Genomic DNA, 72,089 nt, shown 5'->3' with positions numbered 1-72,089 from the left:
TAATTTTCGGCTTTGGCCCTTGTAAGTAAATCCAAAAAAATTACAGGCAGTGCTGAATTGCAACTCAAAAATGACTCTATTATATTCCAGTTCCCAAAATTTAATATACCGTATTTTTTGGAGTATAAGATGCACCTTTTTCCCCCCTAAAAGGGGGTGAAAATTTAGGTATGTCTAATACACTGAATGTAGCCCTGCCCACCCACTGGCTCCCACCCTTTGGCCTCTGCCTCCCAGCAATTTACCTCCTTGCAGCAAGCAGCAAGAAGAAACAGCCCATTTCAGCTTCAGCACAGCCTAATTAGCACAAATTGATTGTCTCTTGGATCGGCCTCTCAACTCTCAGCTGTTTTGTGCGGGCCTCTGCTGCTTGCTGGAAGGAGGTAAATTGTTGGGAGCAGATTTTTTTTTCCTTGTGCTAATCAAGTTATACTGAAAACGAAAATGAAAGTAAAGCAGGCTATTTGCTGTTTGCTGCAACAAGGCAAAATTGCTGGGAGGCAGAAGCAGAGGCAGATTTCTTTTTCTTGTTTTCCTCACCAAAAAAGGTAGGTGCGTCTTATAGTCCGGAGCGTCTTATACTCCGAAAAATACGGTAATATCTTCTAGAGTTTGCAGAGAAGTAGCAAGGCTGTGACTAAGTTTTAAAGATGAGCACATTCCATGCACAAATGTTTGCCTTTCCTGTATGAAACCCTTAACAAGCTTCAGCCCATACTTTTATTCAGCCCGGAAGAAGCGGGGAAAGTGTTCTCTCTAAGATAATGCTTAAAGTCTTTTCTGACACCACATTTTAACTGGAGTTTATTTTAACTGGAAATTAAGGTCTTAGGGTTCACTCACTTGTAATCCTATTAGAACTGAGATGATGTAGAGATGCTTAACTTTGATAGGTTATTCTCTGTTTCTATGACAATTTGTTTCTTGGGATAAATAAAAGGTATGATCCATTCCAGGGGTGAAATCTAAAAATTTTCCCTACCGGTTCTGTGGGCGTGGCTTAATTGGTGGGCATGGCTTGGTGGTCAGATGACTGGGTGGGTGTGGCCAATAATAATAAATAATAAAAATAATTAACAAAGTGTACAAAACAATAAGAGGTACCAAAAACCAACTTTCACACTTTACACACACACAGCACAACACAACACAACACAACTGACTCACACACAATGTAAAAGCAGCTGCACTTCACCCAAAATGGCCCCTGCAACAAGCAGGAACCTCACACTTTCACATTTTACACACACACAACACAACACAACTGACTCACACACACACAAAATGCCACATACAGCTTTGTGAGATTTTGTGTGTTTGTGTAGTTAGAGTGAAACACTACAGGAACACACCAAATCTCAGAAAGCTGCACAAATATTTTATTTTATTATTTTATTTTATTTTATTTTATTGTGGACTTCAAATCCCAGAGTTCCTCAGCCAGCAAAGCAGGAAGTCAAAGCAAGCTTTTTTTCCTTCAGTAGCTGAAGAAAGCATAGCGTTGCCAGCCCGAAAGAGCAGTAATTATAGGTAAGTGAGGAGGGGGCATTGTGGGGGGGGGTTATGGGGGGGGGCTCTTGTAAGTGGGGGCTGTTAAAAAGTGATTTTAAAAGCCTGCTAGGATCAGGAAACTCCTCTGGGATCGCCAGAGGAAAAAAAGTTTTAAAGTCAGCTCCTCTGACGATCTCAGCTGAAGTTCCCTCATAGCAGCCCAGAACCTCTTAAAATAATTGTTTTAACATGTAGAAAACATGTTTTTTAAGGTTCTGGTGATGAGGAACTCAGCTGGGATGGCCAGAGGAGCCTTTTAAAGCCCCCCCTTTTCCTTTTTCCCCCCCTTCGGCTGAAGAGGTTTTTTTAAAAAAAACTTCTAAAGTGTTCTGATGATCTCTGCTCAGCCCCGCGATCATCAGAGGTTTTTTTTTTTTACTTTTAAAGGTATATTTCGGCTGAAGAAAAACTTTTAAAAGTAAAAAAAAAACCCTCTGCTGATGGTGCGGCTCAGCAGAGGCAGGGGGGGCCGGGCCAGGGATTTTTGCTACCGGTCCTCCGAACCAGCAGCTGCCATCGCTAGCTAATTGGGAGAGCCGGTGCGAAACAGAGCACTTCACCCCTGATCCATTCCTTCACCAGGAAATATATTTAAATATTAAAATACAACAAATTCCATGCCAGTTAAAGAGTAAATGTACCCAATGGATTTCCTTTTTTTTTTTTTTTTGGTCCCTCCATGAGCCTATGATTTTCAAACCAATTTACCCCAATTTAATTGAAGTTTTATTTGTAAATGAAGAAGATCCCTGGCGATGTAGTGGTTAAAATGGAGTGCTGCAGGCTAACTCTGCCCACAGCCTGGAGTTCGATCCTGGGGGGATGGGTGTTCAAAATTGACTCGACCTTCAATCCTTCCAAGATCACTAAATGGGGACCCAGAATGTTGGGGGCACTGTGCAAATAATGCTTACATTGTAAATTTCCCAGAGAGTACTGTAAAGCCCTGTGAGGTGGTACATAAGTGTAAATGCTATTGCTAAATGGAATCCATAGGAACTGCAATTTTCAGATTTATGATTAGAGGAGGTTGAAAAAGTAAAATACATTCTATATCCAAGAAAGATCATAATAAGCTGTGCTTCATGGTATGAAAAGTGGCTGGTCTTACTCTATCTCTTTTTTGTGATAAACATTTTACAACCTGTGTGTGTGTGTGTGTGTGTGTGTGTGTGTGTGTGTGTGTGTGTTTAGTCTAGATTCTGCAACTATTTGTCTAGAAATAAACCCTGCCGATGGACCTTAGAAAAACAAGACAGGAATCAAATTGATTTGTTTGAGCTGTGGTGCTGTAGAAGGCTCCTGCGTATTCCTTGGACAACAAAGATGATCAACAAGCAAGTATCAGAGCACATAACAGCAGATATGTCGCTGGAAAGAAAAATAATGAAACGGTGTCTCATTTATTTTGGCCATGTCATGTGGGGAAATTCACTGGAGAAACAAATTATGTTTAGGAGAGTTAGTGGCAAAAGGAAAGCAGGCCATCAAAGAACCTGGTGGCTGGACACCATCAAAGCTGATACCAGCCAGAGCATTAAGTAAACTCAAAGAAGTAGTGCAAGATCAAAAGATGTTGCAAGATCTGGCCCATAGAATCACCAAGGATCAGACACAACTGAATGAATATCATCAGCATCAGCATGATATCCTATTGAACTAAGTGATTTTTTTTGTTCCTGTGGAAATAAAATACGATTATATTTGTTTATGAGTTTCTTATGGAGTTTCTTGTGGCGTCATCCCTAAAATAGTTTTTGGAGTATTGGTTGGAGAATTTTAACATCATAGAAGTCGTGAAGGCTATAGATTGCCAGAGTAGAAAACCTTCTTCCGTATATTTTGCAAAATAAAGTGTATAGATCAAGGCATGTGTCTTAAACTTTTGGAGAAGGTTTAGAAAAATGACTGTTGGGATTAAGAGCCTATTTCCATTTTCCTTCAGCTATGGGTCTTCTTTTCCAGGGATTTACCCATGTAGAAACTGGACTTTTGGGAAGAACTAGCTGTAGAGCTGCAAACTGATAGAGAGTAGTTCCCTTGAGCCAGTTACTCCTCTTCTCTCTCAGCCCTCAGAAGCAAGCATTGGCACACCACTGAAAACCTTTAAATGCCTTCAGAAAGAAAAGAAAATCTGAGGCTGTAAAGGACTGCACAATAAATAAGAAAGCCTACTTTATCTTGCCTACATGCCAACACAAAACAAAATAAACAAAGGCTACATTTCTAGATAAGATTGCAACCTTTTTTCCCCCCTATGCAGGTTCCAAGATGTAGTAAATCCCTTTTGATATGTTATTATTTCTCACACCCTATGATCATCCTGAAAGAGGCGGTGGTGAGACCCCTCCTTAAGAAGCCCTCCCTGGACCCAGCTATTTTGGGTAATTATCGTCCAGTCTCCAACCTTCGCTTTGTTGCGAAGGTTGTAGAGAGTGCCGTGGCGCGACAGCTACCCCAATACCTGGATGAAGATGTCTATCTAGACCCGTTCCAGTCCGGCTTCCGACGCGGATACAGCACGGAGACAGCTTTGGTCGCATTGGTGGATGATCTCTGGAGGGCCAGGGACAGGGGTTATTCCTCTGCCCTGGTCCTATTAGACCTCTCGGCGGCATTCGATACCATCGACCATGGTATCTTGCTGCGCCGGCTGGGGGGATTGGGAGTGGGAGGCACCGTATATCGGTGGTTCTCCTCCTATCTCTCCGACGGACGCAGGCGGTGTTGACGGGGGCAGAGGTCGACCGCGAGGGGCCTCACTTGTGGGGTCCCGCGGGGTCGATTCTCTCGCCCTGTTGTTCAACATCTACATGAAGCCGTTGGGTGAGATCATCAGTGGTTTCGGGTGAGATACCAGCAGTGCGCTGATGATACTCAGCTGTACTTCTCCACCCGGGCCACCCCAATGAAGTTGTTGAAGTGCTGTCCCGGTGTTTGGAAGCCGTACGGGTCTGGATGGGGAGAAACAGGCTCAAGCTTAATCCCTCCAAGACGGAGTGGCTGTGGATGCCGGCATCCCCATTCAGGCAGCTGCAGCCGCGGCCGGCTGTCGGGGGCGAGTTATGGGCCCCAAAGGGTAGGGTGCGCAGCTTAGGCGTCGCCCTGGATGAGCGGCTGTCGTTTGAAGATCATTTGACGGCCATCTCCAGGAGGGCCTTCTACCAGGTTCGCCTGGTCCGGCAGTTGCACCCCTTCCTTGATCGGGATGCCTTATGCACAGTCACTCATGCTCTCGTTACCTCTCGCTTGGATTAGTGTAATGCTCTCTACATGGGGCTCCCCTTGAAGTGCACTCGGAGGCTTCAGTTAGTCAGAATGCAGCTGCGCGGGTGATAGAGGAGCTACGCGTAGCTCCCATGTAACACCGCTCCTCGCAGACTGCACTGGCTGCCTGTGGCCTTCGAGTGCACTTTAAATGATTCTGACCTTTAAAGCGCTCCATGGCTTGGGACCTGGGTACTTACGGGACCGCCTGCTGTTACCACATGCCTCCCACCGACCCGTGCGCTCCCATAGAGGGACTTCTCAGGGTGCCGTCCGCCAAACAATGTCGGCTGGCGGCCCCAGGAAGGGCCTTCTCTGTGGGGCTCCCACTCTCTGGAGCAGGCTTCCCCTGGTTTCGTCAAATACCTGACCTTGGACATTCCGTCGCGAACTGAAGACCCATCTTTTTATTCGCGGGGCTGGCTTAATTGGATTTTAAAGGGAATTTTACCAATTTTAAATGGGGTTTTAATTGTGATGATTTTTAACATCAGGCTAATTTTGAATAAGTTTTTTAAGGGTATTTAAATTGTGTATATTTGTATTGTTGGTTTTATTTTGCCTGTACACCGCCCTGAGTCCTTCAGGAGAAGGGCGGTATAAAAATTAAATTAAATAAATAAATAATAAATAAATCCTCATCTAGAGAAAGGAGAAATTTATTCCCACCTCTTTTTAAGGACATGGATGCACCCTTCCTAGCAATTATGTTTGCTAGTAATTGACGATCCAAAAAAAGATCATTAAAAATGTAAACTAAGTCCACATTTTCCTTTACCAATAAGGTAAGAATTCTTTTAAAGAGGCGGTGGTGAGACCCTCCTTAAGAAGCCCTCCCTGGACCCAGCTATTTTGGGTAATTATCGTCCAGTCTCAACCTTGGCTTTGTTGCGAAGGTTGTAGAAAATGCCGTGGCGCGACAGCTACCCCAATACCTGGATGAAGATGTCTATCTAGACCCGTTCCAGTCCGGCTTCCGGCGGATACAGCACGGAGACAGCTTTGGTCGCATTGGTGGATGATCTCTGGAGGGCCAGGGACAGGGTTATTCCTCTGCCCTGGTCCTATTAGACCTCTCGGCGTTCGATACCATCGACCATGGTATCTTGCTGCGCCGGCTGGGGATTGGGAGTGGGAGGCACCGTATATCGGTGGTTCTCCTCCTATCTCTCCGACGGACGCAGGCGGTGTTGACGGGGGCAGAGGTCGACCGCGAGGGCCTCACTTGTGGGGTCCCGCGGGGTCGATTCTCTCGCCCTGTTGTTCAACATCTACATGAAGCCGTTGGGTGAGATCATCAGTGGTTTCGGGGTGAGATACCAGCAGTACGCTGATGATACTCAGCTGTACTTCTCCACCCCGGACACCCCAATGAAGTTGTTGAAGTGCTGTCCCGGTGTTTGGAAGCCGTACGGGTCTGGATGGGGAGAAACAGGCTCAAGCTTAATCCCTCCAAGACGGAGTGGCTGTGGATGCCGGCATCCCGATTCAGTCAGCTGCAGCCGCAGCTGGCTGTCGGAGGCGAGTTATTGGCCCCAAAGGATAGGGTGCGCAACTTAGGCGTCCTCCTGGATGATCGGCTGTCGTTTGAAGATCATTTGACGGCCGTCTCCAGGAGGGCCTTCTACCAGGTTCGCCTGGTCCGGCAGTTGCGCCCCTTCCTTGATCGGGATGCCTTATGCACAGTCACTCATGCCCTCGTTACCTCTCGCTTGGATTACTGTAATGCTCTCTACATGGGGCTCCCCTTGAAGTGCACTCGGAGGCTTCAGTTAGTCCAGAATGCAGCTGCGCGGGTGATAGAGGAGCTACGCGTAGCTCCCATGTAACACCGCTCCTCGCAGACTGCACTGGCTGCCTGTGGCCTTCGAGTGCACTTTAAATGATTCTGACCTTTAAAGCGCTCCATGGCTTAGGACCTGGGTACTTACGGGACCGCCTGCTGTTACCACATGCCTCCCACCGACCCGTACGCTCCCATAGAGAGGGACTTCTCAGGGTGCCGTCCGCCAAACAATGTCGGCTGGCGGCCCCCAGGGGAAGGGCCTTCTCTGTGGGGGCTCCCACTCTCTGGAGCAGGCTTCCCCTGGTTTCGTCAAATACCTGACCTTGGACATTCCGTCGCGAACTGAAGACCATCTTTTTATTCGCGGGGCTGGCTTAATTGGATTTTAAAGGGAATTTTACCAATTTTAAATGGGGTTTTAATTGACGATGATTTTTAACATCAGGCTAATTTTGAATAAGTTTTTTAAGGGTATTTAAATTGTGTATATTTGTATTGTTGGTTTTATTTTGCCTGTACACCGCCCTGAGTCCTTCAGGAGAAGGGCGGTATAAAAATTAAATTAATTAAATAAATAAATAAATAAATCCTCATCTAGAGAAAGGAGAAATTTATTCCCACCTCTTTTTAAGGACATGGATGCACCCTTCCTAGCAATTATGTTTGCTAGTAATTGACGATCCAAAAAAAGATCATTAAAAATGTAAACTAAGTCCACATTTTCCTTTACCAATAAGGTAAGAATTCTTTTTAAAACTGTTTGTTGTTTTAATGTTAATAGGAATTAGAGTAATATATTCCTAAAAGAAAAATTATTTAGGAAAATATGAGGTTACAAATAATTTTGATGTGTCTAGTTTTAATATATTTTAATCTCTCTCTCTCTCCCTCTCTGTCTATCTCTGTGTCTCTCTCTCACACACACACTTCTCTCTCTCTCTCTCTCCATCTCTCTCTCTCTCTCTCTGTGTGTGTGTGTGTGTGTGTGTGTTGAGTTTGCCTCATTTAATCTAGAACCTCAGAATCTAATGACGGTATATAAGCAAGATAAACTTCACAGTATGCTTCTGGGTTGGATACTTGCCCACAACACTGTATGACTGAATGACAATAATTTTGTATTCAGCTGAATCATCTGAACTCGTGTTGCAGACTGGTTTAATGAATACAGAACATAAGCCCAGAAAATCAGAAGCAAGACGGGAAAACATTTCAGTGTTTTGTTTTTTGTTTTTCTCTCTCTTTCTCCACTGCAGCAAATTTATTACACACACCCAGTGGTGGGTTTCAAATATTTTTACTACGGGTTCTGTGGGTGTGGCTTGCTGGGCATGGCATGGCTTGCTGGGCATGGCATGGCTTGCTGGGCGTGGCATGGCATGGCTTGCTGGGCATGGCATGGCTTGCTGGGCATGGCATGGGAAGGATACTGTAAAATCTCCACTCCCACCCCACTCCAGGGGACGGTTACTGCAAAATCCACATTTTCTCCTGATCAGCTGGGATTTGGCAGGCAGAGGATAGATGTGGTGGGGCCAGTCAGAACTTTTACTACTCAAAATTCCGCTACTGGTTCTCCAGAACTGGTCAGAACCTGCTGAAACACACCTCTGCACACACCATATTCCATGAAATCATTAGGAAATAATTTAACCAAAGCCAGGGCTAACCTAGAGCTGGAGTGAGGATGTATGCCAATTCTAGACACAGCCCCATTTCCTCCTAATCAGCTGAAACAGTGGTGGGTTTCAAATTTTTAACATCATAGAAGTCGTGAAGGCTATAGATTGCCAGAGTAGAAAACTTTCTTCCGTATATTTTGCAAAATAAAGTGTATAGATCAAGGCATGTGTCTTAAATTTTTGGAGAAGGTGGTGATAGAAAAATGATTGTTGGGATTAAGAGCCTATTTCCATTTTCCTCCAGCTATGGATCTTCTTTTCCAGGAATTTACCCATGTAGAAACTGGACTTTTGGGAAGAACTAGCTGTAGAGCTGCAAACTGATAGAGAGTAGTTCCCTTGAGCCAGTTACTCCTCTTCTCTCTCAGCCCTCAGAAGCAAGCATTGGTACACCACTGAAAACCTTTAAATGCTTTCAGAAAGAAAAGAAAATCTGAGGCTGTAAAGGACTGCACAATAAATAAGAAAGCCTAATTTATCTTGCCTACATGCCAACACAAAACAAAATAAACAAAGGCTACATTTCTAGATAAGATTGCAACCTTTTTTCCCCCCTATGCAGCTTCCAAGATGTAGTAAATCCCTTTTGATATGTTATTATTTCTCACACCCTATGATCGTCCTCATCTAGAAAAAGGAGAAATTTATTCCCACCTCTTTTTAAGGACATGGATGCACCTTTCCTAGCAATTATGTTTGCTAGCAATTGACGATCCAAAAAAAAAAAGATAATTAGAAATGTAAAGTAAGTCCACATTTTCCTTTACCAATAAGGTAAGAATTCTTTTAAAAACTGTTTGTTGTTTTAATGTTAATAGGAATTAGAGTAATATATTCCTAAAAGAAAAATTATTTAGGAAAATATGAGGTTACAAATAATTTTGATATGTCTAGTTTTAATATATTTTAATCTCTCTCTCTCCCTCTGTCTATATTCCAGCTCTCTCTCTCTCTCTCTCTCTCTCTCCCTCCCTCCCTCCTCCTCCCTCCTCCCTCACTCTCTCTCTTTCTCTCTCTGTTCTAGAGCAATATAGTTTAGTCACCCTTCTTTGACTATCTAATTAATATGCAAAGAAATGAATTAAAAGAAGCAATAGTTAAAATAAGGAAGCTAACCCTATCATTACTTTGCACAGCTTTCTTAATTTATTGAGGAATAGGTGAAATGTTACCAGATTTGGGATTCAAAAACCTGGATAACCAAATGCCTGCAAAGATACCCAAGCAACTTTTTTTAACCCCAGCTTGTGTGTGTTGAGTTTGCCTCATTTAATCTAGAACCTCAGAATCTAATGACGGTATATAAGCAAAATAAACTTCACAGTATGCTTCTGGGTTGGATACTTGCCCACAACACTGTATGACTGAATGACAATAATTTTGTATTCAGCTGAATCATCTGAACTCGTGTTGCAGACTGGTTTAATGAATACAGAACATAAGCCCAGAAAATCAGAAGCAAGACGGGAAAACATTTCAGTGTTTTGTTTTTTTGTTTTTCTCTCTCTTTCTCCTCTGCAGCAAATTTATTACACACACCCAGTGGTGGGTTTCAAATTTTTTTACTACAGGTTCTGTGGGCGTGACTTGGTGGGCGTGGCTTGGTGGGCATAGCAGGGGAACGTTACTGAAAAATCCCATTTCCTCCTAATCAGCTGAAACAGTGGTGGGTTTCAAATATTTTTACTACCAGTTCTGTGGGTGTGGCTTGCTGGGCATGGCATGGCTTGCTGGGCGTGGCATGGCATGGGAAGGATACTGTAAAATCTCCACTCCCACCCCACTCCAGGGGACGGTTACTGCAAAAATCCACATTTTCTCCTGATCAGCTGGGATTTGGCAGGCAGAGGATAGATGTGGTGGGGCCAGTCAGAACTTTTACTACTCAAAAATTCCGCTACTGGTTCTCCAGAACTGGTCAGAACCTGCTGAAACACACCTCTGCACACACCATATTCCATGAAATCATTAGGAAATAATTTAACCAAAGCCAGGGCTAACCTAGAGCTGGAGTGAGGATGTAGAAAAATGACTGTTGGGATTAAGAGCCTATTTCCATTTTCCTTCAGCTATGGGTCTTCTTTTCCAGGATTTACCCATGTAGAAACTGGACTTTGGGAAGAACTAGCTGTAGAGCTGCAAACTGATAGAGAGTAGTTCCCTTGAGCCAGTTACTCCTCTTCTCTCTCAGCCCTCAGAAGCAAGCATTGGCACACCACTGAAAACCTTTAAATGCCTTCAGAAAGAAAAGAAAATCTGAGGCTGTAAAGGACTGCACAATAAATAAGAAAGCCTAATTTATCTTGCCTACATGCCAACACAAAACAAAATAAACAAAGGCTACATTTCTAGATAAGATTGCAACCTTTTTTCCCCCCTATGCAGGTTCCAAGATGTAGTAAATCCCTTTTGATATGTTATTATTTCTCACACCCTATGGTCATCCTGAAAGAGGCGGTGGTGAGACCCTCCTTAAGAAGCCCTCCTGACCCAGCTATTTTGGGTAATTATCGCCCAGTTCCAACCTTCGCTTTGTTGCGAAGGTTGTAGAGAGTGCCGTGCGCGACAGCTACCCCAATACCTGGATGAAGATGTCTATCTAGACCTGCTCCAGTCCGCTTCCGACGCGGATACAGCACGGAGACAGCTTTGGTCGCATTGGTGGATGATCTCTGAGGGCCAGGGACAGGGTTATTCCTCTGCCCTGGTCCTATTAGACCTCTCGGCGGCATTCGATACCATCGACCATGGTATCTGCTGCGCCCGGCTGGGGGATTGGGAGTGGAGGCACCGATATCGGTGGTTCTCTCCTATCTCTCCGACCGGACGCAGACGGTGTTGACGGGGGCAGAGGTCACCGCGAGGGGCCTCACCTGTGGGGTCCCGCAGGGTCGATTCTCTCGCCCCTGTTGTTCAACATCTACATGAAGCCGTTGGGTGAGATCATCAGTGGTTTCGGGTGAGATACCAGCAGTACGCTGATGATACTCAGCTGTATTTTCCACCCCGGCCACCCCAATGAAGTTGTTGAAGTGCTGTCCCGTGTTTGGAAGCCGACGGGTCTGGATGGGGAGAAACAGGCTCAAGCTTAATCCTCCAAGACGGAGTGGCTGTGGATGCCGCATCCCGATTCAGTCAGCTGCAGCCGCAGCTGGCTGTCGGAGGCGCAGTTATTGGCCCCAAAGGATAGGGTGCGCAACTTAGGTGTCCTCCTGGATGATCGGCTGTCGCTTGAAGATCATTTGACGCCGCTCCAGGAGGGCCTTCCACCAGGTTCGCCTGGTCCGCAGTTGCGCCTTCCTTGATCGGGATGCCTTATGCACAGTCACTCATGCCCTCGCTACCTCTCGCTTGGATTACTGTAATGCTCTCTACATGGGGCTCCCTTGAAGTGCACTCGAGGCTTCAGTTAGTCCAGAATGCAGCTGCGCTGGTGATAGAGGGAGCTACGCCAGCTCCCATGTAACACCGCCTCCTGCGCAGACTGCACTGGCTGCCTGTGGCCTTCGAGTGCACTTTAAGGTGTTGGTTACGACCTTTAAAGCGCCCATGGCTTAGGACCTGGGTACTTACGGGACCGCCTGCTGTTACCACATGCCTCCCACCGACCCGTACGCTCCCATAGAGAGGGACTTCTCAGGGTGCCGTCCGCCAAACAATGTCGGCTGGCGGCCCCCAGGGGAAGGGCCTTCTCTGTGGGGGCTCCCACTCTCTGGAACGAGCTTCCCCCTGGTTTACGTCAAATACCTGACCTTCGGACATTCCGTCGCGAACTGAAGACCCATCTTTTTATTCGCGCAGGGCTGGCTTAATTGGATTTTAAAAGGGAATTTTACCAATTTTAAATGGGGTTTTAATTGACGATGATTTTTAACATCAGGCTAATTTTGAATAAGTTTTTTAAGGGTATTTAAATTGTGTATATTTGTATTGTTGGTTTTATTTTGCCTGTACACCGCCCTGAGTCCTTCAGGAGAAGGGCGGTATAAAAATTAAATTAATTAAATAAATAAATAAATAAATCCTCATCTAGAGAAAGGAGAAATTTATTCCCACCTCTTTTTAAGGACATGGATGCACCCTTCCTAGCAATTATGTTTGCTAGTAATTGACGATCCAAAAAAAGATCATTAAAAATGTAAACTAAGTCCACATTTTCCTTTACCAATAAGGTAAGAATTCTTTTTAAAACTGTTTGTTGTTTTAATGTTAATAGGAATTAGAGTAATATATTCCTAAAAGAAAAATTATTTAGGAAAATATGAGGTTACAAATAATTTTGATATGTCTAGTTTTAATATATTTTAATCTCTCTCTCTCCCTCTCTGTCTATCTCTGTGTCTCTCTCTCACACACACACTTCTCTCTCTCTCTCTCCATCTATCTCTCTCTCTGTGTGTGTGTCTCTCTCTCTCTCACACACACACACAGTTCTCACTCTCTCTCTTTCTCTCTCTGTTCTAGAGCAATATAGTTTAGTCACCCTTCTTTGACTATCTAATTAATAACATGCAAAGAAATGAATTAAAAGAAGCAATAGTAAAATAAGGAAGCTAACCCTATCATTACTTTGCACAGCTTTCTTAATTTATTGAGGAATAGGTGAAATGTTACCAGATTTGGGATTCAAAAACCTGGATAACCAAATGCCTGCAAAGATACCCAAGCAACTTTTTTTAACCCCAGCTTGTGGGTGTTGAGTTTGCCTCATTTAATCTAGAACCTCAGAATCTAATGACGGTATATAAGCAAGATAAACTTCACAGTATGCTTCTGGGTTGGATACTTGCCCACAATACTGTATGACTGAATGACAATAATTTTATATTCAGCTGAATCATCTGAACTCGTGTTGCAGACTGGTTTAATGAATACAGAACATAAGCCCAGAAAATCAGAAGCAAGACGGGAAAACATTTCAGTGTTTTGTTTTTTGTTTTTCTCTCTCTTTCTCCTCTGCAGCAAATTTATTACACACACCCAGTGGTGGGCTTCAAATTTTTTTACTACGGGTTCTGTGGGCGTGGCTTGGTGGGCGTGGCTTGGTGGGCATAGCAGGGGAACGTTACTGAAAAATCCCCATTTCCTCCTGATCAGCTGGAACAGTGGTGGGTTTCAAATATTTTTACTACCAGTTCTGTGAGTGTGGCTTGCTGGGCATGGCATGGCTTGCTGGGCGTGGCATGGCATGGGAAGGATACTGTAAAATCTCCACTCCCACCCCACTCCAGGGGACGATTACTGCAAAAATCCACATTTTCTCCTGATCAGCTGGGATTTGGCAGGCAGAGGATAGATGTAATGGGGCCAGTCAGAATTTTTACTCCTCAAAAATTCCGCTACCGGTTCTCCAGAACTGGTCAGAACCTGCTGAAACCCACCTCTGCACACACCATATTCCATGAAATCATTAGGAAATAATTTAACCAAAGCCAGGGCTAACCTAGAGCTGGAGTGAGGATGTATGTCAATTCTAGACACAGCCCCATTTCCCTCTTTCTAATATTGGGATTTAGTGATGGAAAAGAATTGCTATGCAGGTTTCTATGATGGTTCAGAACCGTTATCAGAGATTTTAAACTCCATCTCTGTCGGAAGATATCTTTCTGTCATCAGAGAAGATACAAATAACTGTATGGCTTTGTGGATTTCTTTCTAAAGTGTGCAACCATACAAAGGGGATGAAATTATCCAGAGAAATTGAACCCAATTTCTTTGATTTCCCATAAAGGGTTCCCCTTCTAAGTGTAATACTGTTGCACGCCTTACAGATCGTAACCAGTAGAAAAATAGATGAACATGTAAATGAATGCGACACAATTTAATGTGGATGAGCAACTGTTTAATTGAAAGTCACATTCCATTTATTTAGGACAACACCATGCGTCCATCACAATTCATATAGGAAAGTATAGGGGCTTATTTCATGATTATAAGATGCTGCTAATGTCGATCTGATTCTCCTTGGTTACCTACAAATGTTGCTGATTGGGGACTTCATTATAAACCAAGCTAAACACAAAGAAATGGTTGATGTGCCAGGGCTAAGAAATGTGATTACTGTCTTTTGGTCTTATCATATTCTCTGTCTATATTCCAGCTCTCTCTCTCTCTCTCTCTCCCTCCCTCCCTCCCTCCCTCCCTCCCTCCCTCCCTCTCTTTCTTTCTCTCTTGCACACACACGCACACACACACTAGTGGTGGGTTTCAATTTTTTTACTACCAGTTCTGTGGGTGTGGCTTGGTGAGCATGGCATGGCTTGATGGGCGTGGCAGGGGAAGGATACTGTAAAATATCCATTCCCAACCCACTCCAACATTTTATTACTGTAAAATTCCATTCTCACCCCACTCCAGGGGAAGGTTATTGCAAAATCTCCATTTCCTCCCGATCAGCTGGAACTCAAGAGGCAGAGAATAGATGGGGGTGGGTCCAGTCAGAATTTTTACTACCGGTTCTCCGAACTACTCAAAATTCCCACTACCAGTTCTCCAGAACTGGTCAGAACCTGCTAAAACCCACCTCTGACACACACACTTTCAATGAAAAATAAAAGGTGTTACAAATGCTACTTTATAAACAATATCTATAACTGTTTTTATGTATTCAAAATAGATGTCTCCTAATAATACACCCTATTACATTTGCAATGTTATCTAACATTCATAAGGCGTACTGGATTGTGCGTTGTTTGTTTTGTTCCCAAAAATAGATCAGTGGTAATTGCAGTTATAGGGAAGCTTAACGTCTTGAGTTCAATATCTAGGCTTACCTTTACAAATAAAAGAAATAAAGCTTTAATTGCCTTTTATTAATTCAGTACTAATGAATTCATATCCATAATCCCTTCCCACAAAAGTAAAGAAAACGATTGCTTTTTTTTTTTGTTACCAATGATTCTAAGGATGCATCTTCCTTTAGTCTCTATTGTTATTGATTGGTTGATTGTAAAATGCACAAGCTTCATTTCAAGTTGCAGAACATTTCGGTGAGCAGCTATATTTGTTGCAGGTCTGAGCATGAAAATATTATCAAGGCCATTGGCTTCACCATGTTATAAATTTTAAAATTTGAAACATTGACATTTGAAACTGGAAAGAAGAGATTACAGATAGATCATCAAGGAGAAAATCTATACGGTTGCTAGGAGTGAAAAACGACTACGTGGCAAAATTAATCAATTTAAATTACAATTTGCTTGCAATTTCGAAAGGCATAAATAAAAAAAAATGTGGAACATAGACTATCTATGAAGAAAGTTACAGTTCATATTGCTTTATGAATATCTGTTTTGCAACCTGACCAAAACTGCTTGATGTTTTGCTTTTCTGAAAGAAACTTCCAATGAAAGCTGAAGAAGTAAACTTCTAATTTTCTAAAATTAAGAAACTATTCTTGCCTGTTTGTTTGTGTTAAAATCATTTACAAAGTATCCTTCCCTAGTTTATCCGCTTGATTCTTCCAGACAATATGTCATAAAGATTTTGAAATATACAGTGTATACAAACAGTTCCTGGCTAACCTCCTTCTTTCCCTATATTTAATGTGAGCTATGTCAAAGCATTCAAATTTTGTCCAGATGTGAATTGTGCAGAGAAGTTGCTCCTACTTAGGAGAATGATGCTACAGACGGCAATTGGAAAATCATTCATTTCCGCAGTATCCCAAATCTAAAACTGTAACTTTGAATCTTGCATTACCTCTTCATTTTTCTGATTAGCAACTTGCCAGTCATAATAACCATCTTCACCAATAGCCTTTCTCTCCTGTCTTTATATTAGAGCATGTGGCTATATCTCTCCATGACTTTCGGTGTCTAGAATTAATAACCAGAAACAGAAAAGAGTTGAGCTGGCCCAAAATATACATATTCACCATTCACCAGGTTAAATATTAGCATTCAATCTTATAAGGCAGAGGCCGGGCATCCTCCATCAAGGCCCCCTGAAATGTTATTACCCAACTGTCAATGCTTAATGAGACAGAAAGGAAAGATTGTCAAATATATGGGTGCAATTATGTTGACTATTAAATAGTCACATAAACAATCAATCAAAGTTAGCGTATGTCATGACCCCTCCCATTTCTTTTTTTTTACTTACCGTTTGGTGTGCAACTCCAAGCCTGTCATTCAAAGATACCTAGGTGCAGCCCCAGTGATTAGGAAAAGAAAATTATGCTATGGATAGCCCTGCAAATGTCTCTTTCTATGCTACTTCTTTCTTCTCTCGGTTAAAGACAGAGCTGGCTGATTCAGCGGCAGTTCTGTCACCTTGAACTGACAAGAGTGAAAGGAAGTTTCAAGTTAAGGTGAAAAGAGATGCAGCCCCCAAGGGACAGGGCAAGGATGTGACTGGACTGGTGACAGGGCAGGAAGAGGAGAGAGAGAGAGAGAAAGGCAGAGAGACAGAGAAAGAGAGAAACACACAGAGGGGGACAGAGAGAGAGATGAAAGAGAGAGATGAAAGAGAAAGACACACACACAGAGAGAGAAACACACAGAGAGACACAGAGAGAGAGATGAAAGAGAGAAAGAGAGAGATGAAAGAGTGAGAAAGAAAGAGAGAGAGAGAGAGAGAGAAACACAGAGAGAAAGACAGAGAGAGAGAGACACACACACAGAGAGATGAAAGAGAGACAGAGAGATATATATGAAAGAGAAAGAGAAAGAGAGAAAGAGACGGAGAGAGGGAGATGAAAGAGAGAGAGAGAGAGAATAGTTAAAATAAGGAAGCTAACCCTATCATTACTTGCACAGCTTTCTTAATTTATTGAGGAATAGGTGAAATGTTACCAGATTTGGGATTCAAAACCTGGATAACCAAATGCCTGCAAAGATACCCAAGCAACTTTTTAACCCCAGCTTGTGTGTTGAGTTTGCCTCATTTAATCTAGAACCTCAGAATCTAATGACGGTATATAAGCAAAATAAACTTCACAGTATGCTTCTGGGTTGGATACTTGCCCACAACACTGTATGACTGAATGACAATAATTTTGTATTCAGCTGAATCATCTGAACTCGTGTTGCAGACTGGTTTAATGAATACAGAACATAAGCCCAGAAAATCAGAAGCAAGACGGGAAAACATTTCAGTGTTTTGTTTTTTGTTTTTCTCTCTCTTTCTCCTCTGCAGCAAATTTATTACACACACCCAGTGGTGGGTTTCAAATTTTTTTACTACAGGTTCTGTGGGCGTGACTTGGTGGGCGTGGCTTGGTGGGCATAGCAGGGGGACGTTACTGAAAATCCCATTTCCTCTAATCAGCTGAAACAGTGGTGGGTTTCAATTATTTTTACTACCAGTTCTGTGGGTGTGGCTTGCTGGGCATGGCATGGCTTGCTGGGCGTGGCATGGCATGGGAAGGATACTGTAAAATCTCCACTCCCACCCCACTCCAGGGGACGGTTACTGCAAAAATCCACATTTTCTCCTGATCAGCTGGGATTTGGCAGGCAGAGGATAGATGTGGTGGGGCCAGTCAGAACTTTTACTACTCAAAAATTCCGCTACTGGTTCTCCAGAACTGGTCAGAACCTGCTGAAACACACCTCTGCACACACCATATTCCATGAAATCATTAGGAAATAATTTAACCAAAGCCAGGGCTAACCTAGAGCTGGAGTGAGGATGTATGCCAATTCTAGACACAGCCCCATTTCCCTCTTTCTAATATTGGGATTTAGTGATGGAAAAGAATTGCAATGCAGGTTTCTATGATGGTTCAGAACCATTATCAGAGATTTTAAACTCCATCTCTGTTGGAAGATATCTTTCTGTCATCAGAGAAGATACAAATAACTGTATGGCTTTGTGGATTTCTTTCTAAAGTGTGCAACCATACAAAGGGGATGAAATTATCCAGAGAAATTGAACCCAATTTCTTTGATTTCCCATAAAGGGTTCCCCTTCTAAGTGTAATACTGTTGCACGCCTTACAGATCGTAACCAGTAGAAAAATAGATGAACATGTAAATGAATGTGACACAATTTAATGTGGATGAGCAACTGTTTAATTAAAAGTCACATTCCATTTATTGAGGACAACACCATGTGTCCATCACAATTCATATAGGAAAGTATAGGGGCTTATTTCATGATTATAAGATGCTGCTAATGTCGATCTGATTCTCCTTGGTTACCTACAAATGTTGTTGATTGGAGACTCCATTATAAACCAAGCTAAACACAAAGAAATGGTTGATGTGCCAAGGCTAAGAAATGTGATTACTGTCTTTTGGTCTTATCATATTCTCTGTCTATATTCCATCTCTCTCTCTCTCTCTCTCTCTCCCTCCCTCCCTCCCTCCCTCCCTCCCTCCCTCCCTCCCTCCCTTCCTTTCTTTCTCTCTTGTACACACACACACACACACACTAGTGGTGGGTTTCAATTTTTTTTACTACCAGTTCTGTGGGTGTGGCTTGGTGAGCATGGCATGGCTTGATGGGCATGGCAGGGGAAGGATACTGTAAAATCTCCATTCCCAAGGCCCCTGAAATGTTATTACCCAACTGTCAATGCTTAATGAGACAGAAAAGAGAGAAACACACAGAGAGACACACACAGAGAGAGAGAAGGAGATGAGAGAGAGAGAAATTTCTGACAAGACCATTTGGTGAAGCCTGAGAAAGCTGCATACTGGGGAAAACTGTGAAGCAGGCAGTAATAGAAAGATGACATTGGACAAACAGGAGTAGGATTTGGGGCTTTCTTTCTCCCTCCCCACCCCCCTTCAGGTAACTTCTGTTTTCAGCTAGTAGATGATGTTAATTCCTTTCAAAGTTCAACATCCTGGTTTTCTTTAGACCCCAAAATATTACTTTCTAAAACAACCAGAAAATCTTTAGATACACTACTCAGAAAGTTCCTATTATATGTTCAATAGACAAACATAGAACGATTCCAAAAGATACGAGTTGAACTGACCCTGTTTTAAATGACTAGTTTGATCAGGCCATATACTTGTTCTTTCATTTGATAATTCCCCTAATCCAGGGGCTGTCAAACTCCAGACCCGTGGGCCGGATGAGTCACATGCTGGCCACGGCCACACCCAGTTTAGTGAAGGAGGAAAAAAGTCCCGATACATCATGTGATGCCACCTTGATGACGTGAGTTTGACACCCCTGCCCTAATCTTTAAAAATTGTGTTAAGGAAGTCATGCAAGTGAACTTGCGAGATCTCTTCAGACAAGTTAGAATTTCCTTTTGTTCAAGGAGAATGGAAATGAGAACCTCCCTTTATTTATCCTGAGACAACCATTCTATGGTATTTGTGGGAAGAGTGTGTTTAATAATTTAATAGTAGGTAGTATCTAACGAGACTGCCACAACAATGTTGTAAAGTGTGCAAGGGTTGGGTGCTCTTGCGTCTTTGATTTACTTGCACAGAAATAGCCTAAGGGTAAGAACATGTGTTCTGTGTCAAAAATTATTTTATTAACAACTTCAGAGAGTTATTTTTATGGCTTACGTTCAACTGCTAAAAAGAACTGCATGGGAACAAACAGTAGGCAATTTAATTCTTCATCAATTAACCACTAGTAGAGGCAGTTAACAAAACATGAATGAAAGGAACTTTTAAATAAAGCTAACTGAACAACACACACACACACACACAAATAAAACAATCTTGAGAGAAGTAGATGACTCCGTTCCATTTGGGAAATTGCATACTTCTGCTCTCCTTCCATTGAATTGATAGGGACACTTGTCTAATCAGCTTTCCTGGGCAGTGATGGCTGCCCACATTTTTTATGAGGCAGTGAACAAACAGCTTAGAGTGCAGCATGGTTGTCTCCATAGGAAAGCATCAGCATGTAGCTCTTTGAGTGTCCTTAAACTGCTTTGCCTCTATCCAGTTGCATTATCTGAAAGAAGACCAACTCTCCCCAACCAGGCAGAGAAGAAAAAGTAAATGGTGGAAGATTAATAGCAAGGAACAGAAAATGCAGAGATTTGACAATGAGGCAGTTAGCAAGCTATCTGTTGAAAAACGGGTCTGTTGGTAGGCATAGAAGCAATGTTTGATCCAATGTACATACTGCTTTTCAGTGATTTTGAAAACATTGAAACAGTTCCTACTTGTTTAAATGATGATGTTTTGCAGTAAAAAGATTACAGAAATGTAGAAACACCACAACCAGACTTAATAAGCTATTTAGGAAAGGTGTTGGTAAAGAAATTGCTTTTTTAAGGATAGGAATACTCCACGAAAAGCCCACCTAAACTTCATAGGGAGTTCATTCCATTTTGGGGGTTGGAGGAGCATCAAAGAAATTGTTAGACTTCAACGGACCTGGACAACTTCTCCCTCAAGATTCTCGGGCTAATAGGTGAGATCTGATAAATCAATACTACCCAGCTATCACACCATTGATCATTGCTAGAATCAATAAACTGACTTGGCTTCAACCTCCAGGCAAGAAAACCTTCACTTGGATGAGAAAGCATCAGAAAGATATCTCAGCCACCACCCACCCACCCGCAGACACAAACACCAGTCTCTGCATGTGTGTGTTTTCATGATGACACGGGGGGGAGATTTCAACATTACAGCTTCTAAATTCAGTCACAGTCTGACCCAACTTTTGCTCCCTTTTAAGCAATCAGTACTCCACATCCATACCTTAGTAGACCCATTCAGTTAGTGCAAGACTTTCAGTCAGGGGTGAAATTAAAAAAGTTCTCCTACCAGTTCTGTGGGCGTGGCTTGTTGGGGGGAGGTCATGGGACTCGGTGGGTGTGGCCAACTCAACATCACTCACATCGAGTGGCTCCTCACTGGCCCCTCCCCTCCCAGACATTCCTTGTCGCAAATGGCAGGAAAACGGGGAGGGGAATATTCCCGCCTACCATCCTTTTCTCAGTCTGTGCTGAGATTGAGGAATGGATGACAGGCAGGAAAACCCCCTTCCCCATTTTCCTCCCTTTCACAAAAATGGCTCCATTCCAGCTGATGTTCCCCCTCCCTTCTGGGGACTACCTTAAAAGGGACAGGCTGCAACAGCTCCATTGTAAATGGAGGGAGAAAAGTTAGCATTCTCTCTGCTGCATTTAACATTGAATTCTGTGGAATATCGAGCAGCCGGAAGAGGTGAGCGGTGACTGTCCAGGTGTGGGTGGGGCCAAAGAGGGGTAATTACTACTGGTTCGGCGAACTAATGTCCATAATCCCTAGCGGTCTGCTCAAACTGGTCCAAACCAGTAGGAGTTCACCCCTGCCTTCAGTCCATATTCATGCAACACTTTAAATTCTTTTGATCAGGCAAGGTTCATTGCCAGCCCTCCAAGGACAGAAAACAAACATCATAAATCTGACTGGAACTATATTTCATTAATATTAGTCTACGGTAACTGAGTTTCACCCTTCTTCCTTATATTATAATGAGTTAGGAAGGTATAAATAGAAGTTTCTTTTCAAGATTTTATTACTTGCCAGGCTTAAAGTATACTTTTTGTTTATGCAACCATCATTGATTCTACCTAGCTTTCTCCAAGGTCATTTCTACATCCAAGTTACCCAACTTAGATTTATTTTTTAAATGGTATTTTTTATTCAATTTCAGTGGTGTCTGACTCCAGACTGCCTCTGACCGGCTCACAATATTAAAGCAAAAGAAAACAAAACAGAATAAGATAAATAGAAATAAAATAAAGGAAAGAAATAAAATGGTAATTTGCAAACAATGCAATTAATGCCCAGTATAAAACATGAGGTTCCATCTTTCCAATCCCAAGAAGTAGGATAACAGTCATATCTTCAAAGCCTTTCAGAATACTTTCAAGCTATCTAGATCAGGGGTCTCCAACCTTGGCCACTTTAAGCCTGGAGGACTTCAACTCCCAGAATTCCTCAGCTAGCAAAGCTGGCTAAGGAATTCTGGGAGTTGAAGTCCACAAGTCTTAAAGTGGCCAAGGTTGGAGACCCCTGATCTAGATCTCAGAGGTAACATCATTCCACAGAGCAGGTGCCTCAATTGGGAAGGCACGTTTTCTAGGTCACAAATAATGACACTGTTGGTTGAAGGGACCTAGAGCACTTCCAGACACTCCAAAGACCAAATCTATAGACATCTCCATACATGCAAACTAACTCGATCTCAAGCTAGTCTTTACAAATACAGCTGAGATTTCATTCCAGATTGAGAGCCAGCTGGAGGTAGTAGTTAAGGCATCAGGCTAGAAACCAGATGACTGTGAGCTCTAATTCTGCCGTACACAGCTGGGTGACCTTGGGCCAGTAACTGTCTCTCAATTGGGAAGGAGGCAATGTCAAAACCACTTGTGAAATCTTGTCAAGGAAAATTCAGGCTTTTGTCCAGGCAGTTGCCAGGAGTCAAGATTAATGCAAAGGCACATAAATCATCATCTGGATATTCATCCTTAGATTACTGCTAAATTTCCTCCACATTCTCACCTTCAGTTTAGGTAATAATCCTTCCACTCCAATTATATCTTATATTCTTGAACTTATATGCACACATAAAACATGCATGCATAAGTACAAACACAGAGTGACACATAGACACACACTAAACAATAACAACTGTAGTGTATCCTTTTTTCTTTTTCTTTTTGTATTGTTATCTTTGGAGCTATTCATCTCAACATAGCCTCCTACTGGCAGCCTAGTTATGCCTGGATGGTGCTTCTTAATGGCACTGGAAGACAATCCACTCACATAACCTCACTCCTTCTACCTTCTTTTCTGTTAAAAATTGATTTGGGTGCATTATTCAGAAGGGAGAAAATTACAGTTTCCATTGAATATACAACTTCTGATCATAAAAGAGAGCTGTGTGAAAAAATAACATTCATGCACGCATGAAGGTCAGGATTATCTTGCTAATTAGATCATTTTCACTAAGAGATAGAACACTGGCATCTTAGGGGCTGATGATATCTCTAAAGGAAGACTTGCCGTAAAATAAATGCACATGTAGGGTGTCTTTTGAATGGATGGCCTTGTGCTTGCGTTCACGTTGGAAACACCTAAGGCGCTTCTGGGTTGAAAGAATTAGCTGGTGACATTACCATTGCCTGGGGTATGGCCGGTTGTAGGGCTCCTTTCATTTCCTCATTAATGTGCCCATCAAAGGGGTACCTATATATCTACTTGTGATTATATGCTTTTGAAATGCTAGTTCAGCAGGAGTAAGAGCAAATGATGGGAGCTCATCCCACCACACAGGAGCACTCGGGTCTCAAACGGAGGCTTGCTGATCGTCAAGCCAGTATCCTAACCATGTGAGCCACCATGCTCTTCAATGGATGGCCTCTCCTTTCTTGTATTAAACATACTCCTTATATCCAAGACAGGCACTATGGCTGTGTTTAGACACTTTTGAGCTTCAGACCAATAGAAGAAAGAGGTGACGGTGAATAGGAGATGGAGGAAAAGGAGGAGGAGGAGGGAGAGTTTTTTGTAACCCATTCCTTTTGTAAACTGTATATTGATATACCAGCTGTCTTCTATACCCAACAGTGTTTGGCCTCAGTATGATTAATGTATATGCAGGCAAAGACTGCTAGGGTTTAATAGTTTTCTGGCCCGCATACCATAAACATCAGCAAGATTAATGCTTGAATGAATAGAGCCACATAGAGAGACATGGGGTCAGAAGTGATTCTCTGCCTCAAACCCTCCTTTCCAGCTGTTCTGACTATGGGAGAATTTGGTTGCTCAACAGCAGTAAATATCCTGCTGAATTGTAGCTTGATGCACTGTCAGTCAGAGACTAAAATGAGGGGGGGAAAGTCATTGAGTTATGCTAAAACACGTCCCTGTATGTACTTCCGTAAAAAATATACTGTCATTCAGAAGTACTTCATTCGCATATCTGCACAGTTATGCGAAATTTTAATTCAGAGATTTGATTCTAAAGGAACTCAATGAAATCTTCAATCAGAATCAATCTGTTGCATTGGATTGGAGCAATTGAAACTTTGAAACAAGCTGAAATGGTTTCATTATTCAGTTGCTTTCATGCATCAAGGAAATCATGGGTTTTTTTCTTGAACTAAATTGATATGTCTTATTGAATTCACAGGGCTACTCAAACTGATGATTTGTTGTAATTTGACATTTTGTGATGACTTGTTGGAGCAGGGCAAGGGAGAAAGTTATGATGCACTGACTGCTTTCCATTCCTCAAATCCCTTCTCCAAAAAAGACAATTCCAGACATGGGCATCAATATTTATAGACTCTTCTCATTATCAGGTGAATGCGATAGAGTAGAACAATATATAAACCCAAATCTTTTCCCTTATCTTCTCTCTTAATACCATCTTGCTCTGCTTTTTAATGGTTTGGACTATATCAACCTCCTCTTTGCTTTCTTGTCCATGAGTTCTTTGCAAATGCTGTCAGCAGTTATCTATTTGTCTCATCACATCAGCAGATGAAAGCCGGTTTAGCTCACGCTGGTAAAAGCCTGTTATTAAGAACACAGTAGCCTGCAATTACTGCAGGTTCGAGCCCGGCCCAGGGTTGACTCAGCCTTCCATCCTTTATAAGGTAGGTAAAATGAGGACCCAGATTGTTGGGGGGGAAAATAAGTTGACTTTGTAAAAATATACAAATAGAATGAGACTATTGCCTTATACACTGTAAGCCGCCCTGAGTCTTCGGAGAAGGGTGGGGTATAAATGTAAAAAAAAAACAAAAAAAAAACAAAAAAACAAAGGCTTTTGCCACATTATATGCACAAAGAGAGGCTGCACAGTCTCTGCAGCCAGTTCTTATTAGTTAGATTCCATTATTAATAGAAATCTAGATGTTCATTGTTGTGTCCTTAATGTTAGTTTCTAATAGCAATAGCAATAGCTCTTAGACTTATATACCACTTTGCAGTGCTTTACAGCCCTCTCTAAGCAGTTTACAGTATCAGCATATTGCCCCCAATAATTTGGCTCCTCATTTTACCGATCTCGGAAGGATGGTTGAGTCAACCTTGAGCCGGTGAGAATCGAACTGCCAAACTGCAGTCAGCGAAAGTAGCCTGCAGTACTGCATTCTAATCACTGCACCACCAAAGCTCTTATAAAAGAGTGTGATGCTATTAAAAAAGGTAGCATGTAAATAGTAAAATATTACATTTCTCTTTCTGCACACCTACACTGGACACACAGACACCTCACATGTGTGTGTATGTGTGTGTCAATTACATATATTCAGCATGATTTTGGTGCTTTTCAACAACAAAACAATAAATAATAATTTACAGCATAAAGGTAAAGGTTTCCCCTGTCCAACTTTAGGAGCTGGTGCTCAACTCCATTTTTTACCGAGGGAGCCAGTATTCTCTAAAGATACTTCTGTAGTCATGTGGCCAGCATGGCTATATGTCAAAGTCGCATGAAACACTGTTACCTTTCCACTGAAGTGGTACCTATTTATCTACTTGCATTTCATGTTTTCATACTGCTAGGTGGGCTGGAGTTGGGGCACATAATGGGAGTTCACTCTGTCATTCAGCACTTGGGTCTTGAACCCGGGCTCTCAGCTGACAAGCTCAGTGTCTTTAATCACTGAGCCATCGTATCCCCAATTTACCTTATCCTTATTTTATTTTCAATGAGATGTGGTGGCTCAGTGGCTAAGATGCTGAGCTTGTCAATCGAAAGTTCAGCAGTTCAGCAATTCGAATTCCTAATGTCATGTAGCGGGGTGAGTTCTTCCCAGCTTCTGCCAACCTAGCAGTTCAAAAGCAATTAAGAAATGCAAGTAGAAAAATAGGGATCACCTTTGGTGGGAAGGTAACAGCATTCTGTGCGCCTTTGGCGTTTAGTCATTCTGGCCACATGACCACAGAGATGTCTTTGGACAGTGCTGGCTCTTCAGCTTTGAAACGGAGATGAGCACCGCCCCCTAGAGTCGGGAACGACTAGCACATATATCTTTTCCTTATTTTAACTAGTAATATTTAAAATCTGATTTTTAAAAGAAGCCCAGAATAATGTATGGCTACACTTTAATGAATGCTGAATTGTGACTGACATGCTTTTCTTGATGTTCAGGTTCTTATTTTGTGGATCATGTGGCTTAAGGGAGAGAGTAAAACATAACAGTTTCTCAGTAAATCTTTGATGTGGAAACATTCTTAATTTAAGCTCTACCTGAAAAGAAGATCTCCCTGTCTTACTTTGCTTGTCACAAATGATACTGTTTTCTTGAAAATTACTTTTGAGTTATATCCCACCTTGTGTAATCAGTGAAAAAGATGGCTTAAGACAAATAACATTGGTTGTAGCAAAATCTGCTTGGCCCAATTATAAAATGAAAAAAAAAATGTTTCATGTGAAATATGCAAACATTGGGTATATAAATCCTGGGGATAGAACTGCAGTGAAATCGATTACGTCAAATAGTGAAGCAAGAATAGATGATATCCACTTCTATCAATATAATGGAAGACAGTTTGTTTGTTGTGGGGAGGACTTACAGATAAGTTGGGGGAAAAATAGGTGGATAGAGCAAATATTTTTATATAATGTTAATTTTCCCAGGTTGTTGCTTTCTGTCCTTTAAAATATTTATTTATTTATTAGCTGAATGGCCATAGAGATATCAAAATCTGCAGAAATTGCAGAACAACAACAACAAAAAGATATGCAGGCAGATGAGTTTTATAATTTGCTTGGAGACCAAATATGGGATGTGAACTGATTTCTCCGCACATCAGCCTTAGTGAAGGGAGCAACCAGCATCTGCATTTCCTGTGTTGGATGAAGAGAGCACATCTTTCTCCTTCTGTCCTGACCACTTTTTACAGGGGCACGATTGAGAGCATTTTAACAAACTGCATCACTGTTTGGTTTGGTGGCAGCGGTGCCTCAGATAGAAAGTCCATCCAGAGAGTGGTAAGGACAGCCGAGAAGATTACAGGCAGTTCGCTTCCTGTCATTCAGGAACTGCTTATATGGACTTTACACCTGGCACACCCACTTCACGGTCTGTTTCTCTTGCTTCCCTCTGGGAGGAGGTTCCAAAGTATTTCTAGCTGGACTACCAGATTCAGTATAGGGCATAGAGAACAAAGACTAGCAGCTTTGTTCCCTATGCCATCCGTCTGGTAAACTCACAAGATTCAGTTTTCTCGCCATGTACATGTATACATCAGTGGTGAAATCCAATTTTTCTTACTATCAGTTCTGTGGGCATGGCTTGGTGGGCGTGGCAGGAGAAGGATACTGTAAAATCCCCATTCCTACCCCACTCTGGGGCCAGCCAGAGGTGGTATTTGCCAGTTCTCCAAACTACTCAAAATTTCCGCTGCCAGTTCTCCAGAACCTGTCAGAACGTGCTGGATTTCAACCCTGGTATACATCTGAAATAGACTGTGTCGTTTCTCTGTGTCATATAATAGATGTGGGTATATGCATAATTTTGTATTTATTTATTTGTTTATTTATGTTTATATAGTGTATGTTAGAGGGGAGACCCTTTGAGAGCTGTATGCAGTGAAATTTCATTTTAATGTATGCCAATTAGTGTATATTCAAAGTGACAATAAAGTTATTCTAAGTCTAATTGTGATAGGTGATTAAGCTTGCTGACAAGTTCAAGATGCCAGGTGTAGTATAATGGGGCAGTTTAGTAGCTATGCCCAGATTCAGCTTTGGTCTCTGAATACATGTAAAGTAATCCTTGTAGGAAACTCATTATATCTCCCCGGTCTCAATTTGCACCATTACATTACATGAGCTATTATTTTAAAATATTAAAAAGTAAAACTTGTGAAATAGAAGAGGATAATTGACACAAGGAAGGGCTTATGGTATTTGTAAGAATCTTGAGAATATAACCATGGAATATTTTCAATCTGATTTCAAAATGATATTTAGCAAATAAAATGTGCACCTGTTTGCAACTCTTTAAAGCTCTTCTGGGATCATGCAGCAACTGCTTAAGGCAGTAACATGGATTTTGAGAAAGTTGTGGTACAACTGAGTTACAAAAGTTGTTTTACTTACATTCCCATGTCCCCTGGAGCACCTCTTTGGAATCTCAAATACTGCAGAATTCTAAAGCTGAAGTGGGTCATTTTCTGCTTAAATGTTCTCCAACTTCTCTTCAGATTTTTTAATGCATTTTATCCAAGCAGAAACTGCAATATATGTTTCTATCTTTTATTGTTGAATGTGTTATGTTGTTTGGAACAGAAAATTGTTGCAAATTCTAAGCCATTTGGTTAATTTGACTGTTTAGTACATAAGCACTTCTAAATTGCAGTCATATCAGCTGCTTATCTAGAAAATGAAAGACTCAGATCTCAACAAAACCCTGGCAAAGGAGATTCAAGTCTGCATCATAACATTTTCCATTTTTGTGGGATGAATTTAACCTTTGAAATGAGATGGATGATTTTTTTTTATTATTTTCTTTCCTTAAAAACATACATAGAAAACTTTGCCAATTATTGAGGCTAAAATACTGATTGTTTGACAGGAGGGTTAAACACACCATTCAGCTACAATGTCCTCTGAGTGACTCAGATCCAATTAATTTACTATATGTTGCAGGGTATTGCTCAACCCGTTCACACATTCTTTTTTTAAAAAAAAATTGTAATACATTGTGGGTTCTGACCAATTCTCCTTTCCCTTCCAGTGTAACTTTAAAGGTGTAAATTATTGCAGGCATTTATACATAGACCATGAACACCTAAAATAACAAGGCCTACATAAATGAAGCTCATGTAGAAGCTTTGGTGCCTTAAACATTTCCACTATACGTTTCTGGAAGGAGTTGAGGCTGTCCCTCCCCTAGAAGTGTTCAAATTTAATTGAATGCACTAGCCAAAATCACATTTGTGAAATGCTCATGCATATACATTTGATGATAGAGTAGAGTAGAGTAGAGTAGAATAGAATAGAATAGAATAGAATAGAATAGAATAGAATAGAATAGAATAGAATAGTTGGAAGGGACTTCTAGTCCAACTCTCTGCTTAGACAGGAAACCCTACACCACTTCAGACAAATGGTTATCCAACATCTTCTTAAAAATTGGAGCATTCACAACTTCTGGAGGCAAGTTGTTCCACTGATTAATTGTTCTAACTGTCAGGAAATTTCTCCTTAGTTTTAAGTTGCTTCTCTCCTTGATTAGTTTCCACCCATTGCTTCTTGTTCTACCCTCAGGTGCTTTGGAGAATAGCTTGACTCCCTCTTGAGAGAGAGAGAGAGAAAGAGAGAGAGAGAGAGAGAGAGAGAGAGAGAGAGAGAGAAAGAAATCAGTACAATGGAGGAAAAACCCTCTCAATTTTGATATGAATCATATTTAAAAATATTTTCAGTATGAAGAAAAAATTAAAATGAACTTCTCAAAGAAGGGTAAGAGGACTTATCACCGATATCAAATGACTAAAGAATGAGAACGCATGTCCTGTCCAACTCTTCTATCATTTTGCCAGCAGCCCCTTAGGATATAATAAAAAAATGAGAATCTCTGAATCCACATTTTTCTATTATTCCTCAGGAGAACTGGGATGGAATGCTTCTTTTCATATTCAGAAGCAGAATCAATCAGCGAGAAGAGACACATAACAAGAAAAAGAACAACTTAATCCCCAAATTCTGCAACCTGTGAACAACAAATAAAACTTTAATAAGTACAAATAAACGATTCTGAAGTCCTCCAAGAATGAGGTAAAAAAGATACTTCTCTTCTGCAAGGAAGCAGAATTTCAAGGAACAGGAGAATATACTTTCACAAGCCATGAGCCCAAACATATTTTGCAATTAGGAATTTATTCAACGTTTGCTTTACATGACTTTCTTTTCCTTCCTTTTATGTACTGTAATTAAAGGTGGGAGAATTTGGCATATTTCTAATTTAAGGTATTGGGTCAAGTGATCAAGTCTCCGTTTGAAAGTGCTGCTGAAGACGTTTATGCAAAAAAAGTTCTGGCATATCATTTTAATTAATTAATCTGTTAGATTTATAGTCTATCTTTTTCAGGAACTCAAGGTGGCGTATATATCATTCCACCTTCCAATTTTCCCCCACATCTTTGAAGTAGGTTCTACTGAGATAGTTACTGGTCCAAAGTCACTTACTGAGATTCCGTGATTGAGGTTAGGCTTAGAACAGGGTCTCTCTGTTTCTTGTCCTACACAACACACTTTTCCCAACAATATGTGGGATTTTTTTTTGTGCCCTTTTTAAAAAAAATTGGGACCTGCGTTAAAAAATTAGAAAAAAATGAAGACTAGTTTGCATTTTAATTTGTGTGCTATGTATTTGGTATGTTTGCACTAGAGCAGGGGTTGGCTGCTATGGGTTTGCCTGGGTTCGGGAGAACCCCTTAGCTAATGTTATGGCTGGTTCGGAGAACCTCCAAATCCCATCCCTGGCTGGCCCCACCTCTGCAAATGGGTATGGAGCCTTCTTGTACTACTCAGGTGACTCTGAGAACACAGACAAACCTTCAAGTGGCATCAACAATTCTGTAAAAGAATGCAAATGACCAGCTGCCTGCAAGGAATATAAATCCTTCCATTCCCCACTATCCAGTCAGAACTGAAGAAGCTTCTTGGTGAAAGGCAAAACATCTTCAAAGAAAAACCAGAAAGTCCAGTTGTCTCTTGAAAAAGCACCTTTGAGACATAACAAGGACAGCCTTTCTGTGGCCAATGACAGAGTGACATCACAAAAAAGCACAACAAAATATATTTACGACTTTTTGATGCACCAATTTGAAGCTTTACGAATTTTAGCCTCACAATAAGATAGTGATTCAGGACCAAAAAGAAACAAAAACAAAAAGAGGAAGGTAAATTAATGCTATTCCTAATCTATAATAGGGGTTATTCTATTATACAGTAATGTCACACTTCCCCTGGATCTGAATATAGTTCCTTCACCTTTAATTATAAGAATAATTACAACAGGGGTGCAAACCTTATAGCAATACATGGTGTCAACAAAGAAAATAATCAAAAAATGTGATAAGGGAGATGATTTGTAATTGGATTTTTTTTTTCTTTTTTAGACTTCCAGACTATCTTGTCTGTCCTTTTTCCTGAGAAGATCACTATCTAAATTGTTTTGTTCATCAAGATTAATACTAATGAGTTTAAGAATATGAATTAAATTAAGGTGTATGGTTTATTCTTGAAAGTCACATGGAATTTGTGTGAGAGGGGGGTAGAAAGAGGGAGGGGAAAGAGAGAGAGAGAGAGAGAGAGAGAGAGAGAGAGAGAGAGAGAGAGAGAGATGGAATATAGACAGAGAATATAAGACCAAAAGATTTTCTCTAGCAGATTCAATGAAACTATAAATCTACCAGAAGAAATAGAACTGGGCAACAGTTTTATCACTAAAATTAGAGTTGCATTAGCTTCTGAGGAGTTGTATTCTTCTCATTAACTAATTTTATTAATGAACAAAAGAACGAGAAGGTTTTTACTCAACAAAAAAATTAACTTCTCCATGCAGAATACATTTTTTTTTTGTTTCATAGTGTAACTGACCGAAGGGTGTGTTATTTTTAAATGGTTTAAGAAAGACACAAGTGTCAAAATAGGTATGTGGGTGATCCTCATACATATGTGAACTTAAAATTCAGGGGAAAAAGTTTCACAACTTATTCTTATATTATTATTGCAAAGAGGGACTTGCATCTATCTCTTTTCATTTCACACTTGCCTGAACCCATGTAAATCTGGTCCCTTTGAGTCATAAATCTATTATGTCTAATTTCTGCAATATGCTGTAATTCAGAAACACAATATGAAACTTATTTTATATCTTTCTTATTTTTAACAACACACAATCTACTAGTACTCTTATAGAGGTACCCAACTTTTTTCTTACAATGCTCATTTTTACCTCATGAAAACTACAGAAAATGTTTTTTCATCTATAGAGTAATCAAGAACATTAAAAAAATATAGCTTTAAAATTTGAAAACATTTTTGAGTATCTCTTCTTGCTGCAAACAAAAGATTGCTCCATTTGAAAATTTAACACAAATAATCATGTTCTTTTGCAGAGTTGGTCAGTGACTTTTAGCTTATTTCTTGTTGTGACCTAGGCTTACTGAGTCATTAAAATACAGGACTAGTCCCAAAAACCTCTTTTATTGCAACAGCTGTGAATTACTTTCATTCACAGCTGAGTCCCAATTAGTTGCAAAAAGTCCTTCGGAAGAAGTCCTTTGGGATAATCACCAACCTTTATCTCCTTTGACATGCTGCCAAAGACCTATTTGGCAAAGCCACACAGAGTCCAGAATCAAACAGAGATGCCAACTGGGAACAGAATTAACAATGTTGCTTTCCTGCAAAGGGCCCACTGCCTTTACTCCTCTTTTAAACCTTATGGGAGGGGCCAATCATCTCCAGGCCTTATTCCCGAGTTGTCCCTTTTGTTTTAACTGTTTGTGCCTTCTGGCAGCTCTGCGCATATGTGCACTAGGAACAGGCTCCTCCTGTTTCTCTGCCTCTCTGCTGTCTGACTCTGGAGGCTCCAGAGTCCGCGCATCACTCCCAGATGACCCTGGCCCCATCTCTGCCTCTGACGCAGAGCCCTCATTCAGGTCTTTCCCAGACTCCAGGACTGGCCCATGTTCCTCCCCACCCTCCTCACTGTCTGACTCCATTACCAACTCCACAGGCTGCTGGTGGACCATAACATTTCTCTTTATCTAAACATTTCATGTCTCTGGTTGTCTTATTCAATTTCATGGTCTGATTTAGGCAGGGTTATCCATTTTTAACTGACAGCCCACCATTTTGGGATACTGATGGGTAATGATTCTTGATGATTAGACTCAAACATATAACTGGCAACATCATTTAGCAAATTATTGATGGCAAGATCCAATGGGAACAAAAAAAAATTAGAAGACCAGCCGCCCCAAAATATTTCTGAGTTTAGTGCATTGTCTTTACAAGCCCTCTGAAGAAATTTTGAGTATAATCAATTCTGATTTAAATTTTCTTTTGTCTTAAATTCCATAAAAATGCAACTAGCCCAAAAAAAAGTACAGGTAGCCCTCAGTGGTGGTATTCAGCAGGTTCCGACTGGTTCAGGCGAACCGGTAGCAGAAATCATGGGTGGGCTTGCCCACCCACCCCATGCCATCTTATTTAGGCATGTTTCTGAGGCCAGGCACATGCGTGGAAGGTGTGCGCGTACACACAAAGTGCATGCACGGAGGGCCGGGTGCATGTGCGGAAGGCATGCACATGTGTGAAGCGAGCATGCGCACACGCATTTAACCAGTGGTAACAAAATGTGAAACCCACCTCTGGTAGTCCTTTACTTACAACCATTCATTTAGTGACCTTTCAAAGATACAATAGCACTAAAAAAGTGACTTACGACTGTTTTTCACATTTAAAACCATAGCTGCAGTCCCCTTGGTCACATGATCAAAAGTCAGGCACTTGGCAACTGACATGTATTTATGACAGTTGATGAGTCCTGGGATCATCTGATCACCTTTTGTGAACTTCTGACCAGCAAAGTCAAAGGAGAAACCGGATTCACTGAACAACCATGTTACTAACTTAACTGTAGTGATTCACCTATCAACTGTGGCAAGAAACGTCGTAAAATGGGACAAGATTCACTTAACAACTCTCTTGTTTAGACCTGGGAATTTGGGGCTCAGTTGCAGTCGTAAATCGAGAACTACTTGTAACTGCTTTTTCTTTGAAACAATATCTTTGATAATAATCTGCAATATATTTGCAACCTTATAACATCAGTGAGCTTTGGAAAGCTGAGTTGTTTATAATACCGCTCACTTCTCTGTCAGCCCGTTCAGTCATGTGATCATGCAATGGAACTCTATGGCCAGAGAGTTCTAAATTCAAACTTCATCCAAAGTTTTTGCTTTTAGGTAGCAGAGATATCTCCAGAAAGGACAAGACCAACATTCTAAATTCTGGGAATTATTTTTTTTTTTTTTTTAAGAAAAACAAATTAGTTGCCTACTGGATTCTGAAGGCAGCTGATTTATTCGTTGTCCAGTTAATTCAACTGGAAAATTAGAATTCACAATTACATTCTGGTAAAATCAGGTGGTGAAGGATGAGAAGATAGATATTTTGAAGGTCACTTAAAGATATCGGCTGATATCTTATTAATAAGGTTAATTATGAGTCATAGTTAAACAAAATTTTTGACTTGCCACCTCAAGCTTATAAAGGGCTCAGCGATCATGTTCCTACATTTGTGGCATACACATTTGATTTATTGAGATAAAGTATAATGAGAATGTCTCTTGTTAGAGTCCTCCCCCCTCTCTCTCACTCACTCTCTCACTCACACACAGTGTGTGTGTGTGTGTGTGTGTGTGTGTGTGAGAGAGAGAGAGAGAGAGAGAGAGAGAGAGATAGTTCAGTGGCTAAAAATGTTGAGCTTGCAGTTAGAAAATTGATAGGCCAAGTTTGAGACCCAAGCTCCATGCAATGGAGTGAACTCCCATTCCTTGCTCTAGCTCCTACCCACCTAGCAGTTTGAAAGCATGCAAATGCAAGTAGATTAATAGATACCACTTTGGTGGGAAGGCAACAGCATTCTGTGCACCTTGGCATACAGCCATGCTGACCACATTGCCAAGAAAATTGTCTTAAGATAAAACTGGCTCCCTCAGCCAAGAGCACCTAAAGTTGGATTTGACTCACAGGAAAACCTTTACCTTTTATATAGAACCCAACCCAGATGCTGATACATTCAGGTAGAAATGGAGATAGAGATATAATTTCTGTATTCATTCCATCTATTAAGATGCTAAATAAAGTACGCAATCCTCTAAATTCAGCATAGCTTCAGAGCATTATGCTTCATCTCCATAAAGGGATAATTCTTAAACTGTTTCATGTCATCGTATTCATTGTTTGGAGTCTAATACTTTGACCAACTTTTGTTCACATATAATTCTGAGAGTTGTTGCCCAACATTCTTGGAGGTACCAGTAGGAGAATATCGATTTAGAATATATTAACAAAAACCCAGTGCAAACATAAATAAGTAGTCAAGCAGATATGAAGATATACCGTAGTATGCTTTCTGTAGTACAACATCAGATAAATAAATGAAATAAATTTGATGTTAATGTCTTTCTTCTTTACTTTCCAGGGATGAACTTTCTCTACACAAATCAATACTTTACATCGAAGCCAAAGTTACTATGTAAGCAATCAGTAGGGACACTATTAAAATTATTTATTTATGGTAGATGCCATTCATAAGTCTGACTATCGTAAGTTATATAGATATTTCCCAGCTAATAATTATTGGGATCTTTAAGAGAAGATGCTACCAGGCTCTGATTTTTCAGCCCAAAAGTGCGTAAGGAGATATTTATCAAAGGGTGGCGGGTTTACAAAAAGAGTAACTTAATCAGGAGGGGAAATGCAGGTCAAATTACCATTTTGGCATTTTTTCAATCATACACTGGGATTTAACTGCCGTCTTGCCCCCAGAACAAGACACTTCTGTATGCATGGCAACGGACAGGAGACTCCAATTTGATTTCAGAATGGATCTGAACTCATGCATGCAGAGCTTACTTTAAAAAAGAGAGAGAGAGAGAAATTAAAAAGAGAGTCTTAATACAAAGAAGCGTGGTTTTTTTTTTTTTAAAAAAGGATCCCTTTATTGTCAGTTTTATTTATCATGATTAAGTTCTTTGATTTGCTTGAAAGGCACCCAAGAATAATAACTGTAATTTCAAACTTAAAAGATACAAATTGTACAGAATAAATAATAGAAATAATTCTAACTAAACTTTATAGTAAAATAAATTTGTCCTGCTTCTTGTCTTCTTAATTCGAAACATTATTTTAGTGCTACGTTCCATTGATCTCTACAGATTTGCTGTGCTGCTTACACTTTATTGTTCTCTCTCTCTCACACACACACACTCACGTGCACGCACGCACACACAAATCTAAATTGTGAGTGCAGCAAATCTGTGTTTAAAAACACAGAGACAGACTTGTGAAATTGTCAGAATTGGATTGAACGGTTTTCTTCTTCTCAGAAGCAAAGTTAGGACTGTAGATTAGGCCACATTAAATGTGAGCTGTGTTTACACGTCAGATCAAGTATGACAAAGAACATCGTTGTATTTAAACTTGACCACAATTCTATACACACCAAGCTGTGGAGTTCTGCAGGGCTTGCTAACCTTTAGATGGTTAGCCACTGACATCTATGTGTGCAACATTAGCTTACCCATACAAATGTTGCAAAAGCACATATCTAAGCATGTATCCATAAGATTGCAATAATTAATCTCAATGCAACTTCCTAGGTTTGTGACCTACCATGTTTAAACCAGACTTTTGGGGTGGGGTTGGGGGGGGGATGATGGCTGAGAAATGTTCTTCTGCCATGTCACTATGGCAAAGTCAGAGTGTTCACAGCCAGAAACAAGTTCTGATGGCTTATTTCTTGTCTGACTTGAAGTCTGAAATTTACTGGCCACAGCAAAGTGATGTTATCAAAAATTACCACCGGGAGCCAATCATATAAATACAGTAAAAAATAAAAATAAAAATTGGGTGCATCAATATACTAATATATTTACATTAAATTCTCAGTAGCGTTTCAAACTTCCCAAGTATAAGTGTCAATCCAATGTCGCACAGGAGTCTATATAGCAGCATTATATTGAAGATTGTCCCAAAAGGTGATTAAAAATGCCATCGAGGGAAAGTAACAAAAGGTTTCCATTATATCTTTTAAATTCTGGCATAATATACCACTTTCCCATTCCAACCTCATTCCAAATTAAAGATACCTAAATACTGCAGTCCTTGGAAGCTCACAAATGATTTTTTTCCCCGTTTTGAAACAAAAAACATATAGTTTTCTTTATAATTATTATGTACTACTGCCATGTAGAATTTGTTCATATATATGGACTCATCCATAGATAACATTCCCTACTTTCTAGCAGCTGGCTAAGAAGATCCTTGTAGGTTTTTAATTAAATATTGCCTACATGGGAAAAATAAAAAGGGAACCGAAGAAACAAATGCTTTAAAAGTCTGTTTAGCAAAACCAACAATTAAAAGTAAGTAAGAAAGAAAGAAAGAAAGAAACATTAGGGACTGCAATACACACCTAGAGGAATATGGCCAAGCAAACTGAATTTCTTCTGAGAATCCAGTTGTACAAAGTTCACATTTAAAATGGGGGGTAAGATATACAGAGCCTGAAAACTTTCCCATGGCTTCACACAGTTATCCCTGAGAGTTTCTTTTCACTCAGATTACTGCTGTGCTTAAAAGTTCTGATTGGTGACACATTATTATAAGGCACTTTTATTTACAAAGTTCTCAAATGTAAGACAAACCTAAGAGTTTCTGATTCAAAGCCTTCAAAGGTGGTCTTTCGTTTCATGTGTGCTGCTCCAAAACCTCCAAGTAATCAGGTTCAGCATGCAGGTTGGCCTTGAGCTCAAAATATTCATTTTTAGTCTGTTCTAGTAAAACTTTTCTCGGCCGCGAGAGCATAAGTGTCTCCATGAGCTTTAGCTCTTCGTGAGCTCTTGGATAATGTACTTCCATCTCAGGATGTAGCTGAGCAATGCTTTTCCGAAGATATTCCGTTATCCCCAGTTGTTGGAGTTCTCGCTCCTTCTCAAGAATGTTCCTATACAAGGAGCTTGTGTCCTGGAAGGACAAAAAATCAGCCGGTTGGTCTGTCGCTTTGTACTTGACATTTGGACCACCAGTGAGAGGGGAGGAGTGCTCCCTTTCTAAGAGGCTTCGCCGAAGGAGTTTGGAATCATTCCCCTCCTTATCATTCCTTTCATCTTGATGACCTGCAAATTTGGAGTTGAAAGATGGGCTTTGATAAACTTGAACCATGGGGCTGATCATGCGTTGTTCATACAAAGTTGAGGCTGGACGTTCGGTAGTATGGTGTGTTGTTTTATGACCATACATGCTGTATTGAAGCTGAACTGGGTTGTTGTCCCGCATTTGTTCTTCTGTTTGTTTCTTTTTATGCCGCCTCCGTCGATGTAGAACAAGAACAACAATGCCAGCTGCACAAAAAATCATTGTTATAAACACAATCAAGAGCCCCAGAATTAAAACAGAGAGAGGGATAACATCGGTGAGGGATTTCAGAATAGTATCCGCTGTACTGGTGGTAGTTGGTGATGTTGTGATGATTAGGAAGCTAGGATGAGTTGGGAGAGCTGGACTGTTCATTAAAGTGGGACATAACATATCATTGGTCAGAGATTTCAGTTCCTTTTTAGCTAGATGTCTTGGAGAGGTACAGAGAATTTCTCCCATCATTGTATTCCTGTTTAGTTTTTGTATCCATTGTTGTAGCCTGACCGAATCACAAGTGCAATCCCAGGGGTTGTCTTCTAATTCAATTTGTACTAGTAGATCTAGATCATCTAAGACATTTTTGATGGGCAAATGGGAAAACTGGTTGGTTTTCAAATTCAGCCTGGCTAGTGGAACTCCAGAAAAGATATGAGATGGTAAAGTTTGGAGGAGGTTGTTATTTAGATATAGGACCTTAAGTTTTGGCATTGGACTAAAAGTACCAGGTAAAATCTCCTTGATGGCGTTATATTCAAGATACAAATACTCAAGTCGCTGCAGGCCTAAAAACAAATTACGGCTTAGTTTGGTGAGGTGGTTGCCATTGAGATATAATTTTTGCAATTCAGTGAGATTTATAAAGGATCCTGCTTCTAACATCTCGATACGATTGTTTCCCAAATGAAGCATTTCTAGACTGTGATAACCCACAAGATCTGATTTCAGTAATGTCTGGATTATATTTCCGGCGAGAATCAACTTTTTAGGATTGGGAGGAGGAGGACCTAAATCTGACAAGCTTTCAATGTTTTGTTCCTGACATTGCATCAAAATCCCTGAAAGGATATTGCTGGTGCACTGGCAAGGTATAGGACAATATACTCCAGGAAAAAGAGTAGCTGGTTTTGTAACTCCAGGTGTTAAACTGGATTCCTTGGTGGGAGTTTTAAAAATAGGAATCACCTTGGTTGAGGAATGACTATCACTTACTGATGTTGTAATCACCAAAGGCAATGACCCTGATGGAGAATCAAGGTCATTTGAGGGTGGAGTTGGACAGAGTGATTCTGTTTTTAATCTGCTTAAAATGTTACCTTTCAATATGGGAGGGTTGTGGCATACAACATCCCCTATTATGGACTGAGGAGGCATGTTTTCTAACCAGCTCTTTAACTCCAGTAGGTCACAATTACAGATCCATTTGTTATCTTCTAGCTGAAGGTCTAGGATTCGGCCAATGTGTTCTAAAAAACCGACATAAGGTAATGTTTGTAGTTGGTTCCCTCGAAGGTCCAGGTGAGTTAATGGAACAAAGCGAAATACATTGGGAGGAAGGAATTCAATGGCATTGTCATTTAAAATAAGCACCTTAAGCCTGTTGAGTTTGCTGAAGGCACTTGATTCAATTATTGTGATGAAATTGTTGTCTGCTTGAAGGAATTCCAGGTTTTCTAGTCCATGGAAGGTGTCTTCCTTAAGTATTTCTAAATAATTGTGGTTGATATGGAGTTGTTTAAGGAGACTTAGCCCATTAAATGCCCCTGGTTCAATATCTACAATGTAGTTAAAGCCAAGGTGCAATGTGATCGCATTGATAAAGCTGGCAAAATCGTTGACCTGTAACATAGTCAAACTATTGTTTAAAAGACTAAGTTGGAAAGGCCGGGATGGTGGAATATGTACTTGAGATATCTCCTTGATGCCTCTTTCTTCACAGCTTATAATTAAGATGCTGTCTTTTTCTTCACAAAAACACAAGTCTTCGCAAGAGCCAACAGTTGAAGATGATGCTAGTTCAGAATAGAGCACATCACAAGCAGCCCCCAATAAACTTAATGCGATTATCCAGAGCTTCATGGTAATCCAACAGCGTCTGAAAAGTACAATAAATTAAACACGTTTTAGTTTTTCCTTCAACTTTGGTGGAAAAACAAACTATTAGCATGTTTTAGTATACATAAATCAGCTACTGAAAAGAAAAGCCGTTCTAATCCACAAAAATATTACAATCACTGTCTAGTCTAGTGGCAAGTGGCCAGTTTTAGGTTTCTGGGTGTTATCATAAAATGGGACCTGCGCTCACATTGCAGCAGTGGTCAAAAAGGCCCAGCAAAAATTATACTACCTGAGACTTCTCAGGAAACAACAACTGAATGAAAAACTGCTGGTGACCTTCTACCCTTGCACCACAGAGAGTATCTTAACTTACTGGACCTGTGTATGATTTGCCAATTGCACAGTGGCAGATAGGACAGCACTCCAGAGGGTTAACATCATTGCCCAGAGGATCATTGGTTGCCCTCGCCCCTCTTTGGAAGAGCTTCATAGCTCCCGCTGCCTTAAGAAAGTTCAAAATGTTCTTAAAGATCCATCTCATCTACTGTATAGTGCAATAGTAATGCAGTATCAGGGGGTTTTCAATTCAATTGTATAGAATGCAAAGGATTCTATACAATTGCAGTTATTTTTATAGTTATAACGTACAATGAAGATGGCATTTAATTTCGTTGTATGAGGTGCGATGACAATAAAGTAAACTAAACTAGTCTAAAAACTGAGAACTAGGGGGTCAGGCATTACTTCAAATTTCCAAGATAATTTAGTTTAGCCTTGAAAGACAGAAAGTTTATGGTAGAACTATGGCTTACTCCACATTGGGGAAATCATTTTCTTCTGCTGAACTGGGGTAATTGCTCTTCACACAATCATTCTTAGAGAATTGGAGGTTAAATACTTTTCAGCACAGAAGGCTGGACCCCCCCACTTCCCCCCCCCACAAATAAAGTCCCCAGTCCAACTTTCTCCAGAATAACAACTCAGAGATTGCACTGAACCTAACATCAGTATCTAAGGTAACATAGGCCTGATGCATGTCAAAGTAACATCTTTGTTTTATGTCTTTGAAAATAAAATATAATCTATAGGAAAGAAACGGCCAGCCAATTCACACTTTCACATTTATGTATGCACATTGTTTTAAAAAAGAAGAAGAAAAACAAATTCCACTGTATTCCCATAATCATGATGGTGAGATGATTTCTTTTGGGAATGCAATCAGGGCGCTGTACTTCAGGGTTTTTTTTGTTTTAATCTTCTGAAAGCAGAGGAGACAAAAAATGGCACAGTGATCAAATCCATATTTTTTTTCATGTTCTATCACTGGTATGGCCCACCCTTCTTTATTTTTCTAGCGCAGCAATGGGTGGCATAATCCTCTACCCACTCCCAGCTCACTATAACGTTTTCTCTTGTCTCTGCTTTGAAGTCCTGATTCAAAGGGCCTGCTTTCTATCCTGGGCTATGTTAAATTCTTCCAAGTGATTGGTTTACTATGCTTCATTCCAGATTAATGTTCTCTCCAGGTCTAATTAGACTCAGCAAGTGACATATCCACTCCCATGATGTTTGGTCACTACCAGGGGTGAAACCGGATCAGGTGATCCGGTAGCAATGGGGGCGGGTAGTTCAGCGAACCAGTAGCAAAAATCCCTGTCCCCTGCCCATGCCCACCCAATCGCCCGGTCCCCACTTGCCTACTTGGCAGCTTGCTGCTTCTTTCGGGCTCGCTTGCTTTTCCTGCCTTGCTTCGGCTGCTGCAATCAATTGCATCAGCTAGCAACTGAATCTGCCTGCCTGCAATCCATCTCATCGGTGAGCAACTCAATCTGCCTGCCTTGTCCCTTCAATTGGGTAAGTAACTGGGTTTTCTTTTGGGAGGGGAGCTTTAAAAAAATAGTTAATTGGATGTTTTTTTAAGAGTTTTATTTTTTTTTAGACATAGCAATTTAAAGTTAAGGAAGTTTTAAATTTAGCTGCTTTTATCTAAAAATATAAATAAAATATTTGTGCAACTTTCTGAGATTTGGTGTGTTTCTGTAGAGTTTCACTCTAACTACACTGTTAGATTCGGGCAATAACGAGGCAGGAGACCAGGATAGTGACAACAGCTCTTTACTATATGGTGAACCCAGCAGCAGTGCCCGGGAAAAACCTCTCCTTATATACAGTTTAGCCGGTGGCTTCAACCAATCAGCAACGTGCTTTTTTCCCGCCAAAACTTTTAAAGATACATTACACTCCTTCCCTCCCAGAAAACACTTTACCACTATTTACATAATATTTACATCTTATTTTTCGACGTAATCACGCAAGTAGACTGGGCGTCTCCTGACTCTTTCAGACCTGCGCAATTCATTCTCTGGGAGTGAGTCGAGCTGGCCGGAGGGACTGTTTGTTCCTCTCAGCTCCTCCTCTAGGCCATCCGGCCCTGGATTATTTGCAGAGTCTTCCTGCTGTCTTCAGGATGAACCAGTTGGCGCCGCTGGACCTCCTGGAACTCAGATAAGTCCTGCTTGCCCCGGGTTTGAGTCAGCTGTGGATTCCAACATTGAATAGTCAGGGCATGTTTCGCCTGATTCTGTATTACCAGTTATGCGTTTTCTTATCTGGTCTATGTGGCGCTTCCATACCCGGCCATCCCCAACTCTATTAGATATGACTTTGGTCCTGTTATTTCTAGGATTTTCCTGCTAACCAGGTCGGGCCTCGCTGTAGTTGTGTGCCCACACTAGGTCGCCTGTTGCCATCTCTTGTTTTACCGTGTGCCCCTTTGTAACCGTCTGGTGTGTAGTTTGGGTTTAAACGGTCTAGTGGGCACCTAAGCTTCCGACCCATTAATAGTTCGCCGGGCTGTGGCCAGTTGTGACACAGGGGTTCTGTGTTGGACTGCTAGGAATGTATCGATTTTGTTTGCCAATCGCCTGGCCTGATTCTGGACAATGCTTCCTTTGCGCCCGAACGAAACGTTCTGCAAGGCCGTCGTCGCAGGGTGGAAAGGCGCCGAGAGGACATGCCGGATGCCCTCCTCTGCCAAGTACCCCTCAAACTGGGTTGCCGTGAATTGCGGGCCGTTATCGGAGACTAAAGTGTCGGGCAACCCATGGGTTACAAATAGGTGCCGAGGACTGAAATCACGGCCTCGGCTGTCATGGATCTCATGAGAATGATTTCCAGCCATTTGGAGTAGGCATCGACTACTACCAGAAAGGTTTGGCCGTGGAAGGGCCGGCAAAATCGATATGGATCCTAGACCAGGGCCCTGGGGTCTCTCCCATTCCCGAATCGGGCCGTTGGGGTAGCGGTCTGGACTCCTGGCAGGCCTGGCATTTCCTATCCTTTCAGCAATTTCCGAGTCCATTAAGGGCCACCACACATAGCTTCTCGCTAGACCCTTCATTCTCACGATCCCTGGGTGACCTTCGTGAAGGAGATCCAATACCTTTTTCCTCAATTTCTCCGGGATCACCACTCGATCCCCCCATAGCAGGCACCCCCCTTGAGCCGAGAGTTCCCCACGTTTTTTTACAAACTCTTTAAGACGCCGCCCGCCGCAGCGGCCCAACCTCTTTGTACCCAACCAATTACAGTTCTTATTGTAATGTCCTTATACGAAGCCCGAGCCACCTCTTTGGATGTGACTGGGCCAGAGTCCAAAGAGTCAATTAGCAGAACTGGTATCCCCGGAGTGGGGTCTTCGATAGTCTCTGGTAACGGGCATCTGCTCAGGGCGTCTGCATGCCCTAATTCCTTTCCTGGCCGGTGTAGTAATTTGTAAGAATACGCTGCCAGGAAGATAGTCCATCGGGTCAGTCTTGGCGAAAGTGCCACGGGCGTTGGGCGGTCGCCTGCCAGCAGACCTAGCAAGGTCTATGGCCCGTGATGATTTCAAAATCACGACCAAATACATATTCATGGAATTTCTTTACTCCTGAGACTATAGCCAAGGCTTCCTTATCAAGCTGGCTATAATTCCTTTCAGTTGATGACATGGTTCGGGAGTAGTATGCAATAGGGGCTTCTGTGCCATTTGGTAACCTGTGGCTGAGCACAGCCCCACCCCATAGGGAGATGCATCGCAGCTTAACACTAATGGCAGCGTGCCATTGTATTGGATAAGGAGGCTATCACTCGTTAGGAGATTCTTTACCCTTCGAATGCCCTAGCTTCCGCCTTTCCCCAAGACCAGCCAGCCGTCTTTGCTAGTAATTTATGCAGCGGCTCGGCTACTGTTGCCTTATTCCTTAAGAATACCGCGTAGAAGTTGACCAGACCTAAGAATGCCTGTAACTCCGTTTTGTTCTTTGGAACCGGGGCCTTCCTGATGGCCCGTACCTTGCTCTCAGTGGGTGAATCCTTCCCTGTCTATCCGGTAGCCCAGGAATTCCACAGACTCAACCCCGATCTGGCATTTGTTCAGTTTAACCGTGAGACCGCCAGACCAGAAAATGCCCAGAACTTTTCGCAGCCTTACCCCTAATTCCTCTAGATTCTCAGCGGATACCAGTACATCGTCAAAGTATGGTACCACCCCTGGTAGGCCCTGCAATAGCCGCCCATTAGGTTCTGAAATAACCCTGGAGCCACACTAACCCCAAACTGTAACCGGGTACACTTAAAAGCCCCTCTGTGAGTCACAATTGTCTGCGCTTGGCTGTGCTGCTATCTACGGGCAGCTGTTGATAGGCTTGGGCCAAGTCTAGCTTGGCAAAACTTGCCCTTGCCCCATTGAGTGCAGTAAGTGCTGTACCACCGAACGGGTAAGCACTCTTTGCAACGCTTTGTTAAGCGTTGCCTTGTAGTCAGCGCAAATCCGGACCGACCCGTCCGGTTTGACTGGGGTGACTATAGGGTCTCCCACTTAGCATGGTCAACTGGCACTAGAATTCCCTGGTTTACTAGCTTGTCCAGTTCCCGGTCAATCCTGGGCTTTAGGGCTAACGGGACCCTCCTAGCCTTTAGACGGATAGGGGCAACTTGGGGTCTAGGTTAAGAGATAGGGGTCCCGTGTACTTGCCCAGGCAGTCTCTGAAAACGTCCCCAAATTCTTTCACGAGTGCGTCTTTGAGGTCGACTTCGTTTCTGAAGATTCCAGTCACTCCCATGCCCAATGCTCAGAACCAGTCCAGTCCCAACAAGCTTGGCAGGGTCCCATCGACGATGGTGATGGGCAGAGTTTTCTTGTATTGTCCATACTCGACGTGGACGGACGTTACCCCTCGGACGGGGATGCGATTCCCCTGGTAGTCTTGTACCTTTAATTTCTGTGGTTGCAGTTTGCGCTTTGCGATGGCGGGTAAGGCTCTCACGAGAGTGTCCCAGGACATGATCGTGATCGATGAGCCGGTGTCCACCTCCAATCGGCACGGCACCCCCTCAATCTTTGCCTTTGTAAAGATTTTTTTCTCTAGGCGAGTTGATGCGTGACCCACTCTCACGACAGTCTGATTCAACTTCGCGCCTTTTTTAAACTGACCACTCGCGGGCCGCTTCGCCGTTCCCGCGCTCTGATTGGCCGGTTTGAATTTTTGGCGGGAAGGTTGGGGAGCTCGACAGACCTGTGCTAGGTGCCCCTTCCTTTCGCATCGCCGACAAGTTGCATCTTTAAATCTGCATTGTTGTCGTTGGTGTTGCCCTCCGCAACTCGCACAGTCACCCCGGTCGTCTTTCTCCGGCCTCCCGGTGTGGAAGACTCCTTCCTCCTCCTCACCGTCCGATTCGGCCTGGACCTCTTCATTGTGGACCGGGGTTGATTTCGCACCAGCCGTTGGTGCGACCTGCTTTTGTAGGGTTTCCGCCGCTTGGGTAGACATCTCGTGAGCCCTGGCTTCGTCCAAGGCGTTTGCCAGCGTTAGGTTGCTTTTAGACAGCAGCCGCCTCCGCAAACGGATGTCCCTGACCCCGCGGATGAGTTGCTCCAGCAATGCCTCGTCCAAGTCTCGGTACTCGCAATGTTTTGAGGCTTTCCTCAGGGCGGCCATGTATGCACTGATGGACTCGCCTTCTTGCTGTCTACGCTCCCCGAATTCGAACCGTTGCACATACTTGGATGGCATTGGTGCAAAATGGGCTTTTAGTAAAGTCTGCAGAGTTTGCCACGGTACCGACTGTACCGGCGTTGGCTCAGCCAGGGATTCTGCGGTGTCGAAAACTTCTGGACCGCAGTGGCTCAGGAAATAGGCTCGTTTCCTGTTGTCTGAAACTCCTTGAAGTTCGTTCGCCTCGAGGAAACACTCGAAGCGAGCCATGTATGACCCCCATTTTTCCTTAGCTGGGTCGAATGGCGCTGGCGGTGTGTAGCCGGACATCGCTGCTTTCCGCTCTTGTTTTGCTGGGTTCGCGTCTTCCTGGTGAGTTCAGCTCTTTTCCTGGCGCTCTTAGCCTCGAGATCCCACCTTCGTCGCCAGTGTTAGATTCGGGCAATAACGAGGCAGGAGACCAGGATAGTGACAACAGCTCTTTACTATATGGTGAACCCAGCAGCAGTGCCCGGGAAAAACCTCTCCTTATATACAGTTTAGCCGGTGGCTTCAACCAATCAGCAACGTGCTTTTTTCCCGCCAAAACTTTTAAAGATACATTACATACACAAACACACAAAATCTCACAAAGCTGTATGTGGCATTGTGTGTGTGTGTGTGTGTGTGTGTGTGTGTGTGTGTGTGTGTGAGTCAGTTGTGTTGTGTGTATGCAAAGTGTGAAAGTTGTTTTTGAGCTTTTTGTGGCTGTGTGAGGTTTCTGCTTGTTTCAGGGACCATTTTGGGTGAAGTGCAGCTGCTTTTACATTGTGTGTGAGTCAGTTGTGTTGTGTTGTGTGTGTGTAAAGTGTGAAAGTTGGTTTTTGGTACCTCTTATTGTTTTGTGTACTTTGTTTATTATTTTTATTATTTATTGTTATTGGCCACACCCACCTGGTCACCTAACCACCAAGCCATGGCCACTAATTAAGCCACGCCCACAGAACTGGTAGGGAAATTTTTTGAATGGCATTCATTGGGGCTACTAGGATGCTATGTTCTTAGCTAGTCATGTTGACGAAGGCTCTCGTCTGATCGGTTTTTCCTAGTTGATCTAATAATAATTTATAACGGTCATAGAATCCAGTCAGGTCTCCTGGCCACCATGTTTTCCCTCCCTCTTCTGCTAGTGCACGTATGTTCCCTCTGGGCTCACCCTTTCAGTTTCTATCTGCTTGTATGAATTATACTAATCTAAGTGTCAGCATATAGACATAAGAATGAAGTTACAAAGTTCACATTTTATGTAGTCAACCATCACTTCTTTGCTTCCAGGATGTTTTACAGACCATAGTAGAACAAATGAGTGAATAGTAAATGTGATTCGGGTGGGGTGCAGCCAGTGAGGTTTGCCTTCTCTACAACATTCAAGGAAGTGAATGACCAGTCAAAGGCAGTGATGGTTATAATCTAGATCAGGGGTATCAAACTCACGTCGTCACAGCAACATCACGTGACGTAGTGGGATTTTTTCCCCCTTCCCTAAACCGGGAGTGGATGTGGCCAGTGCATGATGCATCCGGCCTGCAGGCCAGGAATTTGACAGCCCTGGCCTAGATTGAATACCAAGCATACCTCACTGTAAAATCACTATAATCAGGACTAGGGACAGATGCAAGAACAGCTGGAGCATCATGGAAGACAAACAGCTTAGATTGCCATGCAGAATTACCCAGTGACTTCAGCAACAGATCTGAAATGCATGGTTTTCTTAGAGAATGAGAAATTGCTTAGATTTTACTGAATTAATTATCCCCTCTTCATCGTTTTTATAACTCAAGATGGAGAACATACCTCATAGTCCTTCCTCCTCCTATTTTCCCCTTGAGGTGAGGTGAGTTGGACTGAAAGCTCAACATTACCCAATTCAGTTTCATGTCTAAGAAGGGACTAGAACTCACAGTCCCCTGGTTTCTAGGTCAGCATCTTAAACCATTATACTGGTTGTGATGTGATTTGGAGGTGGTTCAGGGATTCACAAAAATGAAGTTAGAGAAGCTAATGTGACACTTGGATTGTAGATTGCTCATCTGTGATTTAAACAAGTTTAAATTTGAAGTTAAATTTAAGTTTAAATTTGAAGTTATACCTGCTCAAAGTATAGAATAACTATGGGGAAGGAAGAACTCAAAGATTAACGACATGCTTCATCTAAACAGATCATTAAACAAACCATTGTATTTTGGCTCTGTAGTTTTCTAGCTACACTTTTAAATGCCATTTTTAAAAAATCCTTTCTTAAGAATGGGAGTATATTCTAAGCCATTTAGATCAGTGGTGGGATTCAAATAATTTAACAACTGGTTCTCTGCCCTAATGATTTTTTCCAACAACCAGTTCACCAAACTGCTCAGAAAGTTAACAAACAGTTCTCCCGAAGTGGTGCAAACTGGATGAATCCCAGCACTGCACTAGATCAATCTAAGAAAGACTTCACTTGTATTTTGTGGACAGGAAAAGAAAGTTATTCTCACCATTAAGAAAAAATAATGGGCTGCTACTTATAAAATGCTGTGTGTATTACATATTCAGGGTCAGGGCATTGGCCTAAACAAGAAGAAGGATAAAACACTGTCCCAAAGAATACCACCCTTGAAAATTACTATATAAAATTTAGCAATGGCATAAAATCAAAGATGTAATAGAAAAATTGAGTCAAAGAAGAAACAACAACCAAATAAAAACCGGAGAGAAAAATACTTATAAAGGAGACTATTTGTAGCTCAGGATTGAGGGGTCCATAGTGCTCTCTGAGCTTGGTTGTTTTCTTGCAGATGTTTTATTACCCAAACTATGTTACCTAGTCTGGGTAATGAAATGTTTGCAAGAAAAGAAGAGAGCACCAAGGACCACTCAGAAAAATACTTCTAAGTAAAATGTTGATTTTGTCCTACTCAAAGGAACATTTGATTCTTTACTAGAATAGTGTCAGCCTCCACTCCAATCCTCACATATTTTTGTACAATTTATATTCAGTAGTTAGATTGTAATTAGATTGTCTTTGTGTAATGTAAAATAGTTTAAGGATGTAAGATGTATCACTGCCCTATTCAGGGTAAGGGAAGAGGGCCCTTTAAGAGTGTCATCTGACATAACAGAAAGGGGAGGGGAGATTGATGCTTTGAATTCAACAGGAATGTTAGAGCATGGACTTTCAACGGACATTGCATTCCTGAGATGATTTACAGCCAGAGACCTGCGGAAGAAGATTACCACGGGAGGCCGAGAAGGAGCTGGCATTGGACCAGACCTGCTGACCTCTTGGGGAGAGGAGGGACTAACGAAGGGATATGGAATGTTAGCCATATTTTGTCTCAGATCCAACTTTATACTGCTGCAGTCATGATGTATTTAGTAAAAGTACTTTTGTTTATTTGCAAATGAAGTCAAGGTGTATTCTTTCCTAAATATAATCAGAGGCAGCCTGACACATAGCCTCATATTTCTATGAGCAGTAGGATTGACATTGGAAGAAAATATATTATATTGCTTTTCTGGTAAAAATTGTGTTGTCCATCATATCTTGAATAGAAATATGGTCTACCTAAATTTCCTGCTACAGATGGTTGAAGAAAACGTAGACAGGAGTTAGTTAACTTAGTTTAAAGAACCAGCTATATGCACATGGTGTCCTTTAGTCATTGTGCTTCATTCTGCAACTATAGTAACTGTTTACTTTATAGCAAGAAATGCTAATTAGAGTTCCTTACTAGTATTATCCTGATTCTCTAAAACCAGGACATCCTAAAGGCAAAAAACTGCAAACATCAATAGCACTATTTTATAGGTCTATACACCTCAAATTCAGTGGGATATATTCCTTGGTAAGCCTAAATTCAATTACAATTTTTTTTCCATCTAAGGGAATCATTTGCAGAGTTCAGGACTGAGAATAAATTATTATGAAGTAATGAAGTTGCTACCAAAGGACTTGAGAAAACTCACTGTTTATAGAAGCATAAGAAAGCTTCTGTGTGAAAGGTAACCTAAGGGCTACCTATATGTGGGGTACTTATAAGGGTGTATGGGGATAATAGCTCAAGAAGGACAGTATTGATTGTTGAGTATATTGACAACCAAATCGAGGAAGGGAAAGCAAAGATGAGTTTCCCAAATTAACAGTGAAAGGGCTCTTAATGAGAAAGGTATGATCAAACCAGCCCCACCTCCAAATACCACTGAACAAAGGTTGCAAATTGTAGTTGAATGATAGGGAAGGAAAGCAGAGGGAATAGATATGCTAAAATTAAAGAGAAACATCTGGATAAAGCACTTGCTGTGTGATTAAAAATAAACAACCATCCAGTCACTAAGAAACTACTTTTTAAAAATTGTCTGGCATAGCAAGGAGAATTATCCATGGAAATCAATGGAGAAACCTATGATTATAATGTAGATGTAGAGCTGCTGATCCAGTTCTATAGAGGAATTATTGAGACTGTCATCGGCACCTCTATAACTGTCTGATTTGGTTCTGCAACCCAACAAGACAGACACAGACTTCAGAGGATAATTACTACCAACCTGCCTTCCATTGAGGACCTCTATACTGCTCAAGTTAAAAAGAACTGTGAATTATATTTACAGACCCCTCACATCCTGGACATAAACTGTTTCAACTCCTACCCTCAAAACGACGCTATAGAGCACTGCACACCAGAACAAATAGACACAAGAACAATTTTTCTCGAGCACCATCACTCTGCTAAACAAATAATTCCCTCAACATTGTAAACTATTTACTAAATCTGCACTACTATTAATCTTCTCATCCTTCCCATCACCCATCTCCTTCCACTTATGACTGTATGACTGTAACTTTGTTGCTTGTATCCTTAAGATTTATATTGATATTGTTTTCTGATTGCTTATTTGTACTCTATGACTATCATTAAGTGTTGTACCTTATAATTCTTGATGAACGAATCTTTTCTTTTATGTACACCAGTGCTTCTCAATTATTTTCTGTCATGCCCCCCTAGGAAGAAGAAAACATTTTCCGCGCCCCCCGCGCGACTGTAAATAGTATCAATAGCTTGTTATGACAGTGTTTGCCGAGGTCAAACACGCCCCCCTTTACGGAGCCAGGGGGGGCGCGCCCCACTATTTGAGAAGCACTGATGTACACTGAGAGCATATGCATTAAGACAAATTCCTTGTGTGTCCAATCACACTTGGCCAATAAAAAATTATGTTCTATTCTATTCTATTCTATTCTATTCTATTCTATTCTATTCTATTCTATTCTATTCTATTCTATTCTATTCTATTCTATTGATGGTGTTGGGAATCCAAGTATATCAGGTCTGTGGTGGAATCTCCAGCTAGATTGGAGGGAGGGGTTGAGAGGAGGTCAATTTTACACTTTTTGCACTGCAGAAAGCAACTCTAGTCTGACCTCCCCCAGAATCCTTGAACCCTTATCCGACCATTCCCAAGGGAATGCACTCAGATTGACAGTCTTTATTGTAACATAGATCACTTCTTTTTGAGACTATTCGCAAGTGATTCCGGTTGCTTTCACAGTCTGACACAGTCCATCATATTCTCCCTGAACACAAAAAAACTAGCTTTTTCTATCTTTGGATTCTTATTTAATGGGAAACAGACTTTAAACAGCTCAACAGAAGTGAATTCAGTAAGAAATGAATAATTGAATAATAAAAGATTGCAACTTTATATAAGTATGTATCGCTATTAGAAATATATAAATTGGATTGAAAGTAATAATGATGATCAATGCTATTAGTTTTATTTGCATTAGAAGGTATGATACCCAGGTGCCACATTGTTCATGTATTGATATGTTTGTAAGAATAAATAAATAAAAAACTTTGAAAAAAAGAAATTAATTTCATTTTCTTAATAATTCATATTAGAAGGAAATGGTTATGGCAGCCCTGCAGGGTAGTTCAAAATGCATGCAACTTATCAGTCTCTCAGTTAGTTCTATTAAACTCTAGACGTCTATGAAGATTCTCAATCATCCAGGTCATGGTTGTCCCAAAGGTGCTTTTTCAAGAGGCAACTGAGCCTTTCTTTGCTCTTCCTTGAAGACATTAATCTTCTCATCCAAGAGGCTTCTTCAGAAATACAGATGCTTCTTGGATAAGAAGCAAAAACATATTTACAGATCCCTCACATCCTGGACATAAACTGTTTCAACTCCTACCCTCAAAACGATGCGATAGAGCACTGCACACCAGAACAATTAGACACAAGAACAGTTTTTTCCCAAACTCCATCACTCTGCTAAACAAATAATTCCCTCAACTGTCAAACTATTCACCAAATCTATACTACTATTAATCTTCTCATCATTCCCATCACCCATCTCCTTCCACTTATGACTACAACTTTGTTGCTTGTATCCTTACAATTTATACTGATATTGTTTCCTGATTGCTTAATGGTAGCCTATGACTATCATTACATGTTGTATCATTAAGTGTTAAATTTGTACCTGATGACTATCATTAAGTGTTGTAAGTGTTGTACCTTGATGAAGGTATCTTTTCTTTTCTGTACACTGAGAGCATATGCACCAAGACAAATTCCTTGTGTGTCCAATCACACTTGGCCAATAAAAAATTCTATTCTATTCTAAAAAAAAGTGTTCAAGGAAAAGCAGAGAAAGTCCAGTTGCCTCTTGCAAAAGCACCTTTGGGACCTTAAATTTTAGGAATTTCTAAAGATACTTTCTAGGCATAAGAGTGAGTTTGCAGTAGTGGTTAAAGCATCAGATTAGAAACCTGAGACCCTGAGTTCTATTCAGTGGTGGTATTCAGCCGGTTCAGACCAGTTCAGGTGACCCGGTAGTGGTAACCCGGTAGTGGTAACTGCAAGGTGGGCCCACCCACCTTCCCCGGCGTAATGCCATCCTATTTAGCCATGTTTTCTAGGCCAGGCGCATGCGCAGAAGGCATGTGTGCGAGCAAAGCAAATGTGTGGAAGGCCGGGGAAATGCATGGAAGGTGCGCGTGTGCACGAAGCAAGTGTGTGCACACGTGGCAAACCAGTTGTAAGAATATGTTAAACCCACCTCTGGTTCTAGCCCCTCCTTAAGCACAAAAACAAGTGGGTGAACCTTGGGCCATCCCTCTTTCTCAGCCCTACTAATCAAGTAATGGCAAATCAATCTTCCCAAGAAAACTGCACAGTCTTTTCCAGATAGTCACCAGGAGTCAAAACTTAACCAGACGCACAAATAAATAAATACATTTTCTGGACATATTTCTTCTCTTCCTCAGGTTGGAAGCTAGATTGATATTTTCTTTTTAATACTGTCTACTTGCTTCTATTTTGATGGTGGAGGTTAGTCTTCAAGAATGAATTACAAAATGGCAATATGGGGGGTGGGGTGGGGTTGTTGTTTGTTTGTTTGTTTTAATCCAAAATACAAAGACACTGTGAAGAAAGAAAGAGCGAGAAAGAGATGCAGAGAAAATAATAGTTGTACAACAACAGCCTACAGTTAATTTTGCAATTCAGCAGCAGAGCCGCAGAGCAGAGGCTTTGAATTCTCAGTCAAAAATCTATCATGCCTTCAGGTTGCCTCAATCTATCTGACTGGCCCCCATCAAAGGACAATGAACTATGCACTCTGTCGTATTGCAGGATGCCCTTGTAAAACTTTGAAAGTAGCATTAAAAATGAAGAAATAATTCTAAGTCTATTATGACCAAAAGCTAGTGGGAGTAATAAAAAGTATGGAGGGGAGACGGAAATGAGATACGCAAAGAGACACGTGTGGGATTGTCAACAGTGTCATTAAATTCAGTGACAATGAAGTGTACATGGCTAACATTATTTACAAAACCCTGGTTTCAGACATGAAAATTAGTGAAGGATACATTTTAAATTTACATTTAAATTGCCTCCAGAAATTGTAAATGCTCCAACACTGGAAGTTTTTAAGAAGAGATTGGATAACCATTTGTCTGAAATTCTATAGGGTTTCCTGCCTAAGCAGGGGGTTGGACTAGAAGACCTCCAAGATCTCTTCCAACTCTGTCTATTCTATTCTATTCTATTCTATTCTATTCTATTCTATTCTATTCTATTCAATGTGAAGAATAATTTACGGTTGCAAAAATTGCCTTTCTTTTTATCTAATGCATTTGTTGAGCACCTCCCATTGTTTTATAGCAGCAATTTATGAAGAGACAACTTTTCAAAGGGAAAAATTGCCTAGCAGAAAAACAAAAGATTACTTCAGACACATCAGGCAAGTTTGTTTTGTTTTTGTTTTTGTTTTTTGTTTTGTTTTTTTTTCTTTTTTTGAGGCAAAGGGGAGGCCAATTCTTTACTGCAAAGCAAGCAAATCAAAGCTACTCTACTTCAATAGTAAACATGAGTGCGTGCTTAAGACACTCTTTCTTGGAAGAATTCCCAATGAATTCAGTGTGGATTATTACCAGGTTATGACCATCTTCTGTTTGGAAAGTTGCTGCTGAAGTTGAGGAATCAAGTAAGAATGACTGTTTTAACTATTTTATTTAACTAAATATAGTCCATCTCACTTAATAAAACAATTTGACATGGGAAGGAATGTTATGTGAAAATGTAATTGTTTGTCTTTCCCTTCACCACAAGCATGTGCCTGATCTCATAAATCTCACAAGTTTAGAAAATGCCTCTTCTGTGTAAACATGGCATAATCTGTTGCTTGTGCATTAATTGGATTTATTCAATCAAGATGATTTGCGGCAAACGGTTCACCCAACTGCAGTGAAGGTTACGGAAAGTCACACAACCAAACCATGATGGAGAAAGATCTCTTAGTTTTGAGACTTTGGGGGCTTTCTAGGGGCATTTGGTTTGTTCGCCATGACAGGAAACAAGATGCTAGATTGGATGCAGCCTGTTTCCACTAAGATGCCTTTATGGTTATATATTGGCTGCGGTTTTCACACATGTACTTAAGAGTCCATTCTATGAAACCTGGCAGGTCTTCTGAATAAACCTGAGTATTATTAGACAGCTCATCTGAATTAACTTTGACAGGTTTTTTAAAAATTTGATGTGGTTTCTCTTTTGTTTCTTGCAGAAAAATTTTCTTCATGAGAGTATATGGGCATTTAGCAAAACTAATGAAATTGATTCTACAGTTATCAATGACCCTCTCTGGGACATTTTAAACATCTGGGGTCCTTGGTGTGCTCCGAGCTCAGTTCTTTGCTTGCAGACATTACCCACCCACCTACATAACATCAACAGGATTAATGATAATATTACCTAGCTGGGTGATGAAAGCAAGCTCAGAGAGAACCAAAGACTCTACTTGTTCCACATCATATTCCTTTCTATTGCAATATTTTAAGAGGCTTATTCATGGTGAAGTAGTACAGGTCTCAAGGAGATTAACAGAGTTTACACCTAGGTAAATATCCACAGTATCATAATTTCAATGTTTCTAAATATATTTCTTAGCTGACTCATCTTTGGTTGATTTATTTTTGTTCACACAAGAATTCACACACACATATGATACCTTTTGAAACAAAGGAATTAATATCTTGGTTTAATTTAAATAGTCCTGGTTGAGTTCCTTCCACCAACCCCACCATCTCAGACTGATGAGCCAGGCACCGCATGCAGATCCAGGCATTCAAAGTATCTTGCTTCCTTACCACTCCTTAAAACAAGAATTCCACTTGCAGTATCCAATATTTGTACCTGACAATCTAATGTCACCAATGCTGCTTCTTGGATACTCTTATCGGCATCCAAATCTTCATGTATTATTTATCTACCCTTTTCATAGGGAAAGAGGACATTCTACGCATGCGATTATAACCTTGGGCAGAATTAAGATAAGTAAATCAGTCTGGGTTGCATTGAAGATTACTTTGCATATATATATATATGTTTGGGGAGGGGGGAATGAAAGTTTTCCATCCTTGTTTCCCTCAAATGGAAAGCATTCCCATGTTAACTATTGCCATACTTTCTTGAGCATACTGCAATCCCTCAGTCTTTCATTCACATAGTTGGTCCCTCTGCAGAAAAAGACTTCAAGCTTATGAAAAGGATAGCTCAGGATGTTTTTTTAAACAACAACAACAACAACAATCTTTCTACTCTTTGAGTACACCCCAGTCTTCCAGAGCTACTGGTAATACAACTGTACATAAAATTGCCTGCTTTTATATATGCGTGTGGCATGCAATTGTTTCTTGCTAATACTTTCCCCTCAACCCGGCCATAGATCTCTGTCACCCTCACAGTAGCTAACCTCATATTACAAATGTACCGAGCAGAAGGCATGCCAAGTGACATCAATTAATTTAATTAACATTGCAGGTTAACAGAAATGTGACTCATAACTTGGCTGATTTGTATTTTAATTGAAGCCATCCATTCCATCCGTTACCCCCCCAAAAAATTTGCCCTGAAATAAGCGGTTCCATTTCAAGCATGAAAAGAGAGGAAACGAGTTCGGAGGGAAATCTAATCATTCAGGAGGAGTTCCCCTGACTTGAGTCGATTTTTGCCCACAACGTTGCCCCTAACAGCAACATTTTCCTCTTCGTGTTAAAAAGGCTCACAAACCCATCTGTTCCAAACAATGACCAAGCCAAACAAACCCTCCGCAAGATAACCAAAGGAGTCCCAAATCCAGATTTCTCTTCTGGGGATTTCCTTAGGCGGGAGGGCATCATTAACAACCTAGCAAGATCCCCGACCTGAAAGCCCAAAGTTTTCGACGAACAAACGATGGTTGGGGTTGATCTATCCTCGTGGGTCCCCCGCGTTTATCTGCCCAGCTCGACAGTTCGTCTTAGACGAGGGTAGCCTTTCTTTTCAAACTCTCCCTTTCTCCACGCGCGTCATTCCCCCACCACCACCCACCCAATGCTTCTCTTCGAGGCTAGTGCTTCTCCTTTCTATTTTAAATGCTCCGGCACTTCATCCACGCAAGACAAGCCACCCACCCACCCCCCAAAAAACCCACGAGGGAATCTGAAGACATCGCCCCGCAAATGACTTTGCTCTGCTCTTAGTTACCGGCAAAGAATAGGAAAGGAAGAGGGATCCGTCCCTAACCACGAGAAACGCGGTTTCCTTACTTAATCGCCGGAGAGAGAACGCGTCCTTACCTGCACAGCAGCTACACCCACTGACAAAGTCGGTTATTGGCACAGGAGCAGCCGTTCCGAGAGAAATTCCCTTCCCTTCTTCCCGAAGCGCAGACTTTTCTTCCCTTCCCTTCCCTTTTTTATTTTTCCCCCCCACCTCCTCCGAGAAGGGCAACTCACTCCCGCGTAGCTCTCTAGTCCCGGGAAGTGAAAATCCTCGGTCCAAAGGAAACAGCAGCGGTAACCATCCCAGTGAGCCGCGAGAGGAGGAGGAGGAGGGAGGGAGAGAGGGAGGAAGAAAGGAAGGAAGGAAGGAAGGAGGAAGGGCAGCCACTACTAGACCATCCTGTAAACAGTTATCCCTTTCGCCTCAATTAACATGCACAGCAGACTTCCCAGCTCGGTTGACTTTCTGCATGTCAGTTGAGTTAACCGTTTGCGGGGCTTCGGGGTGCGAGGGAAATGAAACGGGCGCTGAGCAGGATCTGGAAAGCTGAGCGCGCGGGGGCACTTCTCGCCTGCTTTTTCTTCTAAAACGATCCCAAGCGGGCGGCGATGCACCCTCTTCCTCTTTCCCTCGGCTCTTTAGCTCGTTAGCTCGGTTTGTTACCCGTCAGAGATGGCCGGAGGCTGGGGGGATAGGCGCAAATAAGAGAGGCTTCTATATAGCCTTTTGACTCAGCCTTCCCCACCACAGGGTTTTCATCTGCCAGGGATATTTCATACAAGATTCGGCTCCACCTTAGGAAAACTCAACCCCTCCTCCTCTTCCCCCTGCCAATTATTTCTCCTCCTCCTCCTCTTCCTTTTCTTACCCCTGCCCTCTTTCCCAACCAAAACATAACCCCAACCGAACACCTGAAGCTCCTGTAAAATAAAATCTAAGTCCCTTTGCTCAATATTTCATTTCTGGACGAAGGAAAGGGAATGCTGCTCGGTATTTGTGAAGTCCGGTTGCTGCTCCATGTTCGAGATTTTGCTCCTAAATTGGTCGCCAATAATCCAGGCAGGCCCACCCACCCACCACCCAGAGATTCCTTATCCAGACATTAATTACCTGTCAGCTGAAAGGGCAGTTTTGTCACAATGTGTTAGGAGGTCGAGAGGAGGATGTGGTTCCACGTTTCCTCCTTCAGGTTGTTTAATTAGAACAGAGGGCGTGCATAGAGTGGCATCGGATTTTGGATGGAAATAATGCTGGGTTTTGTGAAGGGCTAGACTGCCTGGGTCAGTGTTGGGTCATTATTTCAGAGGTGTTTCCCCGAATCCAAACACAGAAGAGCCAAAGGCAGAAAGTGGGAGGCAGGGGTCACTTCTCCCTCTAGTTTCCATGTGGAAATCTGACGGGGAGTGTTGGAAACCTTCCCTCCCCTCCCTTCCCCTCCCTGTTCTTTACCAGGAGGCAGGTAAGTGGCACCCAAATGGTGAAAGTAAAGATCATATGACCACAGCAGCAATGCAGCAGCAGCAGCAGCAGCTGGTAGCACTGAAACAGCCATGTTATCAAATTTCATTCCCTCGGGACTTACGGATCTTGGATTTTGGATGCTTTCTTTCCGTCAACCAATTTAAGGTACCCGAGTTCAAAAATCTTTGCCTTTTGGTACCTTGTTTCACCTACCTGGAAGTCATGACGACATTCTTAGTAGTAAATAAATACGTGCACTTTTTTACTTTTGAAAATTCCAGTACTGTGTACTGCAGGGATCATCAAATTGATTTCTAACTGACTGCTTTTCCAACGTTTGCAAAATCTGTTTATTTTAAAGTCCATGTCAGAAGCGAAAATATCAAGGAGCTCTCCCTCCCCCCACTTTTCTTTTAAAAAAAATCCTAAATAAGAACTATTTCTTTAATATTCTTTCATCTCTGATATGGGTGCTTATGGTAGGTTTTTAAGTAATATCAAGGATGTGCTTTTCTTATGGGGAAAAAATATAACCTTTAATCATTTCCCAAGTCACACATGCATCCTCATTGCCCCACTCTTCATAACTTTGGAGGGATTCTAGACGTATACATTAAGCTACTGTATGAATCAAGATCACGTGAAGTGTTAATACCACTTTATAATGTCTTGGTAAGGCCACACTTGGAATACTGCATTCAGTTTTGGTCGCCACGATGTAAAAAAGATGTGGAGACTCTAGAAAGAGTGCAGAGAAGAGCAACAAAGTTGATTAGGGAACTGGAGGCTAAAACATATAAAGAACGGTTGCAGGAACTGGGTATGCCTAGTTTAATGAAAAGAAGGACTAGGGGAGACACGATAGCAGTGTTCCAATATCTCAGGGGCTGCCACAAAGAAGAGGGAGTCAAGCTATTCTCCAAAGCACCTGAGGGTAGAACAAGAAGCAATGGGTGGAAACTGATCAAGTAAAGAAGCAACTTAGAACTAAGGAGAAATTTCCTGACAGTTAGAACAATCAATAAGTGGAACAACTTGCCTGCAGAAGTTGTAAATGCTCCAACACTGGAAATTTTTAAGAAAATGTTGGATAACCATTTGTCTGAAATGGTGTAGGGTTTCCTGCCTGGGCAGGGGGTTGGACTAGAAGACCTCAAAAGTCCCTTCCAACTCTGTTGTTGTTGTTGTTGTTGTTATTGTTGTTGTTATTCTGTTCTCATGGGTCCAGAGTGCATGTTACAAATGGTCAGCCCACACACTCACACATCCTGAAGAAAGTGGGTTCCAATTATGCTAAAATTTATACAACACACATATATTTTATTTATTTATTTATTTTGTCAAGCATGTATTTTATGACAGATACAAGTGTAAACATAATTATAAATAAAGGATATGAATAAAAGGGAACATTAGGACAGGGACGGTAAGCACGCTGGTGCACTTATGCACGCCCCTTACAGACCTCTTAGGAATGGGGTGAGGTCTACAGTAGACAGTCTAAGGTTAAAGTTTTGGGGATTTGGGGAAGAAACCACAGAGTCAGGTAGTGCATTCCAGGTGTTGACAACTCTGTTACTGAAGTCATATTTTCTGCAATCAAATTTGGATTGGTTTACCATGAGTTTATATCTATTGTGTGCTCCTGTATTGTTTTGGTTGAAGCTGAAGTATTCATTGGCTGGTAGGATATTGTAGCAGATGATTTTATGTACTATGCTTAGGTCAGACTGAAGACGATGAAGTTCTAAGTTGTCTAAGCCCAAAATTTTGAGTCTGGTGGCATAAGGGATTTTGTTGCGAGTAAAGGTGTGGAGGACTCTTCTTGTGAAATATCTCTGGACTCATTCAATTGTATTGGCCAAGAATTTCCCTGTGCTGAAGGCAACAATACTAATTGAGATTCTCTTTCTCTTAGGAGAATGCCCAAGCCAACTGACTGAATCCAGTTGTGAATTGGCAAACTACTTGTCTTAGAAGAAAAATTAGACTTGGGGAAATCCAAAGCAACAGATAACTGTGAAGTCAAAAAACAGATTGAGACATACTTGAGAGCAGTACAAAGATACTTGGAAATCGCCTTTGTACAGCAGCAAATCCCCTTAAGGTTTATTTATTGTTGTTCTTTAACTTTATTTAGGAACCAAGGAGCATGCACATTGAACAAGGTTTGTTCTTTGCCTGCTATTATTAAGGCTGCATGGAGGACTATGTCTTGGTTTGCTTCTTTGTTGACATCTCTGGTCATTACTTACTAGCATTTAAATAGAATGGGATTTTCTATTTGTAGACAAATGGAGCGATACTGATAAAGAAAGGGAGATTTTATAACAGGGGTGTGAAACTCGATTTCATTGAGGGTCGCATCAAGGCTCTGTTTTACCTCAGGGGGTGGGGGTGGCCAGAGAGGCTGTGGCCAGCTCAACGTCACTTGTGTCAGCGCTTGTGGGAGCCTGAGCACTCTGCCAGCAAAATCGGAGCTCAGGAGGGCCGCACGCAGCCCTCCCATGTTCCATTTTTACTGGCAGAGGGCTGCAGGAGGTCATCCCAACTGAAAACGGAGGTCACAGCCCTCCTGAGCTCCATTTTGGCAGAGTCATCATGGGCTGGTCTGTTGTGGTCTGGCAGCAGCCTGCGGAGCTGGCAGCGGAGTCTGACAGTGATGAGGCTGAGGAAGAACATGGGCAGTCCTGGAGGCTGTGGAAGGCCTGGATGGGGGCTCTGCATCAGAGGCAGAGATGCAGCCAGAGCCATCAGGGAGTGATATGCAGACTCTGGAGCCTCCAGAGACTGACAGTGAGGCAGAGGAACAGGAGGAGCCTGTTCCTAATGCACACATGAAAAGAGCTGCCAGAAGGCAAGAGCAGCTAAAGCTAAGAGGATGACTCGGGAGTAGGGCCAAGAAATGATTGGCCCCTCCCATAAGGCATAAAAGACCAGCCATTGCGTCTGGGCTCTTTGTCGGAAAATAACATTGATAGACTTGCTCCTTGTCTTGCTGCATTTATTTCTTGTCGGCCTCTTCTGCTTTTGAACCTTTGCCAAGAAAAGCCTTTGGCAGTTTGCCTAAATAGACTAAGGTTGGTGATAAGACTGAAGAATTGTGTTATGAAGAATTTGTTTTGATTTAGTTTGGACTATGCTGAGAATGAGTTAATTCTCAGCTGCTCTAATAAAGTCTGTTTGTTTTTGAAGTGATTGCGTCTAAAACTACCTACTTGGGCCTGGGTCACAACATGATCCAGGGCAGCCCCACGGGCCAGATCTTAACATCCTGCAGGCCAGATCCAGCCCGCGAGCCTTGAGTTTGACACCCCTGTTCTATAACATTCTTATGACATGCACTGGATAGTTGTCCAAAGCTACAGGAGTGTTATTAGTGGTGAGGTTTCATTCATGCATTAACATCAAAGTCGTATCAAAGTAGGTTTGTCATTCAGCTTTATGAAAGCTTTTTCATCAATAGGCCCCACAGTAAGAATTGTTCCAGATATTCAAAATGCAGGCATATAGTCAGAGTCATGCATCAGAGTTATTAATCATTATAAGTAATCTCAATCTCAAGCGTTACTCCCTTTGATTAAAAACGGGATGTGTTCTGCTACGGATTTAGATCTTTGGCTGATCTTTGCAAAGAAAAGAAAAGAAAACAATCCGTCTCCAACAAAATCACCCTGGTTTCCCACTCCCTACTTCAAACAGAAGAATTATTGATGTGTAATTGTTTGTCTAGGAGGGATACAAATTATTCAGCAGCTACAATTAATGCATTTTCTTCTCCTTTCCAAGGGTAATCTCAGAAATTATTGTCACTCTATCTTCAAGATACGGATTTGGTGCCCTAAACATTTATGGCTTTTCTGATGTCTCGTATGCCAAAAGAGAAATTGATACATTCTACCCTGCTCTAAACTGGGCATTTTATGAATTTTGCTGATGAATGCATGTCATAGACGTTTAAATCAATCTTTTAATACGATTTCTCCTTCTGTTTAGTTATCATTGCTCCACAGAAACAGTGTGGAAGTGCTGGCTGAAACCAAAGCTTCAAATTTTAGTGGGAGGGACGGAGGGAGGGAGAGAGGGAGGGAGGGCGGAAGGAAGGAAGGAAGGAAGGAAGGAAGGAAGGAAGGAAGGAAGGAAGGAAGGAAGGAAGGAAGGAAGGAAGGGTCTATTGTGACATTTAGGCTGCAGAAATTCATATTACTGATAGAAGGCCCATAAGAGATATCTAAAGCTCAGGATCTTTTTCAACAGCTACCTGAGTTGGTTACCTGAGTTTTTGCAACCCAGATATATCAGCATTATCTTGCCTAGACTGTTTTTCCAGGGAATGATCCTGATTATTGATTTATGAATTTTTTTTGACTTTTGATTAACTAAATATATAAACACATGAGTAAAATCACTCTGTTGTATGTAATTTGCAGTGAAGATTTTTTGGCAGAAGCCCTTTAGATAAATTCATCCTAGTGGCTTCCTTTAAAATATACATTCACTTCTCCGCTCTTGCATTTATTTCTCCCACCGTCAGATTTATTACTGCCAGGAGTACCATGGCCAGGAGGGGAAGAACCCTGCGAGGCCAGCAGCAGCAGCTGCATCAGGCCCAGCAGCCAAGCAGAGGCTTGGGAGGGGGGAGGCTATCCTGATTTAAGACTTGAGCGCCAATATCCCAGCAGCAGCAGGGCCAGCAGGCAGGGCGGGTGGAGGGTGGGGCACACTGAAAGTTTGCTCTATTGCAGCCTCAGGCAAGTAGATGTTGGGACAGAGTGCAGGGCCAGCAGTAGCAGTGCTCCACTCCTGTCAACCCCCGCACTTGCTGCTTCCTGTAGGTGAAAAAAAAAACCATCTCCAAAAATAAGGCCTAGTCCTTATGTTTGAGCCCCAAAGAAAATGAGACCGGGTCTTATTTTTAGGGAAATACAGTATATCTCCAACTGAGCAGGAGGTTACTGTTCATTCAGCAGGAGAAACAAGGCTTGTAGATTGCCATTAGACGATCTAGAATATAGAATAGAATATAGAATTTTATTGGCCAAGTGTGATTGGACACACAAGGAATTTGTCTTGGTGCATATGCTCTCAGTGTACATAAAAGAAAATATACGTTCATCAAAGGTACAACATTTACAACACAAATGATGGTCATAGGTTGCAATTTAACCCTTAATGATATCAACAAAAAGTTATAGTCATACAGTCATAAGTGGAAAGAAATTGGTGATGGGAACGATGAGAAGATTAATAGTAGTAGTTTTAGTAAATAGTTTGACAGTGTTGAGGGACTTATTTGTTTAGCAGAGTGATGGCCTTCGGGAAAAAACTGTTCTTGTGTCTAGTTGTTCTGTGTGCAGTGCTCTATAGCGTCGTTTTGAGGGTAGGAGTTGAAACAGTTTATATCCAGGATGCGAAGGATCTGTAAATATTTTCATGGCCCTCTTCTTGATTCGTGCAGTATACAGGTCCTCAATGGAAGGCAGGTTGGTAGCAATTATTTTTTCTGCAGTTCTAATTATCCTCTGAAGTCTGTGTTTTTCTTGTTGGGTTGCAGAACCGAACCAGACAGTTATAGAGGTGCAAATGACAGACTCAATAATTCCTCTGTAGAATTGAATCAGCAGCTCCTTGGGCAGTTTGAGCTTACTGAGTTGGCGCAGAAAGAACATTCTAGCTGAGGTATCAGCCTTACAAAGTGTCCAACAGGTATGATTCTTGAGGCGAAGTCTGCCAATCTCTTTTTCAAACTCTGTTCAAAAAAGTGAAAGTGCCTCAATATGGTGGAACTATAGAAATGAGTTTTCTATAATTCTAGATTACCAAATAGTTGCTTTCCATTTAGATACATATGCTGAAAGATAAGTGCTTTTGCATTGTCTTATCTAGCACTTGTTCAATTGAATGAAAGAGACTATTGGAAAAAAAATCATAGATTGGTGAATGTTTTTTTCTTTTTACCATAATTATGAAGTGGCCAAGATGCTGTGTGGCTAACTTGTCTTTTTTGAACAAATTTCTCTCCATTGGTCTGCAAATCTTTTGTTTCCTACCCTTCAATTAAATCACGAAGAAAGACTTGTTCCCCCCCCCCCCAATAGCTGTGCTATTGTCACTGCTAAGTGGGAATCCTGCTTTTGAGAAATTGTTGGATAATTTCCCTAGAGGTATATATTTCTCAGGAAATAGTACTAGAATAACAATTAAGAGATATAAACAATAAAGAGATATAAAAGGTAATAAGGGTAAAAATAAGAAAGTGTTTTGCAGTTTGAGATAAAGTAAAAGATGGTTGGATTACCATCAAATTATAGGATTGGAAGGAAAATTTAGAAAGTCACCTCCCGCTCAGGGCAAGTTCTATTAGTGCATCTCTGACAGACAAACATTACGCTTCTGTTTGAAGTTCTCCAGCAAAAGGAAAACTCACATATTTGTGTGGCACCCTGCTCCACTGCTATCTAATAAGCCTCAGCTTTTTTGAGCATTGGTCCTTTTGATACAGTTCCTACAAGTTAATGACCTTATATTATTTGTTTATGTATCTCTTCCCCCATTTTCCATCCATATCCTGTTTTACACGCAGCATTTTAGATAGCTCAGATGTTAATTTTCATGTTCTATTTGAGAAAAATATGGGGTTGTTTCAGGATCCGATATGGATCTTCTCAAGCCAATGGGTTCTCTTCTTTGCATTATCACCTGCACTGTTAATTCAGTTCAAGAGAGCATCCATTGCCTAGTACTGATAATAGGAGAACATTATTCATCACACCAGAGAAAAATGGTGGAGAATTTATATCAATAGCAACAGCACTTAGACTTATATACTGCTTCACAATGCTTTACAGCCCTCTCCAAGCAGTTTACAGAGTCAGCATCCAACAATCTGGATCCTCGTTTTACTCACCTTGGAAGGATGGAAGGCTTGAGCCAGTGAGACTGGAACTGCTGACAATCAGCTGTCAGCAGAATTAGCCTGCGATAATGCGTTCTAACCACTGGAGAATAACTAGAGGTTTAGTAGGGCTGCCTCTCAGTACTGGAATATTTTTCTCATTGTTCTAATGATACAACCAGTTGAGGACAGAGAGGAAAAAAAGTATTATTTAGTGGCAAAGCAAATGAAGACAAATGTTACTATCCTATTCACAATGGGAATGATAACCAATGGTGCAATTGTGGGAGAGCTGAGCTCTCATTCTTTACTTTTCTTGTTCTATCTTGAACACAATTTCTTGTCAGGAACTCTGGTTTCAGTTTAGCCCAACAGTCATTGAATCTTTTCTTCATCTTTATTGCCAGTGGCATTGTTTACAAAACTGTATTGTTAAAAAAAATGCACTGACTTGCTAATACTGCTATAAACAGAACTGGACTCTTGAGTCTTGAGAGATTATTCTGAATGAATGTCAACACTTATCCAAAGCAAATGCTCTCACGGGCTCCGAAATTGACAATAGCTAACTTGCCAACAGAGTTAAAAGAGGAAAAAGCGGGAGGAGAGTTTTCTGACCTGAATCATTTTTTTTAAACAAGGACTTTATAAACATCTCAAGTCAATTTGGAGCAGATTTTCCCTGTTATGTGGTAAATATGTTTGCTTGGGCTTCATTAGTTCTCTTAGAAAGATTCTTTTTATTTATTTATTTATTTATTTTGTCACAACAATATACATAAGCATCACACAAAAAGATTATATAGTATATAAACTTACATATGAAGAAATATAAGGAGGTATAAGCATATATATATATGAGAAGAAAAAGAAAAACAATTCTGCGGGGGGCGGGTAACCCATCAGTATCATTGATGGAGAAAATCTATGTAGTCATTAACATTCAGCATCAACTTGATAGTACATAATCAATTTCTTTCTTTTTTTAAAGTATCATATAGATTAGGCCTCAACCACTTTTTCAGTTCAAGAAGAAAAGAGAGAACCATATAGGTAGCTATGAATATGGGACTAGCGTTTTAATTTGCACTTTGTTTTCCTAAAGCTTGCTCCAGACCAGGTCCAAGTCAGAATGGATCATCTTTGGATTGACTAGAGGCTCTATGGGCTGTTACCGGTCCATCAGATCTGGTCCTTGCAGCAGGACAGGTGATTTTTCACAGACCTAAGATATGTAAAAAGGACACGGTGGCTCAGTGGCTAAGACACTGAGCTTGTTGATCGAAAGGTCGGCAATTCAGCGGTTTGAATACCTAGTCCCATGTAGCAGGGTGAGTTCCCGTTACTTGTCCCAGCTTCTGCCAACCTAGTAATTCAAAAGCACATAAAAAATACAAGTAGAAAAATACTTGGTGGGAAGGTAACAATTCCATGCACCTTTGGCATTTAGTCACATGACCACGGAGACTTCTTCGGACAGCGCTGGCTCTTCCGCTTTGAAACGGAGATCAGCAACACCCCCTAGAGTCAGGAACAACTAGCACATATGTGCGAAGGGAATCTTTTACCTTTAAGATATGTAACACTTTCTTGATACTCGTGAAAGCAAAAAATAATACTTGGGGAGAAACAAGGACATGGGCTTTAAAAAAAAAAATGCCACATGTGTATTTTCCAGTAAAAGTTGTCTAACAGGAAAGAGCATCTAAGGCTCAACAAACCATTCAGTGGAGCTGCTCAAGCAGTTATTACTATTCTCTGCAAGCTAAGGTTAACAGAGGTCTTTTCCAGTGCCGGGATTTAAGATTCATTATTTTATTCCCTTAAGATGAAAATTCAGTCAAAAGAAAACATTGTAAAATGCCAGAATCAGTTTCAAATTAATTAGGTGTTCCACCCTCACTCTGCAGGAAGCCTTTTTTTTTTTTTGCCAACACCCAAAGGGAAGGGATTGAAAGAAGAGAGAAGGTGCTTTCAAAAGAGACCAATGTTTCAAGAGACACCAAAAGGACAGCTTTAAAAGTTGCTTCATTTCTCTGAAAAGCATGTTAGACTTTCCCGGCCACACCCTTCATTACCTTCTGAAAGCTCTACTTGTGGGCACGAAATAATTTCGTTTCTGCTCTTCTTGCTTCATTTTTTCCCCCAAAAAAACAAACAAACAACAATAACAAAAAATGCACCCCTTCTTCCAGAGTGAGCAGACACTCACACTAAAGTAATTCCGATTAAACGTCAGTGATTTGATCTGATTCAAACATAATGAGGTGTTGGTTATTTTACAAGTCTGAGGTAGCTTCAAAACTTGGTGATCAGGAGGAGTCCTGAAGACAGTCGGCATGGTTGTGACAGCTTTCTTTTCAGGAACATCTGAAGGCTTCAGGGAAAGACTTCCTCTTCATATATCTTGAATGCCATACTTTATATTCCCTTTAATATTATGCCCTCGGCTGAAGAGTCTTCCTCAAATTACAAGGAGAATCAAAATGGAGCAATCAGGGAATCAGACACAGCTCCACCCCACCCACATTAGTGTGATGATATCAGGATCCGATATCACCTGGCTGTGGTGATTCAGACCCTACCCTGGAGGCTCATCAACCAGCACATGTGAAGACAGAGCCAGAGAAATGCTAAGCTGCAGAAACACCTAGCACAAAGTTACCCAAGAGCTTCCTGATTGATCAGTGCTAACTATTTTCAGAAGATGAGAGCTTCCTGTAGGTAATTTACTACTATGGGTTATTCAGAAAAGAAAAAAAAGAGTATTTCTGAGACGTTGTTGTTCTAGGACAGTGGTGGCGAAACTTTTACCCACTGGGTGCCGAAGAGGTACGCGCTTCGTGTGCTTCACTCACGCGTGTGCCATCTGCACAACCACACCATCTGCGCATGTCCACGGCTTTTGTGTGCGCGTCCCCCATGCACATGCGTGCAGGTTTTGTGAGACTACCCTCCTGCTCTGCATGCGCAATTGCACCATCTGTGCATGTGCGCAGGTTTTGTGTGACTCCCATGCGCTGCACATGCAATTGCATCATCTGCGCAGGATGTGGTTTTCACGCGTGCAATGGATGCATGCGAATGCCATCTGCGCATGTGCGGGCTGCACACAAATACTCTCGCGTGCATTTGCAAACGTGCAAGCATGTGCAGAAGAGCTCCGAAGACCAGTTAGGTCCTCTGAATTGCACGCATGCACACCAAAGGCCCAAACACCAACTGGGGTGCCTGCGCATGTACAGCTGCAGGTGAGTTGGGTGACAGCTTGCGTGCCTAGAAAATGGCTCACATGTCACCTCAGGCACGCATGCCGTAGGTTTGCCATCATGGCTCTAGGACAAAGACTTTCTGAATAATAGATAAAATTGTCTGATTTGGTCAGTCAGTTTCATACTTGGGAGAGACAGTGATTGGTTTGCAGAGAGCTCGAGAGAAATGTTCTTAAAATGCCTAGATTTCTATTGTAATGATTTAGGCAGCTATGATAAAATCTTCTTCACTTCCTCGCCATTGCCCTGTTGTGGCTTTGTTCACAATTCCAAAGATATTCTTATTAGATGGTGGTGTGGAGGCAATAATTTGGTCCTTGACACCAATGAGACCAAGGAGCTTATAGTGGACTACAGAAGGAATAGATCAGACATCCAGCTCTTGCTTATCAATGGAGACTGAGTGAAGCAAGTGGCCAGTTTTACACTTCTGGGTGTTATCATAAAAGAGTTGACCTGGGGCGCTCACATTGCAGCCACTGGTCAGAAGGGCCCAGCAGAGATTATACTAACTGAGACTTCTCAGGCAAAAACAACTGAATGAAAAATTGGTGGTGACCTTCTACTGCTGCACCATAGAGAATATTTGAACTTACTGCATCTGTGTATGGTTTGTAAATTGCACAGTGGCAGATAGGACAGCACTCCAGAGGGTTAACATCATTGCCCAGAGGATCATTGGTTGCCCTCTCCCCTCTTTGGAAGAGTTCTATAGCTCCCACTGCCTTAAGAAAGTTCAAAACATTCTTAAAGATCCATCTCATCCTGGGCACCCTTTTTTTGAACTATTACCATCTGGTAGGCAGTACAGGACAATCAAAACAAGGACAAATAGGCTGAAAAACAGCTTCTATCCCAAGGCAGTAACTATATTGAATTCTACAGTATAGTGCAATATTAATGCAGTATCACAGGTTTCAGTTCAATTGTATAAAATGTGAAGGATGTGTGTTTTTTTGTTTTATTTTTTATAGTTTTCTTATGTATGATGTACACTGAAGAAGGCATTTAACTTCATTGTAAGCGGTGCAATGACAATAATCTAAACTAAACTAGATATAGGTTTTGTGGTTAATTGCTTCTGTTGTTTTGTCATATTTCACTTGGCAACCCAAAGAGAGAGAATTGGCACTATCTAGCCTTTTTAGATCGGTGATTAAAGCCAGAATTGAATATAAATAAAGGAAAACACCTTCATATAATCATAGTCATAGAATTAAGCACTCTATATTCCTGTATAGTTCCTAGGTTCCTATGTGATGGATTCAGATATCCCTTATCACTTTCTAGAGAAACTGTAAGACTTGCCCTGGCACAAACCCTAATCAAATTGTCATCTCAGGCTGACTTCCCTATGATCTAGTCTTATACTGAATTGATACTGTAGGAATCTCCTGAAATATTGCTGATCAAGACACTCAGTGCATTGATAGGTCAGTTTCAACTTCTGTCTTTGGTAGCTATGTCTCCCACATTAAAAACAAAAAAACAAAAACCTCCTCTTTGGGTGAATTTTGCTGTTATTCTATAGGCATTGGAACTTCTGCAATAACTGCATGTACGTAAGATACGAGCTTTTGTAAAAGAAATGCTCAAGTGTGTGTACCATGTATAGGAAGTGTCAGTTTCTGTTTACTTAGTGCTCTACATTTTGCATACAATTATTATTTTTTTCTTAAATGATTTCAGGCAAGGTAAGTTGCTTGTAGATGTGCCAAGTTTCAATTGCTCTTGAAAAGAAGAGGGTTTTTTTTTTCAATACTAAAGACTAACCTAGTTTATTCATGGGATGAACTCCTTATTAAAAAGTAAATGTAAAGATTCCTCTCACACATACAGTACTTGCTAGTTGTTCTTGACTCTAGGAGCAGTGCTCATCTCCGTCTCAAAGCCGAAGAGCCAGCGCTGTCCGAAGATGTCTCCGTGGTCATGTGGCCAGCAAGACTAAACACCAAAGGTGCACGGAACGTTGTTACCTTCCTACCAAAGGTTGTCCCTATCTTTCTACTTGCATTTTTATGTGCTTTCGAACTGCTAGATTGGCAGAAACTGGGAAAGTAACGGTAGTTCACCCTGTTATGCGGCACTAGGGATTTGAACCACTGAACTGCTTTCGATTGACAAGTTCAGTGTCTTAGCCACTGAGCCAACCCGTCCCCTTGAACTTCTTATTACTTTCCCACAATTCATTTAAACGATCATTCTGATTTCAACAGTGTTTCACCAATAACATCTGGAGGTGTCAATCTTACTTAGTCTTACTCAAGAATCCCAGATGTTTTATCTCATTGCTCTTCACACCCATCATAAAGGCATTGAATTTTAGCTCAGAACAAATTCTACCTTAGCTACCATTGTGGTTTCCTTTTACTTCCTACCGTGAACTATTCACACCACAGTGGCCAAAGAAGTGGTTTACCCTTTTATCTATACACACTGATAAGTAGAGATAGGGATGCAAGGACAGATTATTTCAAATTAGAATAATGCTTTAATAATGTCTGATTTTAATCATGTGAAGTGAAGTTTGCAATCCCAACCTTGGTTTGCCTTGCTCTGAATGAGGCAGTTGTTTCTAGCTGCATAAATTAGCACGTTGTACATTACACAATGATTACACATTGGTTCTGTGTAGGCAGTTAAAACAGGTAGAAGAATGACAAGCATAATAACTTTTATTTCCTAGAAGATTTGATTGTCTACAAAGCAAAAAAATGACAGCTTTAGTTGTAAGCTAGTAAACTAGAATGAGAGACCCAGTATTAAGTATTAAGGTTAAGGTATCAGGCTAGAAACTGAGAGATTGTGACTTCTAGTTTCACTTTAGGCACAAAGCCAACTGGATGACTTTGAACCACTCATTCTTTCTTAGTCCCAGGAAGAAACCAAGGGCAAACAACTTCAAAATCTTGCCAAGAAAACTGCAGGGACTTGTCCAGGCAGTTACCAGTAGTCAACACTCACTCAAAAGCACAAAAACAAGAACCACTCCTACAATTAATTTTGACCCTACAGCACTAAAGATATATCTGGGTAGAACTGGCTTCCAAGCAAAGGTATCTGAGATTTAAGATCTGCTTCAAGATTTTCTTCGGGGAGCCACTCGCTGATTTTGACATTAGATGGGAAGCTGCCTGGCATCAATTTTTCTCCCCTTCATTGTGTCTCCTATACTTGGACAACTTCACAACTCTTATATTCCCATTTTACTGTTGGAGTTTTGTGTATGGCTCATTAACCTAGCATCTT

The 72,089-nt window shown here is 41.4% G+C and overlaps 1 protein-coding gene across 2 annotated transcripts; it reads right to left on the bottom strand.

The window, feature by feature from the left end:
* Positions 1-35,195: 35,195 nt before the first annotated feature.
* Positions 35,196-57,991, bottom strand: SLITRK6 (SLIT and NTRK like family member 6). 2 transcript variants are annotated; one of them, XM_058185590.1, is made up of 2 exons: positions 57,876-57,984; positions 35,196-40,204 (listed from the first exon to the last, which is right to left on the bottom strand). In XM_058185590.1, exon 2 carries the CDS (start codon positions 40,186-40,188, stop codon positions 37,663-37,665), a length of 2,526 nt encoding a protein of 841 aa, XP_058041573.1. In that variant the 5' UTR covers positions 40,189-40,204; positions 57,876-57,984; the 3' UTR covers positions 35,196-37,662. The 2 variants fall into 2 exon arrangements, with proteins under 2 accessions (XP_058041573.1, XP_058041572.1); XM_058185589.1 differs by having other exon boundaries at positions 35,198-40,204; positions 57,287-57,991.
* Between the last annotated feature and the right edge of the window lie 14,098 nt (positions 57,992-72,089).

This window comes from Ahaetulla prasina, chromosome 5 (genome assembly GCF_028640845.1).
Source record: "Ahaetulla prasina isolate Xishuangbanna chromosome 5, ASM2864084v1, whole genome shotgun sequence".
NCBI lineage: Eukaryota > Metazoa > Chordata > Lepidosauria > Squamata > Colubridae > Ahaetulla > Ahaetulla prasina.
The sequence above is the reverse complement of the archived record's forward strand: the minus strand, read 5'-3'. Positions and strand labels throughout refer to the sequence as shown.

Excerpts from the sequence above, each read along its gene's own strand:
- SLITRK6 (XM_058185589.1), bottom strand. The coding sequence starts at position 40,188 with ATGAAGCTCTGGATAATCGCATTAAGTTTATTGGGGGCTGCTTGTGAT.